The 72,089-nt window shown below is 31.7% G+C and overlaps 6 protein-coding genes across 16 annotated transcripts in view; 4 read left to right on the top strand and 2 right to left on the bottom strand.

Annotated features, from left to right (window-relative positions):
• Positions 1-661, top strand: part of LOC133307504 (putative disease resistance protein At4g11170) — a 4,620-nt gene extending 3,959 nt beyond the window's left edge. Inside the window, exons 5-6 of the mRNA XM_061508010.1 lie at positions 1-4; positions 179-661. The exon at positions 1-4 is cut by the window's left edge and continues 652 nt beyond it. Of these exons, the coding sequence (XP_061363994.1) occupies positions 1-4; positions 179-632 (458 nt within the window). The 3' untranslated portion in view covers positions 633-661. The remainder of the gene's footprint in view (positions 5-178) is intronic.
• A 12,578-nt stretch (positions 662-13,239) lies between these two features.
• On the top strand, positions 13,240-21,559 carry LOC133307512 (uncharacterized). 4 transcript variants are annotated; one of them, XM_061508024.1, is made up of 9 exons: positions 13,240-13,370; positions 13,726-13,888; positions 14,742-14,916; positions 15,500-15,543; positions 16,609-17,586; positions 18,344-18,481; positions 20,201-20,491; positions 20,634-20,690; positions 21,125-21,559. In XM_061508024.1, the coding sequence occupies exons 2-9, from the start codon at positions 13,760-13,762 to the stop codon at positions 21,284-21,286; spliced, it is 1,974 nt and encodes a 657-aa protein (XP_061364008.1). In that variant the 5' UTR covers positions 13,240-13,370; positions 13,726-13,759; the 3' UTR covers positions 21,287-21,559. The 4 variants fall into 4 exon arrangements, with proteins under 4 accessions (XP_061364008.1, XP_061364009.1, XP_061364010.1 ...); XM_061508025.1 differs by having other exon boundaries at positions 13,278-13,370; positions 13,740-13,888; XM_061508028.1 differs by lacking the exon at positions 13,240-13,370 and adding an exon at positions 14,384-14,427 and having other exon boundaries at positions 13,778-13,888.
• Positions 21,560-25,617: 4,058 nt separating this feature from the next.
• LOC133307506 (developmentally-regulated G-protein 2) lies at positions 25,618-31,616 on the top strand. Its single transcript, XM_061508012.1, has 12 exons — positions 25,618-25,739; positions 25,829-25,919; positions 26,127-26,194; positions 27,440-27,516; positions 28,013-28,193; positions 28,431-28,487; positions 29,081-29,155; positions 29,288-29,407; positions 30,353-30,523; positions 30,686-30,799; positions 30,935-31,105; positions 31,234-31,616. Exons 2-12 carry the CDS (start codon positions 25,850-25,852, stop codon positions 31,327-31,329), a joined length of 1,200 nt encoding a protein of 399 aa, XP_061363996.1. The 5' UTR covers positions 25,618-25,739; positions 25,829-25,849; the 3' UTR covers positions 31,330-31,616.
• Positions 31,617-33,764: 2,148 nt separating this feature from the next.
• LOC133307515 (protein ELF4-LIKE 4-like) lies at positions 33,765-35,543 on the bottom strand. Of its 6 annotated transcripts, none has more exons than XM_061508034.1 (3): positions 35,180-35,543; positions 34,575-34,627; positions 33,765-34,465 (listed from the first exon to the last, which is right to left on the bottom strand). In XM_061508034.1, exon 3 carries the CDS (start codon positions 34,428-34,430, stop codon positions 34,086-34,088), a length of 345 nt encoding a protein of 114 aa, XP_061364018.1. In that variant the 5' UTR covers positions 34,431-34,465; positions 34,575-34,627; positions 35,180-35,543; the 3' UTR covers positions 33,765-34,085. The 6 variants fall into 6 exon arrangements, with proteins under 6 accessions (XP_061364018.1, XP_061364021.1, XP_061364020.1 ...); XM_061508037.1 differs by lacking the exon at positions 35,180-35,543 and adding an exon at positions 34,960-35,146; XM_061508036.1 differs by lacking the exon at positions 35,180-35,543 and adding an exon at positions 34,718-34,784.
• Positions 35,544-48,626: 13,083 nt separating this feature from the next.
• LOC133307507 (uncharacterized ATP-dependent helicase C29A10.10c-like) lies at positions 48,627-56,041 on the bottom strand. Of its 2 annotated transcripts, none has more exons than XM_061508013.1 (8): positions 55,923-56,041; positions 53,469-54,952; positions 52,441-52,629; positions 52,002-52,097; positions 51,741-51,903; positions 51,499-51,628; positions 49,658-51,424; positions 48,627-49,579 (listed from the first exon to the last, which is right to left on the bottom strand). In XM_061508013.1, the coding sequence occupies exons 2-8, from the start codon at positions 54,832-54,834 to the stop codon at positions 49,148-49,150; spliced, it is 4,143 nt and encodes a 1,380-aa protein (XP_061363997.1). In that variant the 5' UTR covers positions 54,835-54,952; positions 55,923-56,041; the 3' UTR covers positions 48,627-49,147. The 2 variants fall into 2 exon arrangements, with proteins under 2 accessions (XP_061363997.1, XP_061363998.1); XM_061508014.1 differs by lacking the exon at positions 55,923-56,041 and having other exon boundaries at positions 53,469-54,156; positions 54,312-54,605.
• Positions 56,042-68,763: 12,722 nt separating this feature from the next.
• The window catches only part of LOC133307514 (uncharacterized), a 3,972-nt gene continuing 646 nt past the window's right edge, over positions 68,764-72,089 (top strand). For both annotated transcript variants that reach the window (XM_061508031.1, XM_061508032.1), the window contains exons 1-3: positions 68,764-69,082; positions 69,724-70,322; positions 70,798-70,884. In XM_061508031.1, the coding sequence (XP_061364015.1) occupies positions 68,828-69,082; positions 69,724-70,322; positions 70,798-70,884 (941 nt within the window). In that variant the 5' untranslated portion in view covers positions 68,764-68,827. The remainder of the gene's footprint in view (positions 69,083-69,723; positions 70,323-70,797; positions 70,885-72,089) is intronic.

A 72,089-nucleotide genomic window follows, 5' to 3' on the forward strand; every position in this document is an offset into this window, starting at 1 on the left:
ATGTGTATCGGGGAAGCAGAGTTTTGTTGTATGTGAACACAACATGTGACTTCCTACCCATTGATTTCTGTTTTACTCTGCAGTCCCTTCAGTTGGACTACATTTTGGAGGAACACCCTGTCAGAGCTATCAGGCTGAATGCCCTTGTACACCAACATTTATCCACAGTTGGTCACAGTTATGATGCTCAAAGCACTTATGTGTATCCGGGAAGCAAAGTTCCAGAGTGGCTGGTGTATGGGACAACACAAGACTCCTTAACTATTGATCTCTCTTTTCCTCCGCATTCCCCTGAGATGGTCTTCATTTTTTGCTTCATAGTTCCGCAGGTTCAATCAGAGGGTTTGTTTTTGAAATTTAAGATCAGTGTTGGTGAAGATGAAGGTAACACTGTGTACCTGGACAGACCACATCATGGAATTATATCGGATCATGTGTATCTAATGTACGACCAAGGATGTTCCAGCTACCTGAATAGCCAAGCCAAACATCAGCCAAGGTTTAAAATCAAGGTTACAGCAGCATCACGAACACTGACATCACAGTACGTGCCGTTGCAGTTAAGAGGGTTTGGGGTCAGCCCGATAGATGCCTCACAATATCTCAGTTTTCTTCAACAAATATTTGAATGATAGTACTATTCCAACAGTACGTGCCGTTCTCGAAGGTTCACTCTCTTTCTCTCTCTCTCTATCTGCTACTACTTGGTCTTCACTGCTTAGCTTTCTCCTTAGAAACTGGTGTCTTAATTTTTGTCAGTACCAATTTTTACCTTCATCCACTTTGATTTTATATCATGATGGTGCATTCTAGGAGCAGTTCACGAGTTTGCTTTGTTACGGGTCCATTGAATTGGGGAACTGTTTGTAGGATATATATTGTTATTCATTATGTACGATTATCTAACATTGGAAATGTGCAGAAAATTCTTTTTTCCTCTTCTCTATCGTTGCAATGTAATGCCTAGTCATCATTGTTCCCTTTAATTTTTTTGTACCTCTTGCTTTCAAATCGTTGTTACTCAAATATTTCTCCTCCTTTCCCCTCTCTATAGAGTAAAATGAAGAATTTTGGAAAGTAAACTAAATGCAAGTTATATGATAGAGACTTATTGTAGCAGAGTTGGTCTTCACTCTACTTGGTCTTTACTATTTATCTTTCCCCGTGGAGTTTTTGAGCTAAATTTTTTATGTAATCACCAAACAGTTTTTAACCTTTTTTTTTAGTTCTTTTTTTAGCTTTAGCTTAAAAGTAGCTTTTATCTTAAAAAATATGATCCAAACAAGTTCTTAATATAAGAATCATGTATGCACGGTATATCATTTGAAACATAACCAATAGCACATGATACGTACCTCCAGAACCTCAAATAATAAGAAAATCCACATACAGGTAATACAAGCTGTTATTATTTATAAATACCATTTTTCCAACATCGATACTGTTGTCATATTCATATGCTCATAAGGCTAAGGTGCTTACTTTAAATTTTCCGTTCTGTTTGGCCAACTCAAAGACTCAATTTGGCAAGTGTAAATTCTGGTTGAGTTTATAATTTAAAGAAAACACAACATTCTTGTATCTTTTTAGCATTATAGGCCCTTGAAAGTGTGTCTTACCTTGGATAAGTGTGTATGATCTGAAGTTTAGGATGGAATAGATTCCCTATACATCCGAATCGATTCCTATTATTTCCAGTCAGCAAGGAATCGATTCCCTCAGTAATCAGAGGCACTTCAAGCACGAATTCAAGGGTCTTTCGTGCATAACTCTTTTCATCCACTGGTTTACTTCAATTCATTACCAATTTCTACATACACAACCACATATTCTTTCATATTTCACACTTTTGACCAACTTCCATTGCCTGTAATCAACATTTGCATGTATGAATGCAAATTATTCCAGGAATGTTAACTATGAAAGAAGGGGGTTTTAGTCACACAAATTCACCACCACAGAAACATGCTTATTTAAGAATTTAAATGGGGTGTTTTGAGCTCCCAAAAGTTACCTCAAACTCTACAAATGCTAAGCTTGTGTACTGAATCGCAACCACACCTTTACCTTCCTTAGACAGCTTCTGTCATATAAATCTCAGCTTCTACTTGAAAGGTGAAAAGAGAAACGAATTTTATTTGTTTGAAAGGTGAAGAAACAGAGAAAAGAGGGAGAGTTTTTTGAGGTGGAAAGATTTGCTTAAAAGAGTTTTATTTGTTTTGGAGTCATTATTATGTAAATAATTTAAGCGAATAAGGTTATTATGTTGTAAGAAATAATTTTATCTATTAATCAGACATCAAAATATGTAGATCCACATTTTTTTTATTTAATTTTTTGATATATGAAAAAAGACTAAAATACACATCACCTAACAGTCTAACACAATTATCTACACCTCTTATAATTAGGCTAATCTTAGAAAGATAAAAGAAATACTAATATTATAATTTAATAGTACTTTATGAATTTGGAATGTTAAATTGAATTAAATAAATCATTCAATTATGGGATGTCACAACTCACAACCCTTCCATTTTCCAACGCTTTGTAATTCTTATCCACTACGGTATCTATCTATTAAAGAGATAAACTTTGTAACCAAAAAAAAAGAAAAAGAGAGAGAGAGATAAACTTAAACCATCAAGATTATGATGAATTAACTTTTGTATTAAAGGGGATAAAAAAATTAGGAAGGGATCCTCATATATTTAACATGATTATATCATGCAAAATATTTCAGTTATTTGTTATAAATTAATTATTATAATTTTTATTTACAAAATTATTATAATTTTAATGATAAATTTCATATGATGAGAAATGAAAATTATCATTTATTTTCTGACCTGTTATCTATAAATTAATATGTCTCAAATCATATTAAAATAAGATACGAGAAGATGAATTCTAAAAAAAAAATTAACCTGACCCATTTCGTTATTCTTTTTTTCTTTTAATTCTCTCTGATTAGTATTTATGTGGTTGAGATTTATGAAGCACCGACACTTTAAAACTTTAAAAATCCTGACGTGTCGTGTCTGACACTTCCCGACACTCCAACGCGCGTTGTAAAAACTCAAAAAAATGTTTAAAGATTGTGTTGCGTTGTGTTTTTAGTTCTAACTATTAGATTCGTTGGATTACTATTACCATTTTATTAAATTTAATATAAATATTTGTGATATTTTATGTTTTTTTGCAAAATTAATAGGTATTATAAGTTTATCTTTATTTTTTTGTTAAATTATTGAATATTCAATATAATTTATACAACATAAATCAAAAATATTATTTAATATCAAAATGTGTCCTAACGTGTAGAAATCTAACATTCTTTAGAATTAACGTGTCGGAGTATCATGTCGTGTCATATCCCGTATTTTGTATCGATATGAGTGCTAAGTAGGCTGAGATTATTGTACATAACCTGTCAAAGGGTCTAATCTCTCTGAAATGATCTCAATTATTATTTGACAAAACAACTAATATTCTTTTTGTCATTCTTAAAGTTATGAATTTAATATTTAGTAGTTATTTTTGTTTAAAAAATAGGAAAAAGTTAAAAAAAAATATATATATGAAAATTAGATAATATATACTTTTTAGATAATATTATAATTTATTAAATAATAGAAATATATATTATTCTTAAATCTTAATATAATCTTTCTTGTTTAAAATTATTTTTGTCATTGTATACATATAGACACTCATTAATTATTCAGAGACTTTTAACTTTACTGATTTGTATAATCAAATCATAAGTCACAGTTAAACTTGTATATTTAATAAAACAATCAAATTTAGCTAAACACTTAACCATTGAAGTTAGAATAATTCATGAATGGATACATTCCTTTACCCCTATTCAATAGTGTGATTTAACGTTTTTTTTTTTAATGTGATATTCAAAAGCGTTTTAAGTTCCTAGAGAGAACAGTGTTAAGCTTTATGGTGAGAAAGTCAACGAAAAAACGGGTCTGTGCTATTTCTATGGCTTTTAGGAGGGCTAGCTTCCTCTTTAAGTTTTCAGTTGTTTATTATTAGATTTATTGTTTGTCATTTAAAAAGAGGATTTTTTTTTTTGTTCTATAAAAAGATAATCTTTATAGATGAATGTAGTGTGTTATTTTGGATTTTAAATTACAAATTTTTTCCTCTATTTTATCTTTCTCAAATTTATTTCTTTATTTCTATGGCTTTTAGGAGGGCTAGCTTTCTCATGTAAATTATCCAAACCCTTTGTCACTAAACCAAATGGCTTTCCTATTCCTCTTTTTTATCACTATAAATTTATCTTACCACATGGGTATTTTAAGATGGGTTTTAATAAGGTGCTATTGTATGTACCACTAGTAGACTAAGTGCTCCCTATTGAGCTTGTTTATGAGGTTATGGATTTCATTTTTTATTGGATCACATTATTCTTGTGATGGCCGAGTAGCACTTCTCATTCTTGACCCCTTTTGAGCAAAACGAAAAGGTGACCAACTGATGGTATCCTCCAATTATCAAATTTTAATAGCAGTTTAGGAGCTGTTATTGACCCTTAAAAGGCTAAAGCGTATTATTTTATTTTATCATTCATATACTACATAACGAAATGATGAAATGGATCTTCGTAAGTCTTCTCTCTCATCTTATTTGCCGCCAAGTTTTTAAGTTAAATAAGAGAATATGCAAAGAATTTATTTTGTTTTAGTGGATAAGAACATGAGTTTTATTAATCTCATGTTAAAGGAGATAAATTATCTCATGTCATATAGATAAACTTGTGGGCTCCGTCACCTAAAATATAAAAAGAAAAGAAAAAGGTGGCACACCTAAACTTGTGGGTTTTATTTTGTCATCCATGTGCTGTTTGTGGGCCTCGAAATCAAATTCCGCGAACCCATCTCCTCCCTCCATAGGAGCTACTGATAATGCAGCATCCACGGCATAAGCTATTTTTTTCGGCCTTAAGAACAATTCTTAAGTTCCGATACCAGTCCATAAAGTTTGAATTGGTCAGTTTGTTCGTATCGAGTATTGAGCGCAGTGACAGTGGATTAGTCATACTAAAAACTGAAAAAGATGTAAAGATGATTTAATTAATATATTTAGACATGTTGTATAAACAAATTATTAAAGACTTTAAATAATTTGCCCCTCCCACTATTTTATCTAAGTCAATGACCCTTTTCATTTGACTTAAGGTTAATCTACTTTTAGATTTTACCTTAGTGAGATTAAGAGTGCGATTATCTATTTTAACCCCCGTCTGTGACCGCAAGATTAATTTAAATAATGGGTTGATCCTCATCAACAGTATCTCATACCCTCTCTTAACATTAGGTTGACAACTCTTTGTCACTTAGTGGTGCATCTCATGCAACCAACCTAGCATTATTACCCTAAGCATATAAGCTCGGCTGAGCCTGCAACTTATGTCTCAGTTAAGTATTAACTGTTAGTATTTGGGTGTCCTAGAGACAATCTTATGATTAAATAAAGACATAGATGTAGACCTTTTTCAAACATTGTCGCAAATAAATAAAAGCACTCTTTATCTTGTTTCATAATTCTGTCTCGATATTAATATTAATATATTATGAATAACTTGATAAACCCCGTGGAATAAAATAGGTATCTCTTGAATATCTGTGATGAGATCACGATCATGAGGATTCAAGAATACCGGATGCTTATTCCTAATATTATGTTCCTAGTCTAGAGATACTGAGAATGAGGTCAGTAATCTCGGGTAAGACTAGCATGACTTATCTACTTGTATATGGATAAGGTATAGACCTCATGTGCTACAGATATGAAGATGTCTTAGCTAAAGTCGTGGGTGGACCTATAAGAGTATAACTCGCACTGAACGGACCCACAAAGAGACTCTATGAGGAAATCTCATAGATAGTATCATTAGAGTAGTCTCTTTATATTTGGGTATGTCTTTCCTTAGACCAGAAGTTATCACTTAGACTGTGTTCTAGAAGGCATGCTTTGAATGTATACCTCGTCTGCCTGAAACATGGAGATTCATAGGTATGCTCTTGGGCTTGTCCTGATAGGGCACAGGGCTAGGGTGATAAGCTGAAGGAATTCGTCAAATCTCTGTGAGAGATTAGGTTATCCTTAAACCGGAGAAATCAGGATGACATTTACAGTGACTCGGGAATCTATGCATAGTAAAAGATGTCATAAGATGATCTGCCTTTAGAGTCAGTAAATTGAAGACTCCCTATTTCATAAAAAACTAACCCTAAACCGCAAGGGATGATACGTTTCTTTACCCTAGGTTTTATGGGAAGGTAACCGAGACGAATGGACAAACATACGGCAACCAAATATGTTTAATAGGATGATCAAGTCACTAATCTAACTAGTTCTGAGGCAACAAAGCATTGCTAGTGCTCTGTGTTGTCATTAGATGGGTTGTGGGCTTATTGGGCCCAAGCCCATTTATGTCAGTGGCTATGTTGGACCTAATGGGTCACACACTAACACCTAATTGTCTAGATGCTCTAGCATTAATGGTATTGGGCCTAACAATTGTTATTAGCCCAAGAAGTAGTTTGGAACTCCACAGATAGGGTGGAGGGCGCATGGATCTAAGTAATGGGCTTGGATAGTCCAAGACATTACTAATTAATTTAATTAGTTAAATTAATTATCAAATGTTTAAATTTTGAAATTCGAATTTTGAATTTTGAATTTGAAATTTGAATTTTGAATTTTGAAATTTGAATTTGAATTTAAAATTTAAGTGTTTGAAAGTTTGAATTCAAATGTTTGAAATTCGAATTTGAATTGGCTATGAAAAGTTGTTTCATAACAAAAGGATAAGATGAGATCTTGTTGGAACATATCAAGAGAAAATCTTTTGGACATAATCTAAGAAGATTTGGGGTGCTGATTTGGCTGTTGGTTAGTCATCAGAATCAGCTCCATAAGATACGATCTGTTGGGAGAATATTTGAGTGATTTGATTCAAGTTTGAATGCAACTACTCAAATGTATCTGGTCATTATTTAGGCTATATTGGGCGCACCATATAACTGATTATATGATGATTTATGATCAGATATTTGATTAGGTTTTGAACCTAATATATCATAAAGATATGATAGGATGTTGTTGGCAAGATTTGATGAGATTTGATTTGCAACAAATCCTATTCTCTCTCTCTTTGATGGAGCGCCCTTTTGGAAGGGATTTTTATTGATTAAAAATCTGATTTGTTTTTAACAAATAGGCTCCTCTTGTGCGTCTCTATATATATGTTCCTTCTAGGGTTTTTTAAAAACCAACCAAGCCATTCTTTTCTCCTCTCCTGCGCCACTTTTGTGAAGTTTTCACGTTGAAAGCTTCACTCTTTCAAACACTTTTACCTAGCCTTTCTCTTCACACAGTGTGCGCTTAGCAAGCCTCATTGTAGTGATCACTTGGTGGTTTCACAAGAAGGAGTTCTTGCACCTAGACACAGTGGGTGGTGTGGATCAACGTTAGAGGGTCTGAACCCTTCAGACCTACCTTGATCATCATGAGTTTTCACGAACAAGGTAACATCATGCTTTCCTAAAGCATGATCTTGAATGCATGTGTGTTCCGCAATGAAAAAGTTTTGTTTTTCCCTCCAGCATGCGTCGGCCTTCAAGGCCATTTCCAACTTTCATTAACCAGCACCCTAAGTGTCTAACACTTCTAATACTACTCTTACTCAACGAAACAGTGGGTCCCAACTGAGTTGTGGAGCACCACTATGTAGAGAAGGTTCGAGTAATATTAGTGGTGGGAGGTAATCATATGCTTAATAATTTATTCCTTTAAGGGTTCCTTTTATTTAGGGTTTATTAGGTCTCATCAAATGTATTTATATTATTATCATGCTAGTCGGTATCCTATGTCAAACATCTATCAGATTACACTAGTCGTAATTGGACATGCATAATAATACATACAAACGCGATTTGTCCAATTCATGCATACTAGTCGTTCAAAACATAAAAAGCATACATGCATATAAAACAGTTTTATTTGAGATGGTCATGGTGCTCGTGCAATTGTCCATCTTGCTTCTCAAGCATCGGCTCCTCGTCGTCTATACGCCACTAGCCTAATTCTCTAATTACATATAATTAAAGAAACTCCAAAACATCTTTGGAGGGACAAATAATAAAAAATACAAAATTCAAAATTCAAATTATAACTCTAATTAAAATAGAGCAAAATTACACATTAATTTAAAATTTGAAATTCGAATTTCAGGCACCATGACCATCCCCTTCCAAATTGCACCTGAAAATTTAAACAGCTTGCAAGCACATAATATCAAATATTATATAAATATTTTCTCACATATATTTTGATAATTTAACAATTAAAATATCAAAACAAGAATCAAAATTCAAAAAAATTCCAATTTTCTCCCAATGGTCGAATTTTGCATCTTTATGCATAATTCAAATATTTGTCAAATCTTTCTCAAAGATCACAAAAATTAAACCATTTATTCAACCATAACTCATATGGCCGAACCATACATCATCATATGCAAAAATTTTATTAAATAAAATCATGGAGAAAATAATGCATTTGAATATTCACATCATGGCAGAATCATATTCCTTTTTCAAAAAAATGTTTCTTTTGAAAACTTTCACAAAGAATCAAAACAAACAAAACCATGAGGTCATGTAAATATATGAACACCATAATCATATTAAACATGTTCATAAAAAAATCCACATGCAAAGAATTAATCTTTAACAAAAAGACCTTTTGACCGTGAGAAAATTAATTTCACAAACAAAGTACCATCACCCGCCGATGGTAAAGCGACCGGGCTCTGATACCACTTGAAAGTAAAATGGCCTTGAAGGCCGTAGCATGTGAGAGGGAAAAACAAAATTTTTCATATGCGGAATTACACATGCAATCAAGAATCATGTTTTATGGCATGTGATGTTACCTTTGTTTGTGAGTTCAAAACTCCAAGACGATCAGTGTTAGGTTTCAAGAGTTCAAACCCTCTAACATTGATCCACACCACCCACGTCAAGATGCAAGAACGCTTTCTTGAAAGACACCAATTGACCACCACAGAGAGGCTTGCTATGCGCTCAATAGGTGAAGAAGGAGGCTAGGTATATGTGTTTAGAAGAGTGAAGTCTCCAGTATGAAAACTTCACAAGAGTGGGAATGGTATATAGAAGAATTGGCTAGGTTGTTTTGAAAAACCTTAAGGAGGAACTCACCAACTAGGCGCACAAGAGAGGAAGAGATTTAGTGTATCAAATCAGAATTTGTACTTTACTTATAATAAAAGTGGCGCACAAGTGAGTGAGACAAAGGTGGAGTTGTTGCAATTCAAAAATCCCAACAATCTCCCCTTTGAATCCTCATAAGACAAGGTCTTTATCTAGTCAAAATTCTGAACCAATGGTCATCATATGACCACCAATTCATGCGCCCCTATTCAGCCCAAAAAGGGTCCAGATACATTTGAGCTGTTGCATTCAAGTTTGAACCAACTAGTTTACTGATTCTCTCAACAACCAAATCTGATTGGAGCTTGTTGGTTTGACAAGATAACAATCATCTCCCACCAAAATGGCGCCCCAAATCAGCCCTTGGAGATCTACATAGATCTTCTCTTAATACAAGGGATTTGTTCCAACAAGATCTCATCTTATCCTTTTGTTATGAAACAACTTTTCATAGCCAATTCAAATTCGAATTCAAACATTTAAATTCAAACGTTCAAACATTTAAATTCTAAATTCAAATTCAAATTCAAATTTCAAAATTCAAATTCAAAATTCAAAATTCAAATTTCCAATTCAAAATTCAAATTTCAAAATTCAAATTCAAAAATTCAAATTTCAAATTCAAAATTCAAAATTTAAATATTTGATAATTAATTTAACTAATTAAATTAATTAGTAATGTCTTGGACCATCCAAACCCATTAACAATACCATGCGCCCTCTCCCTCTTAGGCGGGCTTCCAAACTTCATCTTGGGCTAACAACCATTAGTAGGCCCAATACCTTTTAATGCTATATCATCATGACATTAAGGTGTTAGTGTGTGACCCATTAGGTCCAACATAGCCACTGACATAAATGAGCTCGGGCCCAACAAGCCCACAACCCATTTAATGACAACACAGAGCACTAGCAATGCTTTGTTGCCCCAGAGCTAGTTAGATTAATGACTTGATCATCCTATTACACAAATTTGGTTGCCGTATGTGTTTCTTTTCGTCTCGGTTACCTTCCCATAAAACCTAGCGTAAGGAAACGTATCAACCCTTGCGGTTTAGGGTAAGCTTTATTCGAAATAGGGAATCTTCAATTTACTGACTCTAAAAGCAGATCATCTCATGATCTCTTTTACTATGCATAGATTCCCGAGTCCCTGTAAATGTCATCCCGATTTCTCCGGTTTACAGATAACCTAATCTCTCACACAGATTTGACGAATTCCTTCAGCTTATCACCCTAGCCCTGTGCTCTTTCAGGACAAGCCCAACAGTATACCTATGAGTCTCCGTGTTTCAGGCAGACGAGGTATACAGTAGGTAATAACTTCTGGTCTAAGGAAAGACATACCCAAATATAAAGAGACTACTCTAATGATACTCTCTGTAAGATTTTCTCATAGAGTCTCTTTTGTGGGTCTGTTCAGTGCGAGCTATACCCTTATAGATCCACCCATGACTTTAGCTAAGACATCTCCATATCTGTAGCTCATGAGGTCTTTACCTTGCATTCGAATACAAGTAGATAAGTCGTGCTAGTCTTACCCGAGATCACTGATCCCCATTCTCAGTGTCTCTAGACTAGGAACATAAAATTAGGAATAAATATCCAGTATCCTTGAATCCTCATGATCGTGATCTCATCACAGATACTCAAGAGATACCTATTTTATTCCAAGGGGTTTATCCAGTTACTCATATAAAATATTAACAGTAATATTGAGACAAAATATGAAACCGGATAAATAGTGCTTTTATTTATTTGCGACAATACAAAGGTCCACATATGTCATAATCTAATTAAAAGATTGTCTCTAGGACATTCATATACTAACACAAACACAACCCTGGTACAGACGTGTTCAGATTTGTCAGAAACACGCATGTGTCAGGTGCGCGACTAAACGCGTAACCACCTGAAACGCGTCTTCCTGCATTAGTCTAGTAAAACATTTGATCAATAAACTAAACAGGTGAATTTTTTTTAATTTGCATTTTTTTGGTCAAAAACCCTCTTATCGAGGAGCATATATGTAGTGGATCGGGACCAATGCACCCCCTCAGAGAGAGAGAGAGGAAAAAGGAAGAGAGAGAGCAAGATTAGGCTTGGCAAAAATGAGCCAACCCGAGCCGGTTAAAATGAGTCAGGTTGGGTTAGGGAAAATGAGTTAGTAACTCGAGTCAGCTCGAAAAAAATTGAGCCAACCCACGGGTCAAACGAATTGGCTCGCGGGTTATGGTTTTTTTTAATATAAAAGTATAAAAATTAATGAAGGTAAAGTGAAAAGATAAAACCTAAAATCCTAATTCCAAATACCAAAACAAAAATACCCTGCGGCTGACAATAAGTCCAAAACCGTGCATTAAGGACATTTTTATAGTATGTGTGACAGTGTGAATGTGGTGTCAACTGCCAATAAGTCCAAGTCCAAATGCAATTTTTTTTATTGTTTATATTAGTATAATATCTTTGTATTGAATGAATCAATAATTTAGGGAAAAAATTTAGAAGTTATAGCATCAGTAGAATTTTATTTTATTTTTTATTTTTTCGAGTCAACCCGCGAGCCAACCCTAACCCGACTCAGGTTGAGTTGGGTTGAGTTTTCTGTTTAGTTTATTTTTCGAGCCAACCCTAACCTAGCTCATTTTTTTCGAATTGAATGCGGGTTGGGTCGAGTTGAGTCAGGTTGGTCCATTTTGCCAATGCTAAGCAGGACCATAAAATTATTTTTCCTTATCGAGATTAAATGTTATTGAAATTGAGAAGGGTAAAATTTTACCTCATTCGTGTCTTAACCACGTTGCATTTTTTTTTTTTTTTTTGAAATTCATCAAAGCTCCTTTCTTTCTAACCTAACCTAATGCATCATTTCTCTGTGAATCCCTTTATGAATTGCATCATTTCTAACCTACCTCTTCCCCCTCACCCTTATATATGTTGCAAGCAACGACATTATAAACGAACTAAATCATCCTTATTGAGCATTTAGCACTTTAAATTAAAATTATTATTTGCGTATCAAACATCCTTTAATTTTTAAGAGGTAAGAAATTTTGCTTCATAAAGAGCTTCTTCCACAAATTTTAATTGCATACTAAAAACTAACCATAGTTGATAATTTTATGAGGTTAAATTTGATTAACTATATGTAATCTAAGGTTTGTTACATTATTATTAAATATTGTGTTACTAGTTACATTGTTTGAAAAGTTGAAATTTTTATATTGTAATTTTCAATGAACAATATATTCATATTAGTTTCCTATAGAAATGCTAGATAGGACATTTATGCCATAATTTTTATAGAATGTGTTAATTTTAAATGTGAATATTTGTATTCAGTATAGGATTATTTTACATTTACATTTTTACTCTTGACTTACTTATACCTAACAATTTTAATTTATTAATTAAAATAGTAGTTTGATATTAATAGATTAACGATTAAGATTATATATAAAATTTCTTATTCTTATCTGAACATTATTAATTTTGTTTTTCTTATTCTAACATTTTATTTCCCAATAAGTTCATAATTACTTAACTAGTGAGATACTTATATGGAAGGCATTTAAATTTTTTCTAAAAAGCAACTTTATCTCAGTTTCAAATTAAATGAAAATTACATTTTTTGAAATTTAAGGGATAATAACTGAACAATAAACGCTTTTACCATCTAAACATTCTTGAAAACTGTGCAGAGACATACGTACAGACAGAGAAAGTCCAAAGCAAAATAAAAAAAAAAAATCCGGAATCTAGGGCCACATTGAACTACAGTTCACAGAAAATTTCGAATCCGAAACTAGACTCTCAGCTCAGCGTAATCAAAAAGCAAACCTAAAAACCATAGTCACCAACGCAAAAAAAAAATAAAAAAAACAAATTTGCAAAAAATAAGTAAAATAAAAAAATCACATAAAAAGAGAAAACAATTAATTTCCAATGTCCTTCAAATTTATTTAACTTTTGCTTATGTAATAAGTTTCGTCTTTCACGATTCCTCATCAACAGAAGAGAAAACACAAGTTTTTCAACTCGTTGGAATCGTTCATTTTCAGTGAGGTTTTACTGCTTCAGCTACTGAGTCGAATCGCTCTTTCCTCTATGGTGAGCCCAATTTTAAATTTTTCTCATTTGGGTTGCCTTTAATTCAGTTTCTCATCAACCCCAAAAAATGCATTTCTTTTCTTTGAGGAGTTTTTTTGTAGTATTTTGTAAATTGGGGTTACAATTTTGTGCTGTGTGTGTGTGTGGAGCAAGTGTGTATGTTATCTTGGGGGGTCAATTGTTGCTTTATGATTCTGGGGTATGATTCTTTTTTCGGGAAGTTTTAATTTTTGAAGTGCTAAGATGTTCACTCTGCCAATTTTTATTCTTTGTTGTTTGTGCTGCTTGTGTTGAAATAGTGTATTTTTGTATGTTAACTTTTTTGCTGTTGTTGTTGTTTTTTCGGTTTTAACAGTTTGTGTACTTGAGGTGCATGTGGTTGATATTCCATGGAAACAGTGATTGCAATTGAGGATAATGATGATGGGAAGCTTGAGGACAGTGGGGTTGATAGAAGCAGTTCTGCTTTATCTTCACCGAAGCAGATTGCCAATCCTGTTGTATACAAGCTCGTTCGGGTATATATCTAGTTACTAACTGTTTCAGTATGTCAATGTAATTTGGATTTTTGCTATTTTTTGTTTTTAGTGTGCTCCAGGTATGGGGAAAATTTGCTACTTCTTAGTTTGATGGCAACTGTCCAATACTTCTTGGCAATATCAATACGAAGGAAGTTGCTGTGGAACCCTTGTGTTTGTTTCCAATTCAGTATACCAATAGCCTTTTATGAGTTGTTAAACATTTATAAGGTTATTTTTTGTCAGCCTTGTAATACACCTGCGCATTAGACTAAAGCCCTAAACAGTGTCCTTGAAGTGTTCTATGATTTTTTCGATGACAAAATGTGCATAGCATCCGTAATCTAATAATTAAGAAGTCCAAATAAATAATCCTCATAAAATCATTCACACATTTTAATCAGCATGATAGCTTGCTATTCTAGCTGCATCACTTTTTTGTGTGCCTATTATTTATAATTGCATTTAATACCTTGATACCATTTTTTTTTCCAGAAGTGGCCTGCGATCTCTACTACAAATTAACAAAATACCTTACGGTTTCCCATCTTCCTTTTTTAGTCTAGTTATTCTGTAAAATTACTTTCTTTAATCACTGTTGTCTAATTATGTAAATTGAACTGAGCTCCTTTGTGATTTGGCTAAATTATTCTTACCTTCCCTAATTTTCTTAATGACCAAAATGAAATGTTGAAAATTTGAAAATGGAATGTGACAATGTGTTAGATTTAGTTTAATTAAATTAAAGAGAAAGGGAAGTCTAATAGAAAGTATTCTACATTTTTGTTCTATGATTCATACTTCTGTCTAGGCTTTATTCATAATTTTATGAGCTGTCTGATATGATCTTTAGGTTGAAGGTGATGGGAGGTTAGTGCCTGCAACAGATGATGAAGTAATGGAGGTGGAGGATTTTCTTGAGTATGAAAACAGTGAAATGCGTGTTGTTGCAGACACAGGGCAGAGTTTGGAATGCATATCGATTGAAAGATCATCTTCTGGGAAGCTTCGATTGGAATGCTCAGAAGGTTTATGCTCAATCTTTCAGTTGTATAAATTGCTACTCAACATTTTGAACAGCATGCCAAAGCATTTGCAGTAGTGGTTACGTCAGACTATATCCGGGGATTTCTTAGATGGTTGTTACTACAGTTTTACATCTGCCAAACTAGGGATTTGAGTGTTGTTTATGTCTTCTTTTAATTGTTTTAAGACTAAAATTTGTGTGTTGGTGTCTTTAGTTTTAATTTTATTTTGGTTATGAACAGCCTCCCTTTCTACCCATGGTTAGTTTGGGGTCAATGTTTTCTGTGTGTAAAGCTGTTGAAGGCTTGAAGCTTTGTTTCTCTCATACATCAATTAAGTTTTTTGTCGATGAATGCATTCTTGTTATTCTTTCCCAAAATTATTAGCATGTTTGCGACTTCAAAGGGTATAATACTTATTATCTATTTGAAAAAGTTGATGGGCTCTTGACATTCTCATTAGTTATATGGTCTTGACTGTTCTTAAAGTTTAGGCTATTACCATCTTGGCTAACTTACTCATTTCCCTTACTAATATCTTTTTTCATATTTTCTTTCAACTAATACCGCGGTGTTTCACAATTAGGCACTGCGGATGCAGATTTGGGGAAACTAAATGCAAAATTTCAGGTAATTGGCTCTCTTTTGTTTTTTTCCTCCTTCCTTCCTTCTCTCTAACGTTTAGATTCCTTTTCATTATTTGTTCAGCATTATAAAATTCTTTAAAAGTATGAACTATGCTTTAACCCGCAATTCTGTTTGAACACTTGGAAGAAGTTGGTGTATGTAAATGGTTTCTTCTATTAGAGCATACTTGATAAAGGAGTGACCTGTATAATATTCCTTTTGGTTAAATTGTGAAATGTATAGAAAGTGGCGAACCATATTTAATAACTTAATTGAGTTTTAAACATTTATGTAGTAATCACGGCAAGTTTCTGCGTGGTATAATTGCATTCTTTCTTTCTGTAGAGTAGATGCAGGTCTGAGAAGTATTGGTCACTTCTCAGAAATACTATTATATTCTTGCAGTTAAGGCACATGCATTCTGATTCGGAAAAGATGAGTTCCTGGATGCACTTTCCCATTTGTGAATCATGCAATGCCAATGTGTACTTACCCTTGGTTGTAATTTTTCTCATTATTCTGTAATTAAATTTCTTCTTTGCTCAGAAAAGAAAATGATGGTAAGTTTACATTGTATGAGTAATGTAGTAAGAGATAACAAATTCTATATATGTTATTGACCTACTAAGGTTTATTGAATATAGAATTGTAGCATTAAATAATTGGTGAATGGTGATGCCTTGGTTTGGAAGAACTATAGCAAATAATTGTGCTTGGATTTACGTTTGTATATTGCAACCTTTTCACCTTAGACACAATAAGAAAGTTTAAAAAGGTACCATGGATCATAGATTTTTTCCTCATCATGAGCATGCATTTATGTGCTTGTTTGGATTTAAACTTTTGTATGAGTCTTTAACCTTGGATTTTTAATCCTTTACATTATTCTATGTAGTTTTATTAGGAAATGGTTAATTATGTCGTAATTTCTTATTGTATGTTGTGGGTTTTCTTTTTATTGGGTTATGGGCACATAGATTCTGGCTTTTTGGCTGCGTGTCTGCATATCCTGGTATTTATAGTATTTTGTTTCCTAGGGTCCTTCTTGACCTCTAAAATTTCTTGTAGTACATTGAGCAGATGTTGCAAAAGGTCAAACACGAAGAGAAACTTCGCTTAACGTGTGGATCTCCTATTCATTCTCCTGTAAATATAGACAGCCACTGTTCTGCTGATAAATTTCCTGTCATGGATGAGAAGGTTCAATCTGAAACTCCCCACCAGGAAATACCTTCTATAGCATCAAGTTTAAATTATACTCATAGTAATCAATCTGGGAGTATTGATCAGTGTTCCAGACCTTCAGATGGAGTGATAGAAAGTGGATCATCTGCTTCTGCTGTCTACTCGACTTTGATGCCTGATTTTTCAATGTTAGAAGGAGAAATATGCTTGGACAAGCTATCAATCAGAGAACTTCATGAATTGTTTAAGGTGACTTTTGGTCGGGAAACTACTGTGAAAGACAAGCAGTGGCTGAAAAGGAGGATTGCCATAAGTTTAACTAACTCATGTGATGTTTCAGCAACAACTTTCATTGTTAAAGATAACAAAATAGTTAGAAAATGTGAAGAAGACAGTTCTGGAAATGTGAATGCTGCACCTGTAATCTCTATTGAAAATATGGCTGAAGATGATGTCAACTATAAGGATTCATCTGTAGTGGAGGGTTGTGGAATTGAGGACAACCAAGTTGTTTCTGAAACAAGACTGAGAAATCATAACATGGAACATGAATTGGGAGGTGAGGATCATCAAGCAGAACAAAGAGCTGCAAAAAGAATACGGAAGCCCACAAAGAGATATATTGAAGAACTCTCTGAAAGTGAATCTAGAGAGCACAACCCTAGGTTGTTAAGTTCTAATAGAAATATGGAACCTGGACATGTTTCTCCAACTTCATGCATCAGGCCTGCTAGGAATGCTTTTTCAGAGGTGAGAACATTTATCACCAGGTTAGATTCTCTTGGAGGTTCTAGTGTCCAAATTCCTTGTGTTTCTCGGATTCGAAGAAGTCGTCCAAGGAAAAATATCATGTCTCTTAAGGTAAGTGATACTGTTTCATACTTTAATATGTCAAAGCAACATTTAGTTTTAGCTTTACCCTCTGAGTGAAGCATGATTCTTCTAATCTTCTTGTTCATACATTCTGTTTCTTCTCACAGTCCCTATTGCTGCTTGATGCCAAATGTTGAAATTATAGGGATTTAGATAGAGAATGAAGAAAAGAGAGTACAAATTCTCATTAATAAAATATAATATTGATATAGTGTGTGTAATGATGTGTTACAAAATACAAAGCAGTAACCAATATTTGTACTATTACTGGACTCCCAGTCTTAATCAAAGAAGGAAACAAATAATGAAATATGGAAATTATTCCTAAAGATCATCTAAAATATTCTAAGGTACAGTAATGGTAATATGAGATATTTTCTAGATATTTTAACATGAGAAAATCATGTTCTTTTAAAAGATAAATTCAGTAACTCAATATTCAAGTTAGTGCTTCTGTTTATATTTTTGTTGAGTCAGATACATAATGCTTTTAACCTATTTCTCCGATTATTATTTTAATGCCAAAGCAATTACTCCTATTAATGTCGTCTTGGGGCCTTGTTGTGTATGAAAGCATGCCTATGAAATGTATCTTTTTTGGTGTGTCTTTCCAGTGGTGCTTTTTACTCCTGTTGTGTCTTTCCAAGAGAGTCTCTTGATTGTTTTGGAAATTATTTTGTTATATGATAGTTCTGTTAAATATTTTAATTTTCTTTCAACTGAAAACATTATGTTTTTGTTTCAGAAATTCCATCCAACTGGCATGGGTGAAACTGAGAAATTCGGTAATAAGGTCCTTGGAGAGCATGGTTCTGATGATGGGAGTGAGAGTCCAGACAAAGTCTTGAAGCCAAGATCCACGCCTGGAAAGTTTTATCGGCCAGTAAGACCTACTAAGCCTCTTTTCATGGTAGAAAGTGTAGGCTCTTTATTTTTGTTTTTGGGATAAAGGAAAAAATTCATTAAAAGAAGATTAATATTATTAGAAAAGAGATAAAGTAGAGCTATAGGACTATAGGAGGGTTAGGAAGTGTTGTTATAGTGTTTGATAACTCTCAACCTGCCACCGGAATTGAGAAATTATAGTGCCTGAAGAAATCACATAATCTGTTGGATATGGTTGACTTTTGTTTTTATTTTTGTAAAATGTAGTTGGCTTCTAATCTATATTGCTTAAGTTGCTTCTTTATATTTCCTTTATTGAATGCTGAAACTCAACTTGGTGGCAAATGAAATTGATATTGCAGTGGGTTTGTACTTTATACCAATTTTCTTTGAAGATATTTATCAATTTTTGGGACAGTTATAATTTCGGAGTTCTGGCAAAAATATTTTCATTTGTGGAACAATAAGTCAGATAACTGGAGTCAATTTTGCGTCCTACTTTATTACCTTGTATGGTTGCAGCTTTCTTGTGGAACAATTTGTCTGAGGGTTTTTTTATGTGCCCTGGGTGTGACCTACTTTCGAGCAGATTCTGATGGTTAATTGTTGGGGCTTGGGGGTATAAGCAAGGAGGCAAAAATTTTCTGGCATTGTGCAAGTTATGTAGTCCATCTGTATGTTTGATTGCAGCACTATGCTCGCTTCTTTAAGGGTGTCAAATCTGCTCCAGTTGGTCTTAATTTAGTGTTCTTCTCTTGGCTCTTTCAAGGGAGTTGCCATTGTAGTTCGTAGATATGTATAGATATTAGACAACATTGCTGCTATGTGTGCTTACCTTTATTTTTTTTATATTCTCTTTGGTTGTATTTGGAATCTTTTGAATTGGATTTCATTTAATTTGAATTGAGTTGATTTTATTTTATTTAGAAATTAATTGTCATGTTTGGAACCTAATAGAAAAAAATAGGATTTGAATTCATTTGTTAATCATTTTTTATGTTTGGAATGCTTCAAAAATGGAGTTATTTTTGTTTTAATCGTTGGTCTTACTTTCCTTCTTTTCTCTCTAATAATTTTTCTTCATCTATCCAAATAAATATGGAAATAAATGATTCTCATTAATGGTTTGTAAACTGAGTATATCATCTGGAAGGTGTAGGGCTGGTGCTGTTTAAAGCTAGATCGAATAACCTTTATGTTGTTTCATTATTGCACCATCCCTCCCACATCCCAGTTGCGGCTCTTACTCCTTTTGGCGATCACATGTTGATTGATAATTTTCTCAGGTCTAGGCAATGGTTCATTTTGTTCTATAGTGTATGGCTGGCACCAATTTCACCTGTAGCCCGTTATTTTAGAAAACTGCTATACCTTTAATAGCTGAATGTTATGATGGTTCTCAGCTTTTTTGTTCTTGTTTCCAATATAGTTTTCTCCTCTTCATGTTAACCTAGTCTAGTACTTGCTGGGGCTTCTTTCATATGAGGAAATTTAGTGACATGACTAGTAATGGAAGTATTAGCTTAATTAACTAGATAATTGTGCAAGTTTTTATATGTTATCCCTTACTTCAGTACTTTTCACGGTTCTAACTTGAGAAAGAGATAACTGAGTACTTTGACATGATATTGATTTCTTATTTTATTCAAAAATAACATGATATGATTATTCTTTTCTTTTTTTTTTGTCTCTTTTTGTTGTTGGGTGTTCTTCATAGTCTTCTTCTGAACCTGGAAAAGAGAAGCAGTGTCAGGTAAAAGGCACGATCGAGCAACGTCAGGAATTGAGGCCAAAAAAGGCAGATCCATCTAATCATACTTCAGGTGAACATATAGTTAAAGTTCCCACTGCTAAAGGTGGAATGAGGAGGAAACATCATCGAGCATGGACTCTTGTTGAGGTAATGAAATTAGTTGAAGGCGTGTCACGGTGTGGAGCAGGGCGGTGGTCTGAGATCAAACGACTCTCCTTTTCATCATACTCATATCGTACCTCTGTTGATCTTAAGGTACTCATTTTGAGTTCTGGCGATAAAGCCATGTCATGTGGACTTTTGATCATATTAAAGCTGGTTGAGTATGTTTAACAAGGCCAGATTTTGGTCTTTGTTTCCGCACACAATCACATTGAAGGCATATTTTGCTTTGCAGGACAAGTGGAGGAATTTGCTTAAAGCTAGCTTTGCACAGACACCTGCAGATGAGGGGGTAAGAGTTTATGACACTAATTTTAATTGATCTTGTAGAGGTAGGTTAAGTTAGGTTTTCTACAATCTCGTGTCTTCTGCCACTGCATATCCTGGGAACTGTGTCAACAGACAACATGCATGCTTGAGACTTCAGATGCCATTAGTGTTTTATCCCTTATGCAATTTATTTATATTTTTCCAAATTTCTGAACCTTCCTATTAAGCTATTATTGTAACCATGTTATGTTATCTCTGTATAATGCTTTTAAGTTTGAATGCTTTTGTGGATTGCAAATTGAACCAGTTCCTATTTATTAACTTATCCTGAATTTGTCCTCAAGGTACTTCTAAAAGTGGGAATTATTACAAGTGTTAAATTATAAATTTGAGAAGATATAAATTCAGCTTCCATAGAGTATATTAACTTGAATTTTTTTTTTTGGGGTATCATAGATAAATTCGCGGAAGCATGGTACAGCTCCCATTCCTGAGGCAATTTTAGTACGTGTAAGAGAGCTTGCAGAGATGAATTCTCAGGTACCTCCAAATTTCAGCTCAAGCAAGTTAACTGCTGGTGCAGGAAGTGTGCATGAAGATAGATCAGGGTACTTGTAGTAATGTAAATATTACGAAATTACTTATCAAGCTATAAACATAAAACAAAAAACGAAAAAAAAACTAACTTCTGCACTTAAATCAATCCTTTGTTGGATGAATAGAGTAGATGCAATCTTGTAGGCAATTGGGAGATTGATCGAGTGTTTAATGCACTGATTAGTTTAATAGATTCATGTCAGTTCTTCATTATGGCTGTTTTTGATCGTTGTAAATTTTGTCTTATATTAATGTACTCTTATGTAAGTTAGAATCATATACTTTACTAGTAGTCTTGGGTTTTTTTTTTTATATATATATACTACTTACTCTAATGCTCCATGGAGCTCATGGAATTGTTTACAATGAACAACAAATAATTGTTTTACGGCAAAACACAATTTAACCAATGACAACAGCTTGTTCTTTTAAAGATATAATTTTGTGTTTTTTTATATCTTAAGCGTTGATTTCTGTCAATTAATATTTATAATTTATTGGGACAAATATTTTTCCCGTGACAAAAATACACGCGGTATATGTGAAGATTTATATTATACAGTATATTTGACAGTGAAGAATTTGAAGAAGTAAGTTAACTCATTTCATTAAAAGTTGTTGCATTTTATTTTCGTCAAAAAAAAAAAAAAATTAGGAATCTCTACTAATTACGTACAATGAAAAATTGGAAGCAAATCTTGGAAAAATCATCTGAACTTTTTGTTTTTTTTTTAGATAATTGAATCATCTGAACTTTAGAGAAGAGGAATGACAAAAGCTTAGGATTTTAATCGAAGCTTACTAATGTTCCTTATACCGTTTATTAATGCGTACCCCGGGGATTATGTTGAGATGGAGATATGTTATTTATTTATTTATTTTTGTCATCGGAAATTTTTATTTTTAGAGTGAGATTAATTTACTTACCTTTGTATATATAACATTTATATCATTACATAAGTCAACTTTGTGATACTTAACATTACACATTTATTTTATTTTATTTTTATAATAGAGTTGATTCCTACTTCAGCTGTTTAATCAATTTACTTTTGAAGTGTTAATATTTTCTTTACATGGCAATATAATTTATAAATGTTATAAAGTTTAAATTTAAGTAATTCAAAGTACAAACACATAACATAAGAGGTCCGAATGAGAAATAAATCCAGAGGAGGAAAGGGATTGAAGCTTTAAGAATTATGTCATTTGGATTAGATATCACAGCAAAAGAAATGAAAATATTCGGAAATTTGGCCCAGAATATTCTGGATTTTCTGTATTGATAATAAAAACTGACTACATCTATGGAAAAGAGAAATTACTTATCTAACTATTAGATTAAGAAGAAGAAATGCAGAATAGATAACAGCTACAAATTGCATAAAGGAAGAAGACATTGAGTAACCACAATTTCACAAATGCAACACTTTCGAAAGATGTGCTCTTTCCCAGGCCCAAGCCCAAATCCAGTCTGCCCCACCTCTCACGTCACACGCTCCTTATAATCACTTAATCAACCAATGCAGCCATGTCAGCACTTACAGCATGTGACTCCCCTTATCGGAAATATCTAATATACGGCTGTTGTACCATTTGTTTGGTGCTACCAGTCAATAGAAATTTATAAATGATTGTGATATTTGTACACATAAGAGAGAGAAATATTTTTTTTATCCAAATATCAGTTGTTCAATGAAAGAGATACCTACTACACTTATATGAAAGATGTTCTCCTTGTTACCCTCTAACTGAATTCCTTCCATCTAATGTATTTCCTGCCACCTCAGCTGATCCTTTTGAGCTGATCTTCTTGATGCCTTCTAGTATACACCCTGAGATGTGTCTTTTATATATATATATATATATATGTGTCTTTTATATATATATATATATATATATAGGAAAAGTGTTTGTCCTTTTAAATGACATAACTTATATTCTTTCACTCTCACAAAAAGGTGGAATCCACACCTTTATTTTTTTTTGTCAACTCTCTCTCTTCCTTTATCTATCTCATTCTCTCTCTTAAAATGACAAATTTTACATCCTTTTAAATGATACACATTTTTTCCTATATATATATATATATATATATATATATGGTTTCTTTTTTATCGTCAATGTAGATAAGTTACCTATATTGAGCCTAAAACGATGTCGTTCTCGAACGAAAATCAAAGTATTTTTGTAATTATAATTTATTTAGGGTTATAATAGTCTTTCATATTATAATTTTTTTAATTTTTCAACTCAAAACAACGTCGTTTTGGAAATGAATGTAGATAAATTATCTACATTTTCTGTAGAAACATTAAAGCTCTATACATATATATATATAGGGGCAGGATCCATTGACACCGGTGTCAAACTTTAAAATTTGACACAAAATCTTAACCGTTGATTTATGTCAATCAACGGTTATCATTTATTGGGAATTACACTTATTAATTAATCATTAATTGCCAATAAATGATAACCGTTGATTGACGAAAATCAACGGTTAGGATTTGATGTCAAATTTTAAAGTTTGACACCGATGTCAAAGGATCCTATCATATATATATATATATATATATATATATATATATATATATATATATATATATATATATATATTGGACCACGACACGACCAAAAATTGTTAAAATGAATTATGTAAAATATATGGTTGTATTATTGTATACTAAATTAGAACATATTTATTTAAAGGGGAAACTGTGTGTCATTTAAAAGGATATAAAATTGTATCATTTTAAGAGAGAGAAAGAGATAGACAGAGGAGGAGAGAGAGTTGACAAAGAAATAAATGTGTGGATCTCGCCTCTTTTGTGAGAGTGAAAGAATATAAATTGTGTCATTTAAAATAATAAACATTTTTCCCTTATTTAAAAGTAAATTAATCTGATGTTGTAATGCAATTCTCTTCAAAAAGGTAAGATGACTGATTCTTGAATCTTAATGCCTTTTTGGATCCTGTTTTTTAAGCTAGAAACTACTTATAAGTAGAAGCTAGGACAAACAAGTTTTGAGAAAAACTCTTATAATAAAAATTCCTTTTTTATAATAAAAAAAAGTTAAAAATCAAATGCTTCTAGGAGGAGCTTTTTTTTTAAACTCTTATCTACTTTTCTTAAATTGTGTGTTTTTTTAAATGAAAAGCTATAAAGATAGAGAGAGTTTTCTTGAAATATGTGCTTTTAAGTAACTTTTAAGCTAAGATTTTTTAAGTAATCATTAAATAACTTTTAACTTTTTTTTTAATTTTAACTAGCTTATAACTCAATAAAGAAAGGATTCAAAGAGACTCTAGAGTTTGGTTAAGGTGAAATTTTTTAATACTGGGGAAATATAAATACTAGAGATCTGCAGTGAAAGTGAGTTAGATAGGAAAGTTTTAAAAAAGTTGTTTGGTTGGACAAAATTTTACCAGGAAAATTGAATTAAATTTCTGAATGTGTGTTTGGTTGAAGATAAAATATTGATGGGAAAACTTAATAAAATTACAAAACTATCCTTTTAAAAAAACCTATCAGCTATGCATCCTGTTAGAATTACTGCACCATGATCTACAACATCGACAAGCCATGTAACTTCAGTCCCTTTTTTTATCTCCTCTTCTACAACCATAGTTGCAAGACCCACAATAATGATGTTATGATGAATTTCTAGGCACATAATCAACTTGAAGACCAAGATTCTTACAACCTTTTCGGAGAACTTGATTTTGGAGCCCTTCCTCCACACATTTATCTGTTACACCAATCCTTTTACACACCATGTCCATGGTAGAAAGATATTCATAGCCTGAAAAGAGTGATAGCTTGTGGTCCTCTGCCCATTCCTTAAGCACACAATTTGGTGTTCTAATAGATGCAGCCCAATTAACAGCAGAACCACCACCCACAGGCAGACTCAAGTGAATCGAAGTCAGACTGGTGTTCGAATTTGGGGTACAGCTGGGATTAACAGGGGTAAACTTGTCTTATTTTTCATCTTCACTTTCCATCAAAACAGATTTCTCAGCAATACCATGGTGGGAGAAGGCAAGTGAATATGTGATTTTCATCCATTTTTCACTTTGATCTCGATGGCTGGGTAAGGAGGAATGATGGATAAGGGAAACGATGTCCTCAACGAAACGTGGTATTTTAGGAAACTCACTTACACTTAGATGGGATTATTTTGATATGTTCCCAACCAAACACTACCTTATTGTTACGAACTGATTTATGGGTTACAACTTACAAGTATTTGTTTGTCAAAAAGAGAATGGGCCTTAGAGTTAGTGGCCCAATATGAAGACTATATCTTAGTTGGGCCTAAATCTATTCTAATCTTCTCTCCTTTTCTTTTTCTTTCTCTTTCTCTGTCTCTGTTTCTCTCTCTGTTGGAGAAACTTGTTCACTCTTCTCAGACCTACTCTCTCTCTCTCTCTCTCCGTTTTTGACATCGTGTGTGGCTGTGTGTTCCGGTGAGCTTCTTTTTCTCCTTTTTGTTTTTTCAATTTTTGGGAAAAATATTATGGTTTGGCATAGCTGATAAGCCTTTTGTTTTGGTTAGAGGTAATAATAACAAGGGAAAATGGGTATCATTGAGAAGATCAAAGAAATTGAAGCCGAGATGGCTCGGACCCAGAAAAACAAAGCCACAGGTACTCATTGTATTAACCATAGAGTTCCCAAAAAATGTTTCTTTTTTTTAATAAAATAAATAAATTGGGTGATTGTTGTTTCTCCTGATATATATTTTTGTTAAAAACTCTCTTTGGTTTTATTTAATTCATGGTCTAATTTTGAATTCAAGTTTATGTTTGATATTTTCATGATTAAAAATGGTTTTAATTTTGTTTATTATGCAGAGTATCATCTTGGGCAGCTCAAAGCGAAGATAGCAAAACTAAGGACACAATTATTGGAGCCACCAAAAGTATGCAAAAAAGATAATATTGTTTTTTTTTCTTTTGTTCTCATGGTTGTAATTACTGTTTACAATACATCATATTATGTTTTATTTACTCTAAGTTCAATATGTTGTGTTCCCTTCCGATGATTGTTGCGAGCTTATGTTTTCATGGATATGTTTGTTTACTTCGTGGACCGTTTTAGTATAAGTTTATCTGTGAGTTTGATACATCATTTTTCTTATCTTTTTGCAAAGAATGAGATGTCTGAGTGCATGAGCAAGAATTATTTCATACATTTTAGTAGTAGATGTTTGACATTTACTTTAAGTATGAGTTCTGTTTTAATATTTGTAGATTAGGAAAGGAGTGAATATTCCTCGTCCAACTTTCTGCATTGACAGTATTTTATCTTTTACGAAATTGATGCTCATACCCTGAACATTTATTGTTTTGTACTGTTGTTTGAGCTACTGAACAATTTATGCTCCTGTCACTGCTTCATTAGCATGCATATTTACAAGAGAGAACAGTCACAAATGCATGGGGAGGGCCCATTGGTGGCCTAGGGAGGAGCAATTTATTTGTCTGTAATTCTTGTGTCAATTTCTGTCTATTGATTTTGAAGGCAATCTGTAGGAAGAAGGAGAATAAAAATCCACGGTAACATTATGTTTTTGTGGGGTTACAATGTATATGGACGGAGCATGATGCCAGATTCTTTGATCAAAAACTCCTTCCCCTTAATTTCTGGGGGATACAACTGTCTTCTTGGCTTCTATGTGGGTCACAACTCATATTTTATTTTTTTTATTTTTTTGTAGATATGAGAACTCATATTTTTTTGGGGATACAACTGTCTTCTTGGCTTCTATGTGGGTCAGAACTCATATTTTATTTTTTATTTTTTTTGTGGGATTTCTCTTTTCGATTTACAAAGGGATTGGACAGCTCTTTGGAGCTAATTTGCTGTTTCTTTTGTTTCCTTCAGTTCGTTTTTTCTGTTATTGAAGCTTTCCCTTTTTTCTTTGCTATAGGAGTAGTTCTTAACATCCTCATTTTTTAATCCTCTTCTTTCTCCTATTTAGTTCTTATTCTACTATGATCCATTATAATTATTGAAGTTTAGGAATTTGGTTAGTGAATCTTTTACAATATTCTATTTGCAGTTCAACATGCCTGGGTTTCTCAATTATTTGTCAGCCACAGCTTGCTATCCTTATGTACACATTTTTATAAGGTGTGTATGTTGTTATCTAATTATGTAATAGGGTTCTAGTGGAGGTGGAGATGGATTTGAAGTTACGAAATTTGGCCATGGACGTGTTGCACTTATTGGATTTCCAAGGTCAGCCTTTTAAAATAACTATTTTACCCATTAATTTTTTTAATCAACGCATTTGATTTACTACCATTATCTAAATTGATTAAAGTTGTATTGGTCTTTATTTACTTGTATGTTTGCATGATGTGCATACACACTTTTGGGTGTCTCTGCCTATATGGTATGTGTATGCTTAAAATTTATATAGGTTAGTAAAAATGTCACCCATATGCAAGGGTAAGGCTGGAGCAGTGGTAAAATTGTTCTTTTGTGACTGAAAGGAACCTATATTTATGAAAACAGAACATTGATAGCATACAACAGAAAAAAGGTTTCTGTAATAGAAACTGAATAACCTATAACCAACTCAACAGAATCAGTTAGACTCTGTTACAGGGATGTGATGTGATAGACTGCCTGTCTGACAGTGACAACAATTACTGCATATAGTAATGCTTTGTGCAGTTATCAACATGTGCCAGTACAGTATCGCTATCTCTGACTCCTTTCCATTTTCCAGTGTGGGGAAGTCAACTCTTTTGACAATGTTAACGGGCACACATTCAGAAGCTGCATCTTATGAATTCACAACTCTGACCTGCATTCCTGGGATTATACATTATAATGATACTAAAATTCAGTTGCTTGATCTTCCTGGAATTATTGAGGGTGCTTCTGAAGGAAAGGGACGTGGGAGACAGGTTAAACTAAAATTGCTTTGTTAATCATTCCAGTTGTAGATTTTAGGGTATTTTCCCTGCACTTACAAATTGAGAATCAGCTTGTAAATAGTGCTGTTTTTATATTTCCTAATACATCAAACAGAGGTGACTATTGACTAGAATATGATGCTTGGTGCTTTTCAGTGGTTGCTTTGGAAAACATGGCTTTGGTATTATTAACAGTGCAAGAATTTTTCTTTGTGAATGTAATCTCAGGTTATTGCTGTTTCCAAGTCTTCAGATATAGTATTGATGGTTCTTGATGCCTCCAAAGTAAGTGCCATTTGACATTTTCTAATGCAGTCTTTTTCTCTTTTTGTTAGTATTGCTAGTTGATAAAATGATATGTTGGTTGTTGCAGTAAATTGCTGTTCTGACTAGGGATACTGAGTAGCTTAGATGGTTTTGACTCGTTAAACATTATAATTAAAGGCACCCTTCAAACAGGCCTAGGAACTAAACTCATTACTTTTTCATTATGTAATTGTTACACACTATCCCTTAAGTTTTTCTTTGTAAATAAAAATTCACTTGCTTAACTCTTTTATCTGATTGCATAAGGTCATTATATTAATGGATAATGTTTCTAAGTTCCTGCTCCACTTGATAAGGAATAAATGTGAATCCAACATATTTTCCTTTCCCCGTTTTCTTTTCATTCCTTTAATCACTTTTACTAAAGAACATCTTATCACACCACAATGCTTCTTGTTTGTCTGCTCACTTTTTTCTGATCCTTCTTCTGAATCCATGTTCCTTGTGGAATTGCTACACTCTGCGTTTGGAGAGATTAATTGTAGTATTTATATAATTGTGAATTGCTAAACTTTCAATTTTCTTGCCATGACCTTTTTTTAATGTGTCAGAGTGAGGGTCATAGACAAATATTGACTAAGGAGCTGGAAGCTGTGGGCTTGCGGTTAAACAAGAGACCACCTCAGGTAAGTTTATGCCCCAAAGGATATATTGGGATACATGACATGAAGCGTATATTTTATAGATAGATCTGAGTTGGATTTATATATATTTGTCATCATTTTTTCATTAATTTGGGGCTTTTCATTTCTTGGCAGATATATTTTAAAAAGAAAAAGACCGGGGGCATTTCATTCAACAGCACTTTGCCTTTGACTCATGTGGATGAGAAGCTTTGTTATCAGATTCTACATGAGTACAAAATTCACAATGCTGAGGTATATAGCAAAATGTAAAGTAATGTCAATTGTGATTCATTTCCAGGGACTTGTAATGAAGGGATATTATAATTATGGAGTTGCAGTCACTTAAATGTTAAATTTGCATTTTTATACTGCCATAGTTTGTTTAAATGTGGTGGAGCAAGTGTGATGACCTGGGACTCTTGGCTGGCTGGTGATATCAAAGGCCAACTCTAGTAAAACCATGAATCCCTCCCAAGAATGATTTTATGTCTCTGTCTTGGTCCTTCACACATTAGCCTTTTGGGCATGAAGTGTGTGCAAATACACTGGCTACTTATGTACAAATTTAGTTTAATTATAAAGAGTGGGGCAACAATGATCATACTCCTAATCAAGTTGTCATGGAGGCTTTGATACCAAATTGAATATTGACTCTCCGAAAAGTCACACTTGTTAGGTAGAGACCCAAGAGTATTTTATATCTCTTAACAATAATTGTAATATCCCCAAACATTTGTGATTATGAATTCCTTATTTGTGATTTTATTTTCTTCTGCATTTAGTTTACATATTTTTCTATCATATCTTACTCTGATGCTTTTCTGGTAACCCGTAGTTTGTCCTTTTTTGATCTGTGCAAAACTCTCTAACTTAGTGCATCTTTATTGCGGAGTTTAATCCTTGATATCACTTTTCCTTTTCATCAATGTTTTTCCAAGTAGAAGTGAAGTTCCATGTTTATGAGAACTATATTCTGAATAGTAAGTAGACTGGAATTGTTTGTGGATATGAGAAAATTGTTGACCTGCCTAGGCTAGTCTTGATATAACTGGCTATTAGCAGAGTGATGGAACCATGCCATCTTAATAAATTCTGTAATTTCCATTGCCACATTTACTATAACATAATTGAGTCTCTGTTTTCTGTCTTCTATTACCTTCCTGTATGAAGGGAGTCGGCTGACAACTTTAATTTCAGGTCCTTTTCCGTGAGGATGCCACAGTGGATGATCTCATAGATGTCATTGAAGGAAACCGTAAATACATGAAGTGTGTATATGTCTACAACAAGATAGATGTTGTTGGTATTGATGATGTGGACAGATTAGCCCGGCAACCTAATTCTGTTGTCATTAGCTGCAATTTGAAGGTTGGTTCAAATTTCCAGGGTCAGCATAAGAATATGAAATAACATAAAGATTTAGTGATTATATCTTTTAATATTCCAGAAATTGTTTCATAAAGCTATAGTTTTGTATTTTTCACCCTTTTTTATATGTTGGTAACACTTAAGTTTGCATTTTTGTAACAGCTGAACTTAGACAGACTGCTTGCGAGGATGTGGGATGAAATGGGTCTGGTTAGAGTTTACACAAAACCACAAGGCCAGCAGCCTGATTTCAGTGATCCTGTGGTTCTTTCTGCTGTATGTTGCATCATCGTTATGCTTTTTATGAACCGTTGTCCCTTAAACTATTTTGAAAACCTTTGTATTCTTTTTTTTTTTTTTAATCTTCTAATCCATCATAGAGATATCACTTTCTGTGGCAAATTGTTTTAGGATAGAGGTGGCTGCACTGTTGAAGACTTCTGCAACCATATACACAGAAGTTTGGTGAAGGAAGTGAAGTATGTTCTGGTCTGGGGTACAAGTGCAAGGCACTACCCACAACATTGTGGCCTTGGTCATCCTCTTCGTGATGAGGATGTGGTTCAGATTGTTAAGAAAAAGGTCAGGAAAGCTGTCCTTCATCTTGTACATCATTGTTCAAATTCTCTATCTTTTAGTTAATGCTGGATGAACACATGTACATATATTTGTGATGATGAGAGAGATTGAACGTGATATGTATCCTTCAGGAAAAAGAAGGGGAAGGAAGGGGTCGATTTAAGTCACATTCCACAGCTCCTGCTCGGATATCTGACAGAGAGAAGAAGGCCCCACTCAAGACATAATTTTGACATTACCAATAATTTCATTGATTTGCCTGGTGGATTGTGGATGGGAAATATGACTACATCCTGATCACATATCCAAAAGTAGAGGTCTTTTTTGTGATAGCACTTGCAATTTGAAAATTCCTTAAGTGGGGCACCTATGTTTTCGTCACCCATGTGTTGTAATTTTTTCCTCCTTTTAATAATAGCTTTTATTAATCATTAAGTCTGCATCTATGACATGGAAAGAAATAGAAAGTAAAGGAAACATGCACTGCAAAATTTACTTGGTTCATTGTTTTCCTTGCTGTATAACGTATCGTAATTTCTTCTCCTAATTTGCTTAGAACTAGCCCTTAATCTCCTGAAGTTTGCTTAAACCATATAATTTCTCAAAAAATTTAAGCCTTTCTTAGGATGTTCCCAGAATATTTCTTAGCTTTCCTCTTTTATTTGATTGGAATGGGTAGAAACGAGTCCACTCGCTCTGTTGTCTCAACATCCTTGAAAATCATAAAAAGAGCCACAAATTAAGAAGAAGAAAAGCAATGAACTTGCTATAATATGTGCAATAATAAGTTCAAATTAGCATGTAGATCATATGACACCACAGGTACAAGTTACCAAATTAAAAATTGAAAAATGACAACATGCTTGCTTCTATTCAATGTGCTTTTATAGTGGAATAGAAATAAGGAAGCAATTTTCTTTGTTTGGCCGAATACGGTATACATACCATCATTCTGATCCAACTCTTTCGTACCACTTGGTAGTATGGTGCATGAAGTTCAATTCATAAGAGCAACAAATTTGCGCACGTCAATGGAGTCGTTGGTTCAATTATTTAGAGGGATTAGAGACAAGCGAACCTATTTACATTTCTGCTATTTCAATTATTTACTTTCTCCTTTTAGCGAAATAAGATTATGGAAGACGCGGCTAACATAATTTAGGGAGTCATCAATATATTTATATAAACTTTATGGGGTCCACGGTTCACAATCATCTCATTGAAGCATCCAATATTAATAAAAGCCTCAGGGTGACCTTTTCTTTATTATATTTCTGATAAATTTCCAATTTTATTTCAGTCGCTCAATTTTCATATATTTTAATTAGGATAGGTTATTTTACCTATCTTTTTTTTTTACCTATCTTTGCCTACCACTCTAAAAGATCATTAGATTGTAATCTTAATTAACATTTATTATTCTCTCTCTTTTTTGGAGAGTTGGTAGGTAAAAATAAGCAAAAAAAAATGGTAGGTAGAATAACCTATCTCATTTTAATAACATTACTAATTATTAAGTAATCCCAAGCCTCAATGACAGTATTAGTCACACTGAGGCTTCCAATCTTTCATTAATATTTGAAGCTAGTATTAATTACTAATAACGGGATTTAGGATGCCCTTAGCCACGAATGCTTGTACTAGTCACTAATAATGGTCACATTGAGGCTCAATTAGTCATTGATGCTTATATTTGTCACTAATCATGAACATTGAGGATCCCCCTTGTAGTCATTAATCATGGATATTGAGCCTTGCTTTAACTATGGATGCTATTGCTTGCATTAGTCACTAATAACAATACCAATAAAATAAAAACTGATACGTAAATGTTAAAAAATAAATATCCAAAAAAACTTTTAAGGAACAGAACCTAAATAATTAAAATTTTATTTAAACCAAAGTGACAAAACATCTTTTTTTTTTCTTCCTCTAAAGATCTTTTTCTTTTATTGTTTTTAACTCTCTCCAAACCTCTTTTCCTTATAAAATATTAAAATGTAAATGGGGGGATCCTAGGCCCTCAGCATCCAAGAAGCCTCCAAATAACTACTTCACCAAGAGAATATCAGATCCCTCCCTGCCTCCAAAGTCAATTATCACTACTTTTCATGGTTTGGCAGAATGCCACCTTTCATTATTTTAATATATCTCTCTGTAACCATCATGTCAATGATATTATACCAACCAAAAGCCAATAAAAAGTGGTCATTTCAAAGAATTCCCATTATTTTCCATGTGATTAGACACAAACACTAGTTCCAATCGGGTGTTTGATGTCCAAGATCGAGTCCTCACCTATTGGCTATTGTCGCTTTCTTTCTTTGCACACCAAGCATCTCAAACAATTATAATGAAGAAAAATATCTCAAAAAGTCATTAATATTATTGAACATGCTCATCCTAGACATGAAGATGAGGAAAACAAATAAGCAAGTTATTTTAGAGTGATAATAGACCAGCACATAACCTCATTGGATTTCAATCCTCGCCTTAAATGTTGGTTAAAGATTACAATCATCAATAAATGATGACATTTACTAAGCAGTAAATGTTAGTTTTTGGATCTCAGGCATCTAATATTTAATACAGAACTAAAAGTAAAGAAACTAATATTAACCCACCAAATCATCAAACAGGCAGAACAACTGAATAATCTCCAGAACTTGCAATTAAATATCAATAAGATCTAAGATGTTCAAGCTTGGAAACTGGATTAAATGGTCCATGAACATGCCTTCATTTCATGGTTCTAACAGTTTTATAGGAAATCACAGTTGTACATTTCTCAAATTGATGCTACTTTAATAGATTAGATGATTAACTAAAGCTCTATGCCTTCTAGACATGAAATTAATATAGAAGACTTGGCATAAAAAAAACTTTGGAGGAGTTATACACAGTCTCACCAAACAAATTATTTCCAGCATCAGAATAAACTTCTTGATTGCAGTGCTTTATATGAAAGCTCAAATTCAATGGATTAGCTGGATCTAATTCTCTTCTGGTTGACTTTTCCATCAGACTTCAGAGTCCCACTGGAGTCCCCTTCAGATGAAGCCTCCCTGGACTTGGTAAAAGAACTTGAAAGATCAGCATAGAGATCAACCACCCTTCTGATATTGCTGTTGAGCTCTCTAATCAAACCCACATTACGATTCAGATTATCAGGCATCTTGGACTCGTGATTTTGGTTTATCTCATTGATTAGCAGCCGGTTCTGATTCAAAATATCTTGGGCTTGCAATAAGCTCTTCTGAAATACCTGTAAAAGTCTGCTATCTACTTGAGTTGTGTTACCTATATCTCCAAATATATCACCTTCCATTCCAATTACACTTATGATTCAGTTAACAAATAATCCTGCAAATAATAATAATAATAATAATAAGTAATAACAACGAATGAAAAGTTAAGACCCTGATCAATATGAAGAAGAAAAGAGGGGAAAAAAAAGTGTGAGAATTCTTACAAAATTTAAAGAAGAAAATATAAAGAGGCAACCGAGTAGGATGCTCAATCTATCTGTGATTGCAGAAGAGAAAAGCAATTCAAAAAGTTGACTCAGTTGGAACAAGAATTTTGGGAAACACAATCAACACAAAACACTTTTACCATATTCTTTCCTCTATCTCCTAAGCAACCAAGCAAAGGGTTTCAATAGACCAATCAAAAGATATCAACAGGCAGTAATACTTTTCTTTCACTGACTTAAAGCAAAGACCATTTTCCACAAGAAAGAACCTTTTCCTTTTAACGCTACCAATGAAATCAAGATAGTACAAAGCAGGACATAGTGACATACATAACACAAAAACCAACCACAGTAGTGGGAATCCGAAAAGCCAAGTCAATACCAGATAAAGTCTTCCCTTCCAATAAAATAAGATAAAACCCATATAAGTGAGGTTAAAAAAAAATCATCTTTTTATTCAAAAAATTGGTTTAATTCTGCAATTGAAATTAAACGATGAAACAGACAAACCCATCAAACCCCAGAAAACTATAACCATCGAAAATGGAGAAACAGATAAAAAAAAATGGGGGATTTTCAATAACCCATGAAAGTGATCTTACCTTGAGAAAGTGAAGCATCCGAGTTGTGGTAGCTGACGTCAAAGGGAGAGCGAAAAAATGGGAAATTTATTGGAATTAAATGGAAAAAAGAGATTTTTCTGTTTTTTGTGTGGAGAAATATAGGTAAAAAGAAAGAATGGAATATGACCCTGAAATCATGAAGAAAAAAACAAAGAGAAGAGACGAAAACACATAATATTATGATATGATAGTGAGAAAACCTCGTTTACATAACCGAGAGGGTGTAATGTTGTGTTGGGTGCACAAAACACCACTTTAGAGGGACAGACAGGTTTTCTATTACAAGTTGGAGACAGTGAACACCATTCCATACATATTATATGCTCATGCCTTGTGTTTTCTCTCATCTACAAACGGTTGGGATCCTCTCATTTGTAAGCTAGAAGTTATTTATAAGTTATAAGCTAGAAGCTAAAAAAAAGAAGTTGAAAACTGTTTAAAAATTATATAAAAATTTTAACTTAAAAATTATTTAAAAGCACATATTTTAAAAAAATTATGTCTCTCTATCTTTATCACCCTTCATTTTAAAAAAACACACAATTCAAGAAATATATATAAGAGCTTAAAAAAAAGTTGCTCCTAAAAACTTTTTGTTTTCAGTTTTTTTCTTCATTATAAAAAAAATGAGCTTTTCATTATAAGAACTTTTCTCAAAATTTGTTTGCCCTAACTTATACTTATAAATAACTTCTAGCTTAAAAAAAAAATACGAACAGCCATCTAATGTCTTGTCTTGTGTTTGTGGGGTTTCAGGCACACACTAAACCACGAAATCCTGGCCGTTAGATTGCACCCAAAAGGTTGGTTTTATCACTTTTTGGGCTTTGGGCTTATGGCTACCGTTTGGGTTTATCTTATAAAACAAGGGCTTAAATATGGTGCACTTGCTACATTCACGCTTAAATATATTTAAATGTTAACTAATTTTTTTTTACAGAACTAATTAATTATGTTTTTTTTAATTTAAAGTATTCGTATCAATTTGTTTTTTTTCTCTTTTTAAGCATTTTTTAGTTCTTTGGAATTTTTTTAGTTTTTATTACTAAGCTTTTATTAACTTGTGCTTTTACACATTAAGCAATAAAAATAATATTTATTATTTACAGGGATTTATTGTTTCTCTTGATGAATAAAAATGATAAAAATAAATTATTTATATTTATTATTTATTATTTATCAGATAAGATAAAATTATCTTATAAAATCTTTAAATGATATCATTGTGGGAAATTTTTTATAATTTTTATTTATTTTAAAGTTATATTTATCTTTATTATGAGAATTTTTTTTTTACCTACTCGAAAATGATACATGAGATAATTTAACTTTATCTCTGATGGAAGAAACAATAAAATCAATTTATATTTATCATTTAAAGAATTTTTTTGGATAATTTTAAATTTTTAAGATAGTGAATTATTATAATTTCTAATTAATTTGTTTTTATTTCTTAACATATGATCTGGAATACTCATTAATAAAATATTATTATTATTGTTATTATTTTGACTCGTAATCATATCTTTAAAAAAATAATCAAAAATAAAATAAAATTTGATAAGTTAAAAATAAAAATAAATACATTTTAAACAGCTATATTGCTAATATGTTTATAAAAAGGGGTACATTACAATATTACATAAACTTGGGTGTTTTTCAGACATATAACCTAGAATTTTTAATTAAAACAATTGACTCTCTTACACCATAATATTATAATAAATAAATTTATTGGGTAATTATAAGATAAAAACGTCCTTTCTATCAATCCACGGCAAAAAAATTAAAATAATGTTATTAAATTAAATAATTACGCATTTATTGCAGTTTTAGGAAAAATTACGGATCTATTGCACATTGTGACGCCCTTTTTGGGCGTCACATGTGACGCCTCATTGAGGCGTCTCACCCTAGGGGAAGACGTCCAAATGGGGCGTCTCTCGTGTGGCGTTGACACGTGTCACTTTTTTTTCTAAAAAAAATTAATTTAATCATAAAACTTCTAAATACCATAACTTTTGACTCGAGTATCTAAATCAGGTAATTTTTTTTTTGATTCCACATAACTTTTTGAGATCTACGCAATGACATCTCATTTGATATATTTTATTTCTCACCAATAGTTTTTCAAATTATATGTATATTTGAGTTTAAATCAAAAATCAAATCTTTATTTTGTTTTCCTTATTAATAATAATTGTTACTTTTAATTTAAATCACACATCAAATCTTGATTTTTTTTTTTTTTTTGGAGTTACTCAACCCTAATTATCTCTTTGAGACGAGTTGGCTCCCTCCGATATCCCCACGAGCTTCGACTCTTTGAGCCGGCTATGAGACTAATCCGGAGTGCGGGGGAACAGAAACAGTGATGGCTAAAGGTTCAGCCCCCTCCCCAAGAATGCATTCAGCGGGAATCGAACACATATCCAACCCCACTAACTTAGCGCCAAGTTACCAACTGAGCTGCACCCATTGGGTAAATCTTGATTTGTTTTTTGTATTAAATCACAAACGCATAACTCAGAGGCTTCTGAGTTTAAAAATGTGACACATGTCAACACGTGTCAAAACGTAACACATCACCAATCACGTCTAAATTGGGTTTCAATCAAGAGACAATCACGCCTAATTTAGGTAATTTTATTTTTGAAAAACATTCATGAGAAACAAAATATATCAAATGAGATGTCATTGCGTAGATCTCGAAAAGTTATGTGGAATCAAAAAAGAATTACCTGATTTGGATACTCGAGTCAAAAGTTATGGCCTTTAGAAGTTTTATGATTAAATTAATTTTTTTTTGGAAAAAAAAGTGACACGTGTCAACGCCACACGAGAGACGCCCCATTTGGGCGTCTTCCCCTAGGGTGAGACGCCTCAATGAGGCGTCACATGTGACGCCCAAAAAAGGCATCACAGTATGCAATAAATCCGTAATTTTTTCCAAAACTGCAATAAATATATAATTATTTAATTAAATAACATTATTTTAATTTTTTTGCCGTCAATCCACACAGCCACTGCAACCACCATTCATAGCTCTGTTGTTTGCCCACAAAATCGATACCTTCTACAGTAGGTTGGCAAATTTATGGTCCACGGATAATCATACACACAATTGAAGTAGTTTTTGTAGCTATCGTAATAATCATACATAAAATCAAGATAAAGAAAAAAAGAGAAGAAAAGTTATACACAAGGTTCACCCTGATTCACCTTGTTATAGGGCCACATTCGGTAAATTTGTCATCTTTTTCTTCTTACAGCATTGATTATAAGGCATTTAGTTATAAGAGAATACAAATAAGAGGTTATTTATGGGTCCAAGTTTAAATTATTAAATAAAATAATATAATAAAATAACTCGAGACTCACAATAATAGAGAGCTTTATTTACTAAAAGAAAAGAACTTTTTTGATGTTTCAGGAGCACCATACTTCTTTTTAAAAATAGAAAAGACAAGGGTTTGAGAGAGAATTATGAAAAGAACAAGGGATTTAAATAGATATATATATTTTTTCCATTTTGAAAAAAAGACTACCCAATTGTTGGTAATTCTGGAACACTGAAAATTTTCTCATAATAATATGGGTTTTGTAAATGTCATGTAACATGAAAATTGGTACATCATGTTACATAAACATGTTTTTGTAGGACCCACCAAATATTAGAAAAAAAATGAATAAAAAAGCTTACACCAAAAATGATCTGAGAGCATGAGGAAACAAAAATTTCCTCTAAGATGATATTTGTTTTTGCTAATAATATATGGGAGCATTTAATCTCATGTTGTAGGAGATACTCTTCTCATGTCATAGACTCAACATATGGTGGATCCCACCATGTGCTAGAAAATAAAAAATAAATAAATAAAAGACACATTTATCGATGTATCTACAACATAAGATAACTCTCTCCTATTAGAATAATTTACCATAATATATATCTCTACAAGTATAGGTATGCCCCAATAGCCCATCGGGATGACCTCCTAACCCCTTCCACTCACTGGACAACAGGACATAAATAATCATCTAGATATGTTAGCTATGAATTTTACTAATTTGAATGGATGTATTTTACACTACTTAGTTTGAAAGTCTGGTTTTTTGATATTCAAGAATTTGAAATAAAGTAAAAAAAAAATAAAAAAAAAATCAACTGTTCTCTGTGAAAGATCTTTAAATTCCATATACTATTACAGTGTTTGTTAGCATGAGATCCCAAAATTTCAATTACAGAAATTAAGTCTAACAAGATACAAATTAAAATTCTTTCATAGACAACCCACTTGTTGGGTTGCAACTTGCCTTTGCCACGGTAAATTGTTAATGCATATGAAAATTGTGTTAAACTAAAATCATTTATATTGCATAATCTATTAACGATGATAAATTGAAAGCAATCAATTCAAGTGTTTTTAAGATTGTGCAAATGTTTTAAAGATTTTCACCGAAGAATGCAGAAAAGAACATTACGTGTTGGGTGCTTTTCCTTAGCGCATACAGGAATTTTGATGCACATATAAGATAAGATTTGATAGTATAAGATCTGATAGTATAAAGTTTGATTGTATAAGATCTGATTAAATTTTAATATTATCCCGTATTTGGCATGAAATTGTATAAGATAATACATTGTATAAGATAATATCATCATGTGTTTGGTAATGCAATGTATAATACTAAATAAGATTAAAAAAATATTTTTGATAAAAATACTCTCTAATAAAAAATTTATAATTTTTCCAAATATGTCATATGATATTAATTTTTATAAAAATTCATTGATCAATGTGTCCAAAAATATATTAATTCTTATGAAAATAAAAAATCTCCAATATTTTATAAATTAATTTTTATCTTAATTATTAATATTAAAATGATATATTAATTCTTGAGAATTATACGGGTCAACGATGTTAATACATTAACCCCTTATTAGGCCTAATCTCACTCTCTTAGGCTGTATTAAGTTATAAGTTATTTTGATGTATTAAGAGGTTTTGCTGTATAAGTTTATACTATACAATAATCATACCAAACAAGTAAAAATGTCATACCATATAATATAACCTTATATATCATACCCTATACATGTTTCCAGTTTCCACTCGTTAGAGTAAGTTGGATCACAATCCCTTAGATGAAATAATGCCACATCAACATATAATAAAAGTTTGACCATCCTCTCGGAGTGTTCCACACTGCCACATCACCTGTTGTATTTTTCTTAATAATGTAACTAATAGACTTAATTAATAATGTAGCTGCAAAAATTTGAATAAATGGCGAATCTGGTTTGAACTTTGGAGTTCGAATAACTTTTGGTCAGATGTATTAAGTAAAAATTTCGAGAAAAAAAAAAAAAAAAACCCCACTCATTTTAAACAGCGTAACAAAGCAAATGGTATTGCAATTTGTGTCTTTCTACAAAATTGGGTAGTTTATTCGGGTCCTTTTAACAAGGTCAGAGAGTTCATTGTTTACAATTTAACAAAGATAGTTCAATCCAAGATTTAACTTTTCGAAGAGTATCGGAATCATGTTTGAATGTGCGTAAACAAAGCACTAAAAAAGTGGGAGTACAATTAGGCATCAAAAGAAAAAGCTATTCGAGTTTCATATTCCTACTTAGCAACTTTTAGATTTTTCAAAAATAAACCAACTAATTTTTTGTATTGCTTTTTGTTTTTTAAAAAATTATTACACCACAAGCAAGTTAATTTTCCTTTAATCATCTTTTTTTGGGGGTAAATCATTCACTTAACTAACTGGTTCTTTCATCTTTCACATCTCTATATTCTAGCAATTAGTTATCATATTTGTACGTCGCATGGATTGATTGAATTGAATTGAATATTTATGTTTGAGTTTTTATTTAATAAATTAATATTAGTGCATATTTAAGTAATTTTATTTTATTTTAAGAAAATAATTTAGTTAAAATATTTCAAAAAGGAGAGGGTTCTTTTGACTATAGAGTAAAACTTCTCAACCGTTTATGGACGGAAATCAAATGGTTGTCATTTATAATGTAATTAATAATTAATTAATTAGTATAACTTCCTAAATTATAACCGTTAGATGGACGAAAATCAATGGTTAAGTTGAAGTGTAAGACTTATAAGTCTTATTCTGGAGTCAAAATATCCCTCTCTTTTCAAATATATTTTTTGATTAAAAATGTTAAACATTTATAATCTCATTAGTATATTAGAGAGACTAACATTTAAAATCTAATAATTACATGATTCAAATTTTTTTATTTTGAAATAATATTTACATACACTTTTTAATTTTATATACATAATTTATATTAAAAAATCATTATTTTATTTTGAAATGTTAATTGAATTATTTTATAACATAAATTATCTTTATTCTTTATTTTTATTTTAATTGAGTCTGGTCCAATGGTTGTCTTAGTCTTTATTGGTTGATTGAATCTATTGGTCCAATATATGAGTACGAACTTTAGTTAAGATGAGAAAAATAATCATACCTAGGATATTAGAAAAACACACACATATATATATATATACTCTCATCCCCTAAAAGATAAAAAATTATTACTCTTTGGTTCAGCCATTTTAATATTAATAAACCCGTTAATATGTTTGGATTGAAGATTTTTCGAGGCAAGGAGAGCAAAATTTTAATTTTTCAATAATACATTGTTTACAAATATATTTGAAAATTTTCATATTAATATATTATTTACTTTATTTTATTCTAATATATTTTCAAATTAGAGAATTACTTTAGCAGTGTTGTTGGTCAATTATAAACAAGCCTGGGCATTTCCTATGTAAATAAATTTTCATGTGTGATAAAGTTATATGATTTAAGAATTAGGTTAAATGGTCCTTTACAACTAGAGTCGTAAAAATAGGTCAGTCCATCCCATTTGGTCCTAGCTCGTATGAGTTAGGGTTAAAAAGTTCGTAGGACTAAATAAACTTCAATAATAGAGGCTTGCACGGGGCAAAAGCCCTATTGGCTAGGGCTAGTCCACAGACCATTCAAAATTATAATTTTATAATTTCTTTTATCATATTTAATACATTAAAAAAATATTTTAACAAATAAATATTGAACACTTTCTTAACATATTTTATACAAATTATAAATTTTTTATAATTTAACTTTTTAATAAAATAATATTAGTAAACAAATATACAAGTGAAAATGTAAACAAAATTTTAATATAAGTAAAAATTTAGTTACTACTTTTACTAAATTCATTATTAAATAATGTCATCAAATAAAAATTTTCTCACCGAGAGTCATAACAGAATAGAACAATTATAGTGGAAAACTAAAAGTAATGATGAAAAAATTATCTTAATACCAGTATTGAATAACTGCTCTTAGTATGCTATATATTTGAAAGTAAAACTATTGATTTTTTTAACTATTACTGTTACAAAAAAAAAAATAGTTATTATTATCCACAAAATTACTAAAGTGCATTGTATATAATATGTTTCAATACAAATTTGGATGTATAACAAACATGCTTAGATGTCAATAAAACATTTCAATTTTATTGATGTGCAGATGAAAATCTCTGTTAAAATATATCACTGCTGAAAAATTCATTTTTGTTGTAAAATATTATGAATGAACTTTTACATGGTCAATAACACGTGACTCTTTGCTTTTCACGACCTTTGATATATTCTATAACCATCTCACTAATGGTGTGTTGAATTGTAGAATACATTCAAAGGGGTATTGTAAAATATGATGGATGACTTTTCACATGAATTATGGATGACCTTCATATGGTTCATAACATATGACTCTTTATTTTTTTCATGATTTTCATATTTAAAAATGCATCTAGGATACATCCTTATATAAGACTCTTTGCTCATAATTATTCTTATTTTATTCTTTCTTTTATTTATTTTTTCTACGCTTCATTTTTTTTCTTTCATATTTCATTTTCTCTTATATTCTCCATCAAATTCACAACAATTTTTATTTATAAATATTTAAAATTATATAATTTTTAGTTTTTTTTTTTTTGATAAAAGAGGACGGCAACGCCCAAAGAAAACAACAAAAAGATCACAAATAAAGATGTTGCATATCAGACTCGATATGCTCCATCATAGTCTTGGTTCTAATTACATTCCAAAAAGAAATAATACTAGAAGGGGGAGAAGATAGAAACATCAGTTCCTCTGCATTCAGGGAAAAGCCAAGTTTGGCTAGATCATCTGCACAAGCATTAAGCTCTCTTGGTAAAAAATTCAGTTGGTAGCTACCAACTAGATGACCAGCTTCCTTGATACTGTTAATAAGAGAAGAGTGTCGATAGCTCGAGGAAAAGGTCTCTAAACACATCAAAGCCTTCTTTGAGTCACAATTTTGAATAGTGACAATTTTAATAATAAAAAAAAAGTTTGGCTCGCAGGCCTACCTTAACTCAGCTCACTAAATTATAGGGCTTTGAGGTTAGAGCTAAAAAAAGCCCTATCACAAAAAGGTCCTATTGTGTTAAAGCCCAACATAATACTCTACAAGCTGGCCCGCGCTGGCTTTAATCCATTTTGACACTTCTATTTACAATGTAATTTGTAACAATAGGCTTTTAAACTATTTCATCGGAGTATTTGTGCTTTTTGAATACAATCAGTTGATTGGAATAGTCAAGTCTTTCAATATAACTAGTATTAGGAAACCCGGACCGACCCTGTCGGGTCGACCCGGGAACCAGTAAACCGGTCATATAACAGGTCCGGTTGAAGCAACGGACCGCTCATGCATTAGAACTGGTGCGACCCGGTCCGACTTGGCCGGTTTTCATGAAAACCAGTGACCTGGTCGGTTAACTGGTGACCCGACCCGGTCCCAAAAAAAAATCCAATTTATTTTTTCAAAAAAAAAATCATAATGGACATATTTGAATATTTTTTTGCTTATTGACTTACATAAGTTATGTACCTACAACACTAATATTATCTTAATTATGCACTATGCAGAAAATTTTGATTTGATTTATGGGTTTGGTGTTTGTCATTTTAAATGACATAAGTTATGTCATTTTAGGAGAGAGATAAATACAAAAAAACGAAAATCATGGGAGAGAGAAAGTGGGGTTTTTTTAAATTTAAAATTCAAATTTTCTGTGTCTGTATCTCTCTTAAAATGACATAACATTCTGTCATTTAAAATGACAAACATTTTTCCCTTGATTTATAGTTAGAGATGTCATTTTCTGAACTTAAAGCCCCGTATCACGATCATTATATTTTTGTTTGATTTTTTATTGAATAATAATATGTGATTTATTATTTTTTACATTAAAATATTTGAAATTTTTATCATTTCTTTTAGATATTTGAGTATGTTTATACTTTTTTAATATAAATTATAAAATTACATATAATTACTGGGTTATGCGGTTGAACCAGTGACCTAATGACTCAGTACCTCAACCGAATCAATGACCGAGCCGGTTTTAATAACATTGAATAGAGTTGCAAGATGACACTGAGAGTTGCTAAGAAAAAAGAATCCAAAAAAAAACCGATTTACGTTAAAATAAATAATAGTATTGTACATATATACTAGTCTCTTTTTGAAGGATTTACATCTTGTGTTATTGTTTTGTTGATGAGGCATGGATATTTGGCGAGAAAATGTTGCGTTTTCATGGATCCAATATGCATAGCATAGAATCACAATGACTACATTTGAGGGGGAAAAAAAGTATTAGTCAACATCTAGAAGCGACGATTGTGATTCCAAATTTTGGGGAAAACAAACATCCTTAATCGCTATGAAATTGGAGAATGGGATATGGCTTCACGCCAAGATTTCCTCCACAATTGATAATTCTGTTTAGACTATGTTCACTGATGAACACATGTGGAGTTAGTTATAATAATATATTTTGTTTTATAATTCTTTATTTAAAACATAAAAACATTGCTTCTTATGTGGCAATCTGTGCTTTTTATGGGTCAAATCTGTAGCATTATCTTAATAAATTTTTCAATTGGCTGTATATTTGTCTAGTTTATTTCCCTATCATGAAAAATACCTTATAAAAAAAGAAAAGAAATTTTTTTATTTTGTATGGAGAAGAAAACTTAAAAGCAATATTTTTAATTTAATTATAAACTAAATTTTATAATATTCTAAGTCATGGGTAATTTACATATTTGTATTTCTAATTGAGATCATTATTATATTATTTTATAATCACATGAACAATAACGTTGAGTATGTAACAAATGGTAATAGAGGATTAACTGAATTAATTGAAAAAATAAATTATAGAAAGCAATTTATTTCGTATAGGTTTTCAATATATAATAACAATACCTATGAAGCACCGACACTTCAAAAACTCTAACGTGTCGTGTCCGACACTTCTCGATACTCTCGAACACTTCGATACTCCCCAACACTCCAACACGTGTTATAAAAATTCAAAAAAAGGTTCAAAGATTGTGTTGCGTTAAGATTTTAGTTTCAATTATTAGATTCGTTGAATTACGATTACTATTTTATTGAGTTTAATATAAATATTTGGGATATCTTATGTTTTTTTTCAAAATTTATGAATATTATAAGTTTAGATTCATTTTTTTTGTTAAATTATTAGATATTACATACAATATATATTACATAAATTAAAATTTTTATGTAATATCAAAATGTGTCCTAACGTGTCAAAATCTAACATTTTTTAGAATTAACGTGTCGGAGTGTCGTATCATATCGTGTCACGTGTCTCGTATCTGTATCGATGCTACATAGAACAACACAACATACTATTTAAATAAATAAATAAGTCAGATCATAAAACATGAATCAAATATAATATAAATAAATACCCCTAATCAGATAGATGGAGCAAATAATATGAGGTAAGAAATTGAACCTGAATATTAAAAATTTATTGTTTTGTGATATTGATGTGCAAGATGATGCACGAAATGAGGCATGTGCCATCTCATAATATAATATTTAACAAATAAGTAAAGAATAAGTTCGTTCCAAACACATGCTCACTGTCTTGGATATTGCATTGCACCACTATTTATGTATTCAATTACATTGGTTTGTAGGTTAACACAGATGGCAGTCCCCTACACCGTATACCATTTTATATGTAAGGAAGAACAGTAAATACTGAATATTAATGATATTGATAATCTTTTACATGAAATTTTTATTAATGCTTCTCTCGTATACAATTGGCCAATGCACCTGAGAGTAAAACTCCTCATTTCCCATATATATAATAACATAATCATGATTCATTGCATTTATCCTCAAAGCTTCTTTAAAGCCAAATCCGGGCTCAAGGCAACCTGGATCTGCTCCGAATGAAATGCGCTACAAATAGTGAATCCATTATATAAAATAAAAATAAGTATTTTTATTATCAAATATTTTTGTTACAATTCACTACTACTTTAATATAATTATGAATTTTAAGAAATATATTAAAAAAAATTTCTTTCTCTTCAAAAACTTTTCAAATATTATCAGTTAAAAAATAAAATCAAACAGTGATTAAAATAATAATAAATTAATAATAAAAATATTTGATAATAAAAATATCTTATCTCTCTAAAATATTAATGATGTATGACACATCAACCCGAAAAAGATTTTACTTTTACATTTACTTTGGCCAACATTAATCATAAGATTCTTGTTACTAAAGTTATCATCTCACCGTATAATTGTATACTAAGATTCAGTGGCGGAGCTAAGATTTAATTTTAGTGTGGGTTAAAAAATTTGACAAATCTATTAGAAAAAAATTTACTTAAACTTTTCAAAGTAATAGAATTGATGTTGTTTTAACCAATAATAAATATTTATTTAAAATTTAAAATTTAAAATATAATATAAAATTAAATTAGTAAACAAAGTGCAAATTATATATATATATATATATATATATATATGAAACTTTCATGTGATTTTTATGAACATTTTCATGTGATCTTTATGAATATTATTTCATGTGATGTTAATGAAAATTTATTTCATGTGATCTTTGTGAATAAAATTTTTTTATCTTTTATATTTTAATTTTTTTTGGGCCTATAAACTTTAGTTGCAACTTGGTAGGCCTTTCAGGCCATATTAGATTTTTTAATTTTTTATAATAGGTCAGGCTAGACCTATAAATCAAGCCCTTTTTTTTTGGTAAATCTATAAATCAAGTCTTTAATAGGCTAATAGGACAATATAGGCTCTAAATATTTTACAGCTTAGGCTATCAAAGCCAAAGTCTGGCCTAACTTGGCCCATTTATATCCTTAGCCGTGACCTGTAAAAAATATCAAAGTAGAGAAACAACAAACTTCACAGTTAAAAAGAAACATTGAACAATCAGAAACAAATGTCTAAAATCATTTAAATGACATTGGATCCACACAAATCATTTAATCAATGTTTAGATATTTTAAAAAAAATTTAAAAATACAAAAAAACAAAGAAGTTGTTAATGAATTTGTACAATAAATTTTCATACTCCACATATATACATATATCTTCATTGATTTTTTTCTTTAACAGTTTTCACTTATCAATCGCCAAAATTCTCATTCTTGTTGTGAAAGAAAATACAAATAACACCAAAAAACAATTCAATTTCATTATCAATAGCAACTGTAGCTCTACATTAAAATAATTTTTTGTAAAAAATATATAAACGTAAAATAGCACTCCATTTTTTCAAAAGAAATAAAATCAATAAATACAACCATCACAAAAAAAAATTGTAAATATAAAAAAAGAGCATGAATTTCACTCAAGTTAAAAACACCCAATAAACAATTATGGTCAGCAAAGACAGAATTTTTCTTTTTACAAGGTTCAAAAATGTAAATCAATTTTTTTCCCTAACGGATAATATAATTACCAATGCATATTTCAAAAACTTGTATTCACAAAATCTTAAGAAAGGAACAAAACATCATAATAACTGGGTTCAAGTGATGAATTGGAATAAAAAAAAAGATTAGAAAAAAATCTAATTGGAAAGGGATGAAAGAAAAAGACAGAGAAATTAAAAAAAAAAAAAAAAAAAAAACAATCTGTTTTTTGATGCTCCAAATCTTCATCTATTACCACTCTTATAATTTTAGCTCCAAATCTTCGTCTTATAATTTTAGCTAGAACCAACTTACAATTTTAACTAAAACCCAATTATAATTACTTATATAATTATACATAATAAATAAAATTTATTAAAACGTAAAAGTATAACGTGGCTACAGCAACGTTAATGTGGGTTGTTGCATCTTAAGCAACCTTCATCAGAGACAATAGATTTCAACAAAATTAAAAAAATAAATAAATAAAATAATGAACATATTCATACAAGCACATTCCGGGTATTGGAAGTAATATAAGAAAACGGGTGACCCCTCTATTTCCTTTTTTTCTGTTGTCACAAAATAATGAAACAAAACAAAACAACTTGCTAAAACAATGTTGTGAACCCCCCCATGTATGTACAAAGTCAGTTGACAGCAAACTGCCTACTTAGAACCCTAAAATCATGTAGCTTCCTTTTATCATTTTGATACAAAATTGAGTATTCCCCCGCCTTCAAGCATGCATGTTCATGTTGTTGTCTCCATTCACTTCCATATAAAATGTCTGCAGTCTTCCCCCAAAACGTGCACAAAATTGTAAGAACCAACACAAGCATCTGTCCAATGTTCTTGAATGTAGTCGTATAGGATTATCAACATTGCATTCTGCTCCCTCTTCCAAGGCTGTCTGTGTATACTGTGTGGCTCATACCACTCCCCCGAAGGTCCCATTATTCTGGTCGAGAGAGCTTTCAATGGTTGGAGATCACATAATGAGGAAATCAAAATAAGCCCATGAATCTCCTTCCCCCAAGATGATGATGCACGAGAAGAATCTGCAGATAAGCAGCAATGGCTAAATGTCTCTCTTTCCCATGGTTCCAGTTGAGCTCTGCTTCTTCTGTATGCCATGTTGCCAGGCATCTCTGGATTTATCACCCACATTATCAAAATCATCCAAGGAATTCTCCATTGAATACCTTGATGGACGATGATTCCCATTTTTTGAGCTTACTGGAGCACCCATCTTTTCATCATCTTCAGATGGTGGTACTCCCAACCTGGATTCCATATGATTGTCCATTGATCTATATCTTGGTCCAGTTGATCTCACGCCCCTCATATTGGAGGGAACCTTACCAGGCAATGGTGTGTAAACAGGTCCTTTGGACACCAGAAAGTCCTTAGGAAGAGAGTCCATTTCCATATAGCAATTTCGGGATTTTGCATCACCAATCAACGCAGCCCAATCATCAGATTGCACCAGAGCATTCGCATTTCCCATGATCTGTCAATGATAACAAACTATTAATACCAACCAAAATAAACACTTATAATTAAAAATGCATTCGAAAGTGATTCATACCCAAAGGGCCCTTCTTGCACGCGTAAGGGCAACATTCATTCTTCGTATATCTGCAACAAAGCCAACCCCATGACTGGATGCACGCACACAAGACATTATAATGACATCCCGTTCTTGACCTTGGAAAGCATCAACTGTATTGATATATAAATCTTTCCCTTCTTCAGAGTTTAAGACCTCCTCAAACTCACGTTGGAGGCACTTCAACTGCAGCTTGTAAGGAGTAATTATGCCAACAGTAATCTTTCCCAGTCCCAAGGATTTCAATGTTTTCTGAATATGCTCATATAATCGGAGACAAAATTGTGCTTCATGTATATTTTGATAGGAGACTGATCCACCTCTGTGAGACTCCCGTCCATGTCTGATATCATAGAATATATAAGGTCTAAGTAAAGGGTCCTTGTAGTAAGCTTCATCAGGCAATTTAAGCACACTTTCACTATCAGTGAGGCGCCCCTGATAAAAGTATCTAGAAGGAAAATCCCGAATTTCGGGATGCATTCTATACTGCACAGACAACAACATCGTCGGGCATCCTGCTTGTTGGAACCTTTCAAAAAGACTCCTACTGTACATCAATGTTCCAGCAGCCTTGCTGATAACTGTAGCAGGAAGCTGCTGAGGATCTCCAACAAGAACACATCGTGCTGCACCAAGAGAGAGGGGAGGCAGAATTGCCACCTCACTGGCTTGGGCTGCCTCGTCAATGACCACCATATCAAAACCATGGGAAAGTCGAGAGAACAACTTGCGACCACTGCTAGAAACTGTAGTAAAAACTATCTCAGCTTCATTGGCAAAACTGGCCTCCAAATTAGCACGGGCCTCTTCCAAATTGAAACCGCTACCAGGTCGGAACCTACTTTCCAAAAGGGCAAGTCGAGACATCTCAACCAGAATCTTATCCCTTCCTTCAACCACAGCTGCAAGGTTCTGTAGCAAGGCATCCCGGTTCTGATCTCGGGCCATGAGATAGTCAGGGTCAACACCAACAGATCCTTGGGAACGAACAGCAGCAGCAGCAACATTTAGTTCCCTATGAAGATGATGTAATTGCTGATTCAACTGTGCCTCGCGAGTCTTTAACTGGTGCATCCATCCCACAACTTCTTCCCGACTCTTGACCAGAAGCTGCTCAGTTCTCCGCTCGACAGAAACTGCTTGGGCGGCACGTGTCTGAGAATCAACCCCAACTCGAGCAACATCAGGTCTATATACTTTCATCTCTCCATCAATAAACCCACGATCAAGGACACGGGCAAGAAGCTCATCAGTGGCAGCATTAGAAGGAGCACAAACTAACATTCTAGGTTTTGGGACCAGTTTAGGCAAAGTTCGCAAGAGATTCTGGTCCATGTTTTGAAGAACTTCATCAATAGATCCAGTGGGGGCATTCTCTGAATTGATCTCATTAGCTTGCTTGTAGCTTTCAGGAGCTACATGCTTAAGCAAAGAGGTATAGTAGTGCTGATATTGTACAAGGTGAATGACATTCAACATTCCCCATACCGTATGTGTCTTTCCAGTTCCAGGAGGTCCTTGAACAAGGGTAAAAGGCCAAGGATCTTGCCTTTTTGTTGTCCCACTACTTGTACCAGCAGCTGTATGCATAGCTGCCCACTGGATTGCTGCCAACTGGGGTTCATTGAAGGTCCTACGCAGATGCTCAACAAAATTCTGCGTGAAGCATTCAGGCATGGCCGGGGTCTGTTGCTCATATTTAGGGAAGTGTTCGGGACTAGGCTGAAGGATTGCAGTTTGCATCTGTAAAGTGAGAAATCAGTCAGAACTGCAGAATCACAACACTATCAGATATCAGAATAAGATTCAGCATTTACCTGTATATTTAAGCGACGAAATGCATGTAGAGCAATATACTCTCTCTGTGTGGTAGCAAGAGAACCAAGCACTGTGAGATACCAGATGCTTCCAGTTTGAAGTTTTCTTACTATATGATCATCATCAACCCTGCAGGAAAGAACAATCTTATCTGAGTATAACTATCAATCCATAGTTAGTACATATCAACACAAAACAATTGAAGGGACCTTCAAATGGAAAAATTTGAACAAGCACTTGCCTGCTAGGATCATACGAGTCCCCAACATAGTAATGGAGAATTGCACCAGGAGGATCACGGGTATCAATAGGAATATGTCGCCTAACTGTACCCACCACACGTCCAGTGATTTCAGATTCCCCATCCTCCTGAGCTAAGGATGAACTGTTCTGCTTGGATCTGACTGCTTGACATAATGAAACTGTCAACACGATTGGACTACCCAAAAAAATTATTAGAGCAAATATTGAGGAATCATGAACTGGATATTAGACAACAAACCTGATCCAGGCCTAGGGGACGAAAGGATTGCAACATCGCCCTCCTTAAACGACCATTTGAACTCATGTACTGGAAGAACTTTCACATCATACCAACCTAAGAAAGAGACTCAAACAAATTAAGCCCACAAATTAACAAAAACAAAAACAAATAATTAATCAATATACTGATATAGAAACAAACTGTAGAATCATGTGTTCGTTGAAATTGTAGGGACAATGCAAGAAATACAATCCTTAAAGTAAAGCTGCGTACAAAAAGATTACAAGCACAAGAAGAGAAAATTAATTCCATGACTCAGGAGAACAAAGTTTCCAGCATACAGATGAAGTTTCAGTTAATATCAAGAGGTAGCAATCAATATCACAGTCAGATTGTTGACCAAAAAAAAAAAAATGTCAATCTAACATAAAACAAGGAGTGAAAGGCATAAGAGCACCTCTTTCTCTTGACTCATTTGCTTTCACTCGCACCATAATATGAGTATCCCTTGACACTGTTTCTGTTGATTCTTCCCAGGTACTGTAAAGTTGAGCCCGGCATTCCTCAAAAAGCAAAGGCTCAAATACTCTAACATACTCTTCCAATGATTCAAATCGTCCAGGAACACATTGTAGCTCAGTCTCCTCTGAATTACAGGATAACCAATTAGTTACCAATAAGATTAAATGAAAAACAAATAAACTTCAAAAGGAACTAAAGGATATATCCCACCAACTCCATATCTAAAGCGGCAAATAACCAAAGTAATCATCAACTAATTTATTAGCAGGAAGTGCATTTAAACTTACATATGCCAGTATAACCAACAAATATTAGGAGCCAGCTATACGAAACCATGATTAATACAAGTTAGAATTCTATAAATGGATAATAGTTGTTGAACTTAGTGTTAAAAAGTAAAATGATGGTCAAATAATCATTAATATCCGCTTAGACAATCTAAAACTATGGCTTACAAAATTTTAAGATGACATAAATATTTTGCACTCAAAACATGCATTCATAAAAGCCAAATCTCATAAAACAAATTTCACATATTGAATAAAATAAGCAATTAGGATAAAAACATGGAGAAAGAGGACAGATAATAGTGAATATACTGAATTCAAGTAAAGCTCCAGGTTGCCCTTCCGCCTGTTATCTTTCCTTCTTTCTCAAGAAAAAAGCCAACTTGAGAACCATAACACAAAAGAGGCATATGATGGTGACTGGATTACATAAAGAATTCATGTAAACCACTGGAAGCTATCAAATCAATATCAAATTTCATTCCAAAAACAACTGTCATCACCTTTGCATGTCTCTCCAGTGTTATGACTCTCACAGTGTGATAACTGGAGGAAGGGAGCAACAAGATGAGAAATCAGAAACAACTTAAGTGCAAATTCAAATCCAAAGAGATCATAAAGCTTATCAATAACAGTATATATTTGCAGTAGTAGTAAAAATACAATTACTTGATACCTGGGTGATGCCAAAACTTTTCACTGGTCACCTCTCTTATAAGGCGTTCAACAGAAGAGTCCTGGGACTGGATGCTGACAGAAGTCTGCTTCTTGTTGGAAAGATGTTTCTTGTTTCCCAACTTGACATCATTGGAGCTTTGACCACTCTGTCCCAACTTCCTATTAGGAATCAGTGCATTCTTCTGCTGCCTCAAATCTGTTGGTTGTTTCCATGAACCCTGTCTTGGAATAGGTGGTAAATTGACCTCTGTAGGAGGAGGTTCTGTCTCACTGTTTAGCCTCCTAGACCTGCCAAGTAGCCCAGAATTATCACCATTACAATCTGATTTAGGTTCATGTGCTTCAGCTTGGGTTCCACCTTCACCAAAAGATGTGTCAACCAGTTTCTGATCCTTAGCTATTCCAACACGCTCAACTTGGGGAGGAACAGTACGAACTTCCTTCACAGTACGACTAATAACAGGTGATGCAAAAGTCTGCCTTCTAGGAGTTGAGGTCTTAATAGGACCTGCCTGCTTGACATCTTCCAGGTTAAGAAACATGGTCTGTCTATTACGTTTCTTTCCCAACATTTCCTCTTTACGTTGGTCAATCTTCCTCTTCCCAAGATTATTCGCACACCTAAGTGCATGACTTGCTTCAATACCTTTGACTTCTTTTTGCTTGGGAGCTAAACTGGGTTCCTCCTGTGCATCAATAGAAGCTTCACTTTTTATATTGCTTTCAGAATTTGGGATACTATTGCTTTTCTGTTCACTAGAATTTGATTCTAGACCTATAGAAGCACGGCTATTCTTTTCATCATTTATATTATCAGAACTCTTAATAGTGCTAGACTTACTGTCATAGGCCACTGCAACACTCCCATCCACCATTCCAGATGTCGTCTGCTCTTCCGATGCTTGACTACGTTGTAGCAAATTATTAGCTCCATTGACATCAGTAAAACCCTCCTCATCAGACCATTCCCCTTCTTCCCTCTCCACAAATTGAGCATTTGCGGAACTTAATATCCGTGAATCCATAACTTTCCCATCCTCATCTTTACTTGAATTAGTGGTAGCCTTTGTATCCTGACGTCCAGCTCTCTTCAATTCAGTATCCGCTTCAGGGGCAGGAGTGGATTTAGACCGAACAAAAGGTTGAAATCCAGAGACAGATGAGGCATGTGAAAAAGCATGATTATTTATTATTCCTTGGGCAGAAACAGTAGTGGATGCTACAAATAAGTCGGAAGCATGGGATTGGGTACTTGTTGATGGGTGTGTCTTTTGGGGCTGGAGGCCAAAAATACCATCCCTCTCATCATTATCCTCTGCAGGTGGCTCATTGAGATCAAATAATGGCCTTCCTCGAGAACCCATCTCATATGCATACGGATACAAGCTAAATTCTGAATAAAACGTTGAACAGACACGTTGTTTCTATTCTTTTTAAGAGACAATATCCATGACATGCCCACAATAATGGAAGGCAGTGGATCTGCAAGCCAAACACACAAAAAAAGGTCTATAAATGCTTTAAGCAGAGGGCAGGTACGAATTATAAGAAACAATGTGCCCCCAGAAGATGACAGCAATTATAATAACAAACAGAAGGAAATTCACAATTCCCCGATCTTTACTGGTAAGGATGATATATTGTTCACAGCGTTTATAAATTGACAATCATAATTAAACAAATATAAAAAAATTGAAACAAAATACAAGATAGAGTGGGAAACCCTTGATAGAAAATCAAAACCTAACAGCAGAAACAACTTGATAACACCACTAATACTAAGACTTCAAGCAAGCTTCCAATGCTCATTAAACACCAATCCCCTCCTTCTCACACAACCCCACCAACAAAAAGAGTTCCGTTCAACAATCGGAGAACAAGGGGCAGAACCCAATCCCAAACAGACCAATAAGATACAGACACAGCACAAGCACAAAACAGCCCTCAACTCGCATCTTCCTGGATAAAAAAACCACTAAATTTTCCCAAACCCCAAAAACAAAACACTAAACATTCAACCATAAAACTCCACCCCAGTGACCCCAACCAACATATCTAGGGTTTCAATAATCAAGCAGTCACTCACTACCTTTACCAACAACCCCTTCTACCAAGATTCCAAATTCCCACAACCAGCACACACCCTTCACCAAGATCTTATCTTTACACACACCCCGCGTTGAGAGAGATCAAACCAACCAGTTGCTCATTCACCCAATCGAAAAACCACCAAGAAAATAATGCACAAAGCTAAATAGTCAACCCCTTCCTCATTCACTATCATTCCATCTACCATTATTCAACCATTAATACTGATTTCTCTATCCAGATTTCCATCACTGAAGAAATTATCAAGAAACCCCCAAAAAAAATTTAAAAAAAAAAGTGAAAAAGAAAAATATTAAATTGAAAAATTAAAATAGTCTTAGAGAGAGAGAGAGAGAGAATTTACCTCTTCTCACTCCGCACAGAGGGGATTATGGAGAGAGAAAGAGACAGATATAGAGAGAGAAAGAGAGAAGAAAATCGCTCTATACGTGCAAGTTAGAGATATAGAGAGAGAGAGATGCAATATGCAATTTGATGAGGAGAAGAGAGGATGTGGTGACGGGATTTTATAGGAAAATATCGATCCCATCTCGCCGGCCGGAGTTTTCACCGGCCACCGTTAAGTGATTTCCGTCCAAGGCTAATCTCGGCATTTTAAAAATTTATTTATTTCAGGGGTCAAAGTCGTAAATTTCTTATGCCGCCAGGGGTAATCTCGTAAGTGAAGTTTTTTTTTTTGGGGAGTATAAATACCTAGAGAAATTGACCCACGGCTGTGGGCGGTGGCTTTTGGCCACCACGCTATCGGAATCGATCAAACTAGTAAAAATTGCAATTGCAAAATTTCTCCCCAAAAGGGAATTCCATATTTCTCCTAGTAAATACTTTAGCTTTTTATTTTATTTTTCTTCCTAGACGTTTTTTTTTGTTATATAATTTTTGTATAAGATATTATTACTATCAATGTTATTACTATGTCTAAACTATTAATTTTCGTCAATTAACGATTATCATTTATTACGAATTAATAATTAATTAATGAATTTAATTTGTAAAAATAATAACTGTTGATGGAAGAAAATTAACGATTAAAATATGATAGTAACCTTATTTAGTAGTAATAATATCTTATCCCATATATTTTTAAAGATAGATTATTCTACCTATTTTTTTATATTTACTTACTTTACCTACCGACTACCATTTATCAACATCATTATATCATAATTTTGAAAGGAAAGAAATAATAAAAGTCAGATGAGATTTTGATATAAAGTAATAGGAAATATAGACATGAAAAAAATAAGTAAAATAACGTATCGAATATTTTTAAAAGGAAAATTATAAAAAAGAAAATTCATTAAAACATATACATTTAGATAAAACATTATTTTTGTGTAAAACATGATTATTTTTATTATAAATCTTTATTAATATTTTGGCTTTAACATTTCTAAAGTGAATGTAAATCAATTATCTACATTCGCTCCCAAAAAGATATTGTTTTGGGTTGAAAAATTAAAAAATAATAATAAAAAATACTATTATAACCCTGAAATAAATTATAATTACAAAAATACATTGATTTCTACCTTAAAACGACGACGTTTTGGGTTCAATGTAAATAAGTTATCTACATTGACTTTAGAAAAAGTGAACCTTAATATTTCATGTTATTATTTTTTTATGAACATTCCTTTTTCAATGGTATTAAATGAGATTCAGATAACTGTATACAACAGCACCGATCATGTTTAGGAAGTTTGTTAGTATATTTTTGTTTTATTGTTAGAGTATCGGTATTTGTTAGAAATTAATGGTCAATTTAGAAAACAAAATGATCAAATTAATTATTTTTTAATAAAAAATTCAAATGTTACAATTTTTAAAGATAATATTCAATTTATTACGTTGAGTTTCATATCTTGATCATGCGGGACAGTTATCTTGTCTATTTAAATAACTATGGTTAATTTCCCAAGGGTCCTGCCGTGCAAAAATAATTTAGTTTTACTGTGGTTAATTTTTATTCAAAAGTAAATCTCTTACCATATAAGATTGTGACACGTAGCACTCCAGTCTTGCATGGGAATAAATCTTTGGTACTACTGCTATACCTAGATTCAGTACATGTTAGAGGAAAGAAAAAAAATTTGACGGAAAAAAAATAAAATTAACTGACATGTAATATTTTTATTGGTAGGATGCACTGAATCTTCAGTAGAACAGTAATAGTAAATATTTATTCCTTGCACGCATAGAACGGGATTTTCAAAGCATTACATTGGTACTGTCTTTAAAAATTATATTATTTAAAAGAAAATTAAAAAAATGAATTAGTTTGGTCATTTTGCCAAATTACGTGCCTAGTTTATTTAAATTATGAAATATAAGAATTTATTTTTTATTCATGTTTCAATTATATAAAGAGGTTTCTTATTTTATTATCATTTTTTACTTTTAAAATAAATCACAGGATTTCCTAAAACTTATTATTAATTACTGATTTAACTATTTATAGAAGGATATATTTATACATATATGTATTACTCACTTAAATATTTAAAATAAATATAAAAAAGTTAAAACTATAAATACTTATTACTTTCTCATTAATTTTCTTTATAATTATAATCATAAAAATTAATGATTCAATGGCAAGTATTAGCCAAAGGTAACAATAAAAATAGCATACATAATTTTACCAAAAAATAATAATAACATACATAAGACTCAAATATATATCATGGACTTTTATTTCCTTTTAATTTATCAGAATTTTTTTTTACAATAACGGGACTGATATTTTAAAGATTATTAATTAACAAACAAAATGAAAACAATACTTAGTTTTTTCTAGTAATTGGGAAAATGAGGAATAGCATTTTTTGTGTACATTAGTTGGTTCATGTTTCTACTTATCGTTACTTTATTTTTATTGTTATTTTTTTATAAATACTTATCGGGAAAGTATTTCTCCAGTTACTAGAGATAAAGTTATTTTCAGTAAGCTCAAAATGATGTAATTTTGGGGTTATAATATTAAAATCTTATAATAATAAAAATTAATATAATCCTGTAATATATTATAATTACAAGAAATTTTTGTCCCAAAATAATGTTGCTTTAAATTCATTAGAGATAACTTATCTTTCTTGATAGGAGAAATCATTTGCTTATACTTATCGCTACTTTCTTTATTTTGGTATGGAATAATGGACTTGTCGTTACTTTTAACAAAAGGTTAACATAGTTTATTTTACTTCTTTCTATTTCATGATAAAAAAACAGCATTTCGTTGTCACAAAACAACAAACTCAGTTATTAATCAAATATATATATCATCATTACACTGAAAAAGCACATTTGTTTATTTTAAAGTTATAGTATTATATATTTGGAAGAATATGCTTATTATAGTAAAAACCTTACCCCGGATAAATAAAAAATGCATAATGAATTCGTTTGTAATTATATCATTTTTCAAAACAAAAAAAAATGTAGAAAAAAAACAAAAAACCAAACAAGAATAGTAGCAGTTGGAAGGATGAAGATTAAAAAAAAGTTGGGTCCATTTGTTAAAAGACAATTAAAGTGTTATTGGCACAAAATGGCACGGGAGTCATGGATGTTGAAAGCAATCAATTAAGTTGCCTAAGGTGGTACAAATGTTTTTAAGATTTTTACCTAATAATGGAGAAAGAACATTATGTGTTGGGTGCTTATGCTATTTTTGTTTAGGTTTTGTGCACACGTTTTTATCTCATTAGAGTTAGTTGGTGGATCAAAATCCCCTACATGAAATAATGCCACATCAGCATGGAATATAAAGTTTGACAATCGGGTGTGCCACTTCACTTCATTTTATTTTTCTTAATTGCATTGGTATACTTCAGAGTTCTGTGTAACTGAGAGGCTTAGTTAACTAAATTATGTGTAAATTATATTGACCTCTTCGCCTATATTAAAAAATTGATAATTACCATCAGTACATACATGAATCAACTGATAAGGAGCTATTTTAACGTAATCAATAATTTCAAATTCAAGTTTTTGAAAAATGTAATTGTATTAAAATTTGATAAATAGAGTTTTGTCGTTTATATAATCTTAGCCAACTCGAATTGAATTAATCAAATAATTGATGAATGGATAAGTGATATAAAAAAAATAGTGAGTACTTTTTTTAATTAAAAGATACTCATTGTTTATAAAAAAAAAAAAAAAGATACTCATTAATTTTTATCAAACTGGAAAAATCAGCTTTTATTTTTTTTCATGTATAAGCTAGAGTCTCGTGAGAACACAATATAGGAAAAAGTGTTTGTCATTTTAAATAATATAAAGTTATGTTATTTTAAGAGAGATAAACACAAGAAATTTTTTTTATTTAAAATTTAAATTAAACAAAATTACTCACTTTCTCTCTCTCATAATTTTTATTTCTTGTGTCTATCTTTTTTAAAATGACATAACTTTTGTCATTTTAAATGACAAACACTAAACCCCACAATATAATATGGCAGTTTGGTTAACGTCTTTATATGAAATTAGAAAGTTCATTCGCCTCCTTTTAGGAGTCGGAGAGTTCAGTGTTTATGATGTATCAAATAGTTTAAGAGAAAAATATTTCTGCAGTTAATATAAATAAATTATTTGTATTTATTCTCAAAACAACGTCGTTTTGGTATTGAAATTTTAAAAAAATTATAAATATAAAGACTATTATAATGCTAAAATAAATTAAAATTATAAAAATACCATAATTTTCGCCTTAAAACAACGTTGTATTGGATTTACGGGATAAAAAGCGAACCCATAGGTTAATCCAAAATTTTCACTTTTCGTACTGAGTTAGGATCATGTTTGTATATGTGTTAAGGATCGACCAAGTAGAAGTACGATAAGGATTAAGGAATCAAAAGAAAAGCTACTCTAGTTTCATATTCCTACTTACGAGATACTTTTAGATTTTTTAGAACTACTTTTTGTTATTGCTTTTTGATTTTTTTAATAATGATAATAACACCACAAGCTAGTTAGTTTTCTTTTAATTAACTTTTTTTTGAGTAAATCATTCGATTCTTGCATCTCTCACATCAAATATACTTTAATGACTAATTATTCTCTTTGTGCATTTCATGGATCGTTTAAATTAAATAATATGATTATGAATCTTTCACTTGATAAATAATTATTAAATCCACGCTTAAATTTATTTATTTATTTTAAGAAATCCTTTTGTTAATTTTTTTAAAATAATATTTGACTAAAACTTTGAACATATTTATAATCTGAAAAAGTATGTCATTCTAAAATTTAATAATTATATAATTTTTTTTCAAATTTAGATACATGATTTGAATAAAAAATGTTATATTTATTTTGACACGTTAATTGAACTTTTGCAGGATATGAAAATATTTATAATTAGAGATAGGTTGTGCTTATTATTTATTTTATTACCTTTTATAATCACTTTGTTATGATTGAATCAAAATTAAATCAATAAGTATTTGATATTAATATAATTAATAAAAATAAAAATAAATTATCAATGAAGTGTACATAAATTAAATAAAAGTATATTATTATTTTTTATTTTTTATTTTTTATTTTTTAAGGAACGATCCACCACGGAGGTGGGCCTTAGGAAGCCTATAGGCTATATAGGTAGACAAGGCAAGGAAAAAAGAGAATGTGAAATGGACAAAGCGTATTGCATGGTTTAAAATCACTAGTCCGGTTGCATGTCTCGCACACTATTATCAAAGTTTTTTTTTTTTTTTTAATTATCTCTTGTCATTGCATAAATTTTCTATGGGCTAATTCCGAGTTAAAATGAATCCAGAATTAAAATTTTAAATTTTTTCAAAAAATAATATTGAAGAGAATCAAACATGTATTTTTACCTCCACCTGCTTAATTCTCATAGATTATTGATATTATCAAAGCTATCAAAGGGATACTTATTCAATATTCTTATAATTAAGATTAAGGTTTAAAGAAAAATAATTTAAGAATATTTAAGAATATATTTTTTTAAGACATTTGGCTATATTATATTTTTTATTTATTAAAAATTAACACACTTTCATTACTATTTTAAAAAAAGGACAGAAAAAAGAAAGTTTCTAAAAAATATATATAAATAAAAATAAAGAGTCAAATGCTAAAAAAAATAAAGTTATAATAATAAAAAATTGAAATATTAAAACTGCTATGTATTAATAATATGAGTTTGATTTTTTTCATTTTAAATGATATAAATTATGTCATTTTAAGAGAGAGATACAAAAAATGAAAATCATAAGAAAGAAAATAGGTGATTTTTTTAATTTAAATTTTAAATAAAAAATATTTTCTTGTGTCTATCTGTTTCTTAAAATGACATAACTTTATATCATTTAGAATGACAAACACTTTTCCCTAATAATATATAGCAGAAAAACTTTTATATTATATTATACATATATATAGAGAGAGAGAGAGAGTGGGATGGCAAGAGGGAGAAAGAAAGATGAATTTATTTCAGATACAGAATTTTTTAATTATTTTTAACATATGTGAATTTATTACTAATTACGTAATCAGTCAATTCAGGTCCTAATTTATCTTAAAATTACACATATTTCATGTGGATGGCATAATAATCTTCAGCGAGAGTAATAACTAGAGCAATGAAATTAACTTTGTAAAAAAAAATTATATGTTCCTGACAATTTTTTTTAAAAATATATTAGATGAAATAGTAAGTATAATTAATATCTTGAAATATAAAATGTTTACTTTTTTTATAACAGTTATAAAAAATTATTACAAAAATAGATTATGGGGTGTTGTGGTCCTTCATTGATGACATGAGTAGTTCGACGCTGCCCCACCCCCCATCTTCCTAGCTGGTATAGGTGAGCAAGTACAGCATCCAAATCAAGGTTTACAAAATTGTAATTAGAATAACACTGGAAATGGAAATGAAACAATTTATGATAAAATGATAATTACAAAATATTTCGTTTGTGGGAATATAATTTACGTAATTAATTTTATTTACATGTTTGTTTTTAAAACATACATTATATAGAAAAATAAAAAGCAAGACAACACTGTCAGAATCGATATTTAAAATTAATAATTATTCTGTATAAATTTTTATTATGTTACTATACAAAGTTAATTTTTAATTATAATGTTGAGCTCATACTTTTTTGTGTTTTCTAAAAATAAAACAAATAAAAATTGAACCTATTAATTCATAATTGTCTAGCTGAGACCTAGCTACTTATGATTTGTAGCCTGTGGAAAGTTAGATTAAATTTAACATTATAATTTCATAATAAGTGTCTATCTAGATATTTTTTATCTCAGTTATTCTGTTTAAAATAGTTATGTAATGATTAGTTTAAAAATTTTATTAAATAATCTCCATTATTATTAAAAAATATATAGTTGTAGATAACTGAATCTCCTTTTATTATGTACCAACAATTAATATTTGTTAAATAAACAAAAAAATCTCAAGTTGCTAATATCTCAACGGTGTTTGCGTAATTTACACAAATATCCTGGTGCTGCTATGATCTGGTTGATAGCTCTAAATTGAAGGACAGTTGTTGAACAATTAGGCACCTGGGAAAACTCCAACATTGAAAATTATTAGAGCAGCAGCTGTTTATGTCTCTCCCACTTCTCATACACAGTGTTTAAGTTATATACATACATAGGACGTCTAATATTGATATTTTTCATGTACTGCTTTGCTTAGCAAATCAAGTTATATTTCAAGTATTTATACCCCAACTTGAAGGAGAGTATTAAAAAACAAACATATCTCAAGTTGTTAGTATGTTAGCTTGTTACTCTCTGAATGTATCCACTTGTATAAGTTAAGCTTTGTATAGGATAAGTTTACAATTTCAATTTAAATAATGAGTTTTATAAGAGTTATGTTGTAGGAAAAGTTATTGTGTAATGTTATAGTGATTCGTTTTGCATGCCGTAATTTTTTTTTCTTCAAAAAGTGTGGACCTCACAAAATATTGTGTGTGTAGGAAAGTTTGTTGTGTCATGTTAAATGACAAATGCAAACCCCTTAAATAATTTATATCCTATAACTAAGTGTATAAATAAGTTAGGTTAGACTAAGCTTTGACCTAAATATATCGACTTGTGTAAAACACTAGATATGACCTGACCTATTAGCCTTATGTAGGTCTAAATTACAAGACTCACCTGATCTATATTTAAAATATAAAAATCTTAGGCTAAACCTATTAACCTGCACAAGCTTATTAAATATTTAATTGTTGAAAAAATTATTAAAATAATAATGTTATTTATTTTGTTTAAAAATAATAATATGATATAGGCCGACCTGCAAGTTATAGGGCTGGCATATAAAAAAAAATCTATAACCTGCTTTCTAAATAGGTTTTTTTAAAAGCCTAAATTTGCTCTATTTAACTATTTACAATAAGTCAAGACTGATTTAATATAGGTTAAATCATAGATCTGTGTAGACTGACCTCACTCATTTATACCCTACCTATAATTGTTTACAATTCAAGTTCAAATAATTATAATCCAATAAACTCTCTAATTTTCTTCCTGGGCTAGCTGCCCACCGTATGTACTAAAAATAAATAAATAAATAAACTCTCTAATCGTCTATTCAACATGACAATTCATTTGTGAATAACAACTTTGATTGTTACCGTGGATCGCGTAATGGTGTACAGAGAGATATTAACAGAGCGATGAAATTAATTTTGTTATATTTACATATAATAATTTTGGCTTTAATGTTTCTAACGTAAATGTAGATAAATTAGTTACATTTGTTACTAAAACGATATCGTTGTGGTTGAAAAATTAAAAAATTATAATAAAAAATATTATTATAATCCTGAAATAAATTATAATTACAAAAATACTTTGATTTTTGTCTCAAAATAACATCATTTTGGGCTCAATGTAGATAAATTATTTACATTAAATCACGTGGGTGGGCGTGATGGTTCAGCATCTCGTCCCGTAAGCAAGTGATTGGGGGTTCGAACCCCAACTCTTGTGAATGGAAAGCATTCTGTGGCCATCTCTTTACCGCTTTGTGCGCTGGCTCAGGACGAGAGATTAGTCTCATAGCTATCGGTTGTGGAGAGACCCGGATGTAATCCAAACATTTTTTTTTATCTACATTGATGATATAAAAAGTAAACCCAATAATCTTCTTATTGTATTAAAAAACAAACGAACATAACTAATATCTAAAAGTATAAAAAACTTATTTTTCATAGTAATTATAAAAAAATATTAGAAAAATAGATTATGAGAATATAAAATTATTTATTTTATTGACATTGACACTTGGACAGCTTTGTCTTTTTTCATTTTTTCTCGTGTTTTTTTTTCATATTTTTTTCTCGGTTTTTAACTGTGATGAGTGAGTTATCTTTGAAAATAATTCGTAAATAATTAATTTTACTTAAACTTTTATAAATATCTAGCTTGTATCGGTAAGCAAGTAAAGCATTCCAAATCAATGTATACAAAATTATGATTAGAATAACACTGGAAATAAAAAAACAATTCATTATGAAATGATAATGATATAATATTTCGTCTGTAGGAATATAATTAGAATTTATTGTTTCTCATGTCATAAGAGATAAAATTATCTTCCGTAGTCTCAAAATTACGTCAGTGTAAGAGTTAAAAAAATTAATGAAGGATATTTTGATAAAATTTATATAATAAAGAACCAATAAACCCATATAATAAAACAACGTAATTTTGATTTACCCAAAAAAAACAACAACAATGTACTTTTGGATTTACAAGAGATAATCTTATTTACTGTGACAGGAGAAACAATAAACTCATATAATTATATATAATTACATATATATATCTTAGTCATTTAACCAACATCAACATATATAAAATTAGGGTAAAGGATTTATCCAGTCAATGAAGATAATTTATCTCCAGTGAGTCCCAAATGACGTCGTTTTAAGACAAAAATCAAGGTATTTTTGTAATTATAATATATTACAGGGTTATTTTAGTCTTTATCATTATAATTTTTTAATCTTATAATCCCAAAACGACGTTGTTTTAAGCTCACTCGAGAAATACGTTTCCCATAAAATTATGCTCATAATTAAAGAAGAAAAACAAAGAAGGCAAGACAATATATATATTTTTTTTTATACATATATCCTCCATAGCACGGACACGTGATTTTTTTGAAAATTTACGTGTCCGACACGGACACGCTCGGACACGCGTCCGACACGCGGTCAACATTTGAGGACACGCGGTCAACTCTCCGACACATTCCGACACGTTTTTCCGACACGCAGTCAACTTTTTCGGACACGTGGTCAACGCTCGGACACGCTCGGACACGTTTTTTTTATTCTTTTTTTATTTTTTTTTTATTTTTAAATCTTAATTTTATTACTTTAACTAAATATAAAATAAATAATTTATAAATTAATTTTTTTCTGTTACGAAATTTGACATGAAAATTTAACAAAGTACGAAAAATTATTTATATTTATATTTATGTTATGAAATTTAAATATTTGATTAGTTATATGAATTATTATACACTTTTATATTTATTAAATATAAATTATATTATATATATTAAAAAAATTATTTAATATCAAAACGTGTCCCAACGTGTCGAAATATGACATTTTTTAGAATTAACGTGTCGGCGTGTCGTGTCGTGTCGTGTCCCGTGTCCCGTGTCCGTGTCCGTGCATCATAGCATATATCTATTCGTTTTCAATATATATGGTTTTCAGAATCAATATTTGAAATAGAATAAGTAATTTGTTTAAATTTTTAGTATGTTAGTATATAAAGTTAAAGTTTTCTTATTAACAATAACAAGTTTAGCTCATACAATCAACTTGAATTAGAATAAAAAATATAATCGGTAAAAACTTATATATTTCTATCTCTATTTTCTTTTTACAAAAGAATGCGTGCTTATTTTAACAAAGCCACAATTTCGATCAAGGTTTGAGTTCCACGTATATGTTTCTTAGATTGGTCAAACACTGCCAAATATAATATTAAAATGTGGATGGAGCTTCACTAGTTAAGATGACGGATGATTAGTCTAAAACATTTGATTGCTGCCAACAATTTGTTGCCATCTTTTATAACTAATTCTTTGTTTTTGGCTTAGTGGTTTCTGAAGACCTCCTAAGCTTGCCCAACAGTTTCTTCGTATTTCACAGTTCACACAACATTTCTTTTGCTATCTTTTATCGTTTATAAGTTTATGTAGTTTATGGAACTGTCACCTCACTTTTAGATGAAATTGGGCCATTCTGTGAATAGCCTGCAATGCATGATCCCAAAATTTACACTTTTGATGGGTCTATTCATCTTGCAACACAACTCTATGTTTTACACTTTTGATGGGTCTATTCATATTGCAACAGAACTCTATGTTATCCTATATCTCTCTTTATTAAACCTAGGTAAGTAGGAACGGTTAGTTAACGGTTCTATCATATGTTTCCTTTAACTTGTGAGGCATTACTTCTTGTTATTCTAAAATAGTTCATATTACATCAAAGGGTTTGATTCAAGTTATACATACTTGATTTTGTTTAAGAAAAGGCTTGAGTTTAAGTTATTATAGATGCAAAAAATTCTCTATGCTCCTGATTTGAATAGAATTATTTCTCACAAAAGATACATGTGATTTATTTAAAAAATAATTTATATTATTTATTCAATAAAATACTTAAAATAAGTATAGACTCTATTTATTTCAATGTAACAATAAATACTCAATCTCAACTATAATGAGATTAACATTTATTTACGGATAAAAAAAATTAAACTCAAACCCTAATTATATTCCCTCGAAACACTTACTATTGTTGTACAATAAAACACGAATTCCACTTTAAATATGAAAACTTTACGAGAATTCAAATTGACATATTATTCTCTACTGTGCAAGTGAGATCACTTAACTAATTGTACATAATGATTCTCTCACATGTAATAATTAAGGGATAGGATCAATTTAATTAATCTTATATCCAATTTTAGATTTTAATCTATTTGTATAAATAAATTATAGATATAATTGTGATCAATTACTAAAATTAGATCTAGCACTCACACGGAAGTAAATTATCTTGTCCTGGTAAATAAAATAAAATTTGGTTTCTTCCAATTATTAAATAAAAGTTGAGGAATGATTAACTTAAATAAATTTAAGTCTTACCTTCATTTTTAATTATTGATTTCACTTATAACTAATGACTTTAATATACATGAACCGGTACAATTGGAATCAACGTGAAATCCTCCCATTCAAAATAAAGTTATTATCAAAATTCTTGGTAAAGACTTATTACAAGGAACCAATTAACGAATGATTATAAGAAAGGATGAAATATAAAATATTTGAGTCAACTCATTTCCATTCTATCTGATTAGGTTAGCCTAAACGACAAAGTGAAATTGAGTTGTCATTTAAGGAACAATAGTTCTATACAACACGAATGTAGTTTACGAATCAAACTACAAAACGCCATGGTTAACCTTGTTTTTTTTATATTAATTTTCAGCTTATCACATGTAAACACTTAGAAGTTTGAATCGGAGAAAATCTTTGATATACTAGGAGCATCGAAGTCGATGGTTCCTTTTATTAAAAATAAATTTATTTTTCTCTTTTTTTACCCATTTTTTTTTTATATTTTTCCTTTAAATCTTAATTTTTTTTCCTTTTAGTAAAAAAGGAGCACTAGTAGTTTACCACAAAAGAAAAAAAGAGCACCACTAATATACATCAACCACTGTAATCATTAGTTAAAGGGTTTAATTTGTGAGGATAAGTTATTCTACTTATTATTTTTTCTGTCTATCTTTGCTTATCACTCTCTAATATCGTTAGATCAGAATTTAAACATTTATTTTTCTCTATCTTTTTAAGATTCTGATTTAACAGTATCGGAAAGTGATAAGTAAAGATAAACAAAAAAAAATAATAGATAAAATAACTTATCACTTGTTTTTTATTATAAATTACACAAGTTTATGTTTTTTTTTAAGGATACCTCGTTTTGATTTTTGATTTTTTTTTTCTTAGAAACGAGGAGAAGAACAGGGCCATGGAAAGTTAGGCCCATAGAAAAGCACGTTACCCGAAACACAAAAAACAGATTTGTGATTTGGCTTTTCAAAGTACGAAGCAGAGGAAGTGGCACGACAATGACACATGAGAAGCAGAAGCGGTTCCTCTGACTTGTGGATCCAACAACTATGGTGGTTGGGTTGAGAGGGTTGTGTTTCATTGCAATCGTGTTGTTGCTTGTTTTGGAAGAGTGGGTGTCAACGCCCTCTTGCAAAGTGGTTCCAAGCATCAATCCCAATCTCATTCTTCAACAACATGTTCAATTTGGAGATGACCCAGATGACTTGAAGGTCATGATGGTCGCTGACCTTCTTCTCTTGGGCTCTGAAGCTGGTTATGTCAACCACTTCTTCAGGGACTACTACATGTCCAAATTCTTTCGGGTACTTCTCTTTCTTCTTCATTCTTCTCTTCTTGTACTTCACTTGTTTGATATATATATATATATATGCTATAGCACTGCCTTGCTTTTACACTTGTTATTTCTAATTTTTTATTTTATTTTATTTTAAATGAGAAACAAAGTGTTATGAGAGAAATTCTTAGATGTTCCTTAGAAAAGAAAAGAAGTTTTTGCTATGTAACATTTAACTTAGACCACTTTGGCCATGACATTAAAAAATGTTGTTGAAGTGAGAGACAATGATAACCCACTTACCTGATGTGGTACATGTTAAATGATATAGAACAAAACCTTTTTGTTTCTGTATTATCATGTATATGGTTATGGGAACTTGGGAAGTAATTGTGACATTAGACTATAGACTATGGAGAAATGATTTGTTATCCAAAGTTGCATCTTATGCTTAATGTAATGCTTCTTTCATGTGGCTTGTGTTTGAAGTCTTATAATTGCTGAATTTTTCAAAGTCTTGCAAAAAAAAAAAAAAAATTGTACTGGCAAGCATCCTGCTAAGATTGGAATTCTGGTTTATTTCATTGTTGAATTTGACTGTTGACATCCATGTATGTATGAGTTTCATTCCTCCTATCCTTATAATATAATAATGCACCAACTGGCCAGAAATCTTTTGAAAGTTTGAAGCCTGATTTGCTTCTTGTCTTGGGAGATGTTTCTGCAAAAGGTTCGCAGTTAACAAAAAGAAAATGGATGTCGGTGCTCAGTCAGTTTTACCAAATGTTGGGCCCCTTTGTTGGTCTTCCATTCCATGCAATTCTTGGTGATAGGGATATTGGAGAATGCAGTGATCTTGATGTGAATAAAGTTAATTGGATTGCTCACAAATTACCAGGATTGGATCCTTCTGGCTGTGGTGCATTTGAAATTGGTAACGTCAGTTTTGTCACACTGAATGCAGTGGCTTTACTCTGCGGCAATAGTAGTTTACGTTTTGATGTTGAAAAAGTAATAGAGAGGGAAAGTCTAGAACTTCGTGTGGAAACAGAGGGTGCAACAAAATCAGTAAATGATTCCACCAGCTTTAGAGATGCAGACTATAACTCCTTCTGGAGGGAAAGCGCCGTGTTATCTGGATCAGGTCCTGTACTTCTACTCCACTTACCTTTGGACCAAATGAGAAACGAGCACTATAATGGCCTTGATGCTTTTAAGAGATCTTCTACCTCTTTTATAGAGGGGTTAAATTTGGTGCCGAAAAGCAGGTTAGTGGACATCCTTCAAATGATCACATACCATATATTTTTTAAAGTCTTCTTGCAAGTTTACGAGTGATTTTATTCATGGTTCTCTAAATAAACTATTCAGTGTATTAGGTCATAAAATCATTCTATATATTGAAAAGGATGTATCACCTGTGATCATATATTCTTTACTTTTATATATATTGGTGAGGAAGAGCATATAATTCCATATCGTCTGATTGCTTCTGTAGAGCCATTTTTTATGGCCTGAAGTTTCAATCATAACCTTTTGTTGAAGAAAAAATAAATGATAAATTGTAAGTTTTTGGGATTAAAAATAGTATTCTAGAAATTTAGGAGAATTATGCATGAATTTTGTTGTATTGATAGTTTTATATTGCTTAGTTTGTAGGCAATAGTCAGTAATCGTTATTGCAGTATTCATGCTGTTAGACTTTCTATTTCATAATTAATGTAGAATTTCTTTTTGTATTAGGGAGCTCATTGGGGCTGGATTGTATAAGTTACTTCATACCCTCCCACTTAATGCTTCTGAATACATTTTACAAGCTCTGAAGCCAAGGTAATCAAGTGCTCATTTGATTGTGATCTCATATGACCAATTTGATCCCTTTTCCTTTTCTATCAAAGTTTTATATATATGTCTGAGTGTGTATGTGTTGGAGCTACTAATGTACTCCCACTTCTTTTTCTCTAGGAGTAGGTTTGCAACCTACACCTTTTTCTTTAGATAAAAAAACCAATTCCTTTATGTGTGAAATAACTTGCATTTATGGACATTGTTATTATTTGATTTTAAAAATTCAACTTAATTAAATTATCTTCCTCTCTCTCTCTCTCTCTATGTCTTTGTCTCCTGCAGTTATATTAGATTGTCCTTTTCTCACCCCCTTCCAACCTCTCTCAAAAAATTTTACTCCCTCATCAGAATGGCTGACTACTCAAAATTATATTTGATAGTATCTTCTCATTGTTACTATTTTAAGTATTGCTTTTAATCAGACAAGGTAGTGAAGTCCTTAAAATGATTAACGTCTACCTATCTGGCACAATGTACTCCATTGCTGCAACTATTCCTTTAAAAAAAGAATGAAGACCAATTCAGCAGAGGTGTGCTGACAAGGGAATTTGTCCTTCATTTAGAAATGCCAATTGAATGAAATGGGGTATGTAAGAGGAAAACCATGTCATAGGAAAGCAAGCATTTTTGAGAGGTGAGCGAGCTAAAAGAAGCGGGAATTTATTAGCTACATATGTATATGGAAATTTACTTTTAGTTACAGTTTTATCTTTATGTGTGTTTGTTGGATTAACTTAATTTTGGAGAAGTAATCGTTTTTTTAAGCTTATTGAGATATCTTTTGATAAAAAAGAAGAAGAAGCCATTAGTTCCCTTATTAATAGGTTACCAAACAAGGGTCATGCTGCGCTTGAATGCTTCTATGAGAAATGATACCTTTTTTCCTTTAAGATTGAGGTAAAATAATATTGGTCCAAGGTGAGACTGATATGATACGAACCTTCAATCCATAAAAAAGACAGATTTTTCATGGTTTGGTTTGATGTTGTATGCTTCAGTGAATTTGGTAAACCATCGTGCTGTAGAGTGTAGAGTTTAGATGTCACTCGCCATCTGCCTCAAATGGGCATTTTTTTAATTTGATAACCCCCCCCCCCCCTCCCTTCCTCCAAAAAAAAAAATAAAACCCAAAATAATGTTTTTTTGTTTTGTTTTGGAGTCTACATGCTTTAGTTTCTTTTAAGTAT

The sequence above is a fragment of the Gastrolobium bilobum genome, unplaced genomic scaffold (genome assembly GCF_033153095.1).
Source record: "Gastrolobium bilobum isolate Gb01-03AN ecotype WA unplaced genomic scaffold, APGP_CSIRO_Gbil_v1 utg367, whole genome shotgun sequence".
NCBI lineage: Eukaryota > Viridiplantae > Streptophyta > Magnoliopsida > Fabales > Fabaceae > Gastrolobium > Gastrolobium bilobum.

What these genes read in the sequence shown, in the direction of transcription:
- LOC133307515 (XM_061508034.1), bottom strand. Translation starts at nt 34,430, where the DNA reads ATGGAAGGTGATATATTTGGAGATATAGGTAACACAACTCAAGTAGAT.
- LOC133307506 (XM_061508012.1), top strand. Translation starts at nt 25,850, where the DNA reads ATGGGTATCATTGAGAAGATCAAAGAAATTGAAGCCGAGATGGCTCGG. An exon ending in TAAACAAGAGACCACCTCAG is followed by an intron (nt 29,156 to 29,287) that starts GTAAGTTTATGC and finishes ATTTCTTGGCAG; the next exon opens with ATATATTTTAAAAAGAAAAA. An exon ending in ACAAAATTCACAATGCTGAG is followed by an intron (nt 29,408 to 30,352) that starts GTATATAGCAAA and finishes CTTTAATTTCAG; the next exon opens with GTCCTTTTCCGTGAGGATGC.
- LOC133307512 (XM_061508024.1), top strand. Translation starts at nt 13,760, where the DNA reads ATGGAAACAGTGATTGCAATTGAGGATAATGATGATGGGAAGCTTGAG. An exon ending in CTGGAAAGTTTTATCGGCCA is followed by an intron (nt 18,482 to 20,200) that starts GTAAGACCTACT and finishes TGTTCTTCATAG; the next exon opens with TCTTCTTCTGAACCTGGAAA. An exon ending in AGACACCTGCAGATGAGGGG is followed by an intron (nt 20,691 to 21,124) that starts GTAAGAGTTTAT and finishes GGGGTATCATAG; the next exon opens with ATAAATTCGCGGAAGCATGG.
- LOC133307507 (XM_061508013.1), bottom strand. Translation starts at nt 54,834, where the DNA reads ATGGGTTCTCGAGGAAGGCCATTATTTGATCTCAATGAGCCACCTGCA. An exon ending in AAAGTTTTGGCATCACCCAG is followed by an intron (nt 52,630 to 53,468) that starts GTATCAAGTAAT and finishes CCTGTAATTCAG; the next exon opens with AGGAGACTGAGCTACAATGT. An exon ending in GTCCCCTAGGCCTGGATCAG is followed by an intron (nt 51,904 to 52,001) that starts GTTTGTTGTCTA and finishes TATGTCAAGCAG; the next exon opens with TCAGATCCAAGCAGAACAGT.